Source organism: Amborella trichopoda, chromosome 12 (assembly GCF_054954075.1).
Source record: "Amborella trichopoda isolate Santa Cruz 75 chromosome 12, AtrichopodaSantaCruz75HAP2 v2.0, whole genome shotgun sequence".
Classification (NCBI taxonomy): Eukaryota; Viridiplantae; Streptophyta; class Magnoliopsida; order Amborellales; family Amborellaceae; genus Amborella; species Amborella trichopoda.
Genome location: NC_142347.1, coordinates 45,620,459 through 45,692,547, shown reverse-complemented (window position 1 = coordinate 45,692,547; position 72,089 = coordinate 45,620,459). Strand labels below are relative to the sequence as shown.

General features: G+C 34.6%; 3 protein-coding genes across 8 annotated transcripts; 2 read left to right on the top strand and 1 right to left on the bottom strand.

The window, feature by feature from the left end:
* Positions 1–517: 517 nt before the first annotated feature.
* LOC18435453 (glutamate receptor 2.7) lies at positions 518–12,326 on the bottom strand. 2 transcript variants are annotated; one of them, XR_016046350.1, is made up of 6 exons: positions 12,064–12,326; positions 9,986–11,334; positions 9,797–9,862; positions 7,368–7,680; positions 2,089–2,495; positions 518–1,399 (listed from the first exon to the last, which is right to left on the bottom strand). XR_016046350.1 is itself a non-coding variant. In XM_006845498.4 (5 exons), exons 1-5 carry the CDS (start codon positions 12,320–12,322, stop codon positions 725–727), a joined length of 3,003 nt encoding a protein of 1,000 aa, XP_006845561.2. In that variant the 5' UTR covers positions 12,323–12,326; the 3' UTR covers positions 518–724. The 2 variants fall into 2 exon arrangements, 1 of the variants encoding a protein (XP_006845561.2); XM_006845498.4 differs by lacking the exon at positions 9,797–9,862.
* A 23,741-nt stretch (positions 12,327–36,067) lies between these two features.
* On the top strand, positions 36,068–45,874 carry LOC18435451 (glutamate receptor 2.1). The gene is made up of 5 exons (XM_006845496.3): positions 36,068–36,464; positions 38,501–39,855; positions 40,766–41,078; positions 43,041–43,486; positions 45,365–45,874. Exons 1-5 carry the CDS (start codon positions 36,218–36,220, stop codon positions 45,872–45,874), a joined length of 2,871 nt encoding a protein of 956 aa, XP_006845559.2. The 5' UTR covers positions 36,068–36,217.
* Positions 45,875–59,617: 13,743 nt separating this feature from the next.
* LOC18435449 (glutamate receptor 2.7) lies at positions 59,618–67,186 on the top strand. 5 transcript variants are annotated; one of them, XR_016046346.1, is made up of 6 exons: positions 59,618–60,065; positions 60,612–61,996; positions 62,518–62,830; positions 65,172–65,208; positions 65,313–65,719; positions 66,244–67,186. XR_016046346.1 is itself a non-coding variant. In XM_006845494.4 (5 exons), the coding sequence occupies exons 1-5, from the start codon at positions 59,807–59,809 to the stop codon at positions 66,787–66,789; spliced, it is 2,910 nt and encodes a 969-aa protein (XP_006845557.3). In that variant the 5' UTR covers positions 59,618–59,806; the 3' UTR covers positions 66,790–67,082. The 5 variants fall into 5 exon arrangements, 2 of the variants coding, with proteins under 2 accessions (XP_006845557.3, XP_088710473.1); XR_016046347.1 differs by having other exon boundaries at positions 60,612–61,878; positions 66,244–67,082; XR_016046348.1 differs by lacking the exon at positions 65,172–65,208 and having other exon boundaries at positions 60,612–61,878; positions 66,244–67,082.
* The last annotated feature ends 4,903 nt before the right edge of the window (positions 67,187–72,089 follow it).

Here is a 72,089-nt window from a genome sequence, read left to right as displayed (position 1 = left end):
AGTGCCAACAAGCTATATGTTCATTTTAATTTTTTAATTAGCTTTGTTAGAAAATTTGATAGGGAAATTAATTTTTTAGCTTGTGGCGAGAAAAATAATTTCTCTAGTTTGGCCTCAATAGAGAAAATATTTTTTCTCAAAAAAACATTTGCCCCAGATTTTGGATCCAAATGATGGAAATAGATATTTCTGGCGAAACCACGTATGAGATCCATTGTTAACCATTGCTTGTGGAGCCATATTCTTAGAATACCTATATCTACAGCTGGTGCAATAAGCACGTGGTTTTATAATACACCAAGTAGATAAAATAATTTTTTCACTTTTGAGTCTAAAATGATTCGATTAGGAGCCCGTACACCAAGATTTAGGGCCATCAATTGGAGTAAGGAATTATTATCGATTATCGCCATGCGTAAAGAGGGAGGGAGAAGGGTCATAAGTGTGGTCATAAGCGTCTATACTATAAAATTAACTTTTAAAGGAATGAACTCTTTAGGAATGGGCGGCTCAAAAATGTGAGGAATGAACTCTTTAAGAAACTTGGTAAGAGATAAAAATGTGAATTGGAAAATATCTTGATATGTCCACAGGTCGGCGAGTTTCCATCCTTGTTGTAGTCCATATTCCTTAGATTAGTTGCATGCTAATGTATATGAAGACCCAGTTCATCAATGAGCCATGTTTTGGGGCTTGAGCCAAAAAATGAACTCGACACTAAGCATCATGGAGTTGGAGCATGCCTTTCTTGTATGGGTGCATCATCATCTTCATCACCGTCGGCGGGAGTTGGAGCATGCCTTTCTTGTATGGGTGCATCATCATCTTCATCACCGTCGGCGGGAGTTGGAGCATGCCTTTCTTGTATGGGTGCATAATCATCATCACCGTCGGCAGATACTGAAGTACTATGAGGTGGTGAACCATCCTCAATGGAAAGGCATTCTGCATTGGTATGGGAGCTCAAAGGGTTCTCTGTAACTGTTGGGGCAAGAGCAACTTCTCTATTCTCCTCTGTTTCTCCCTCTTTCCTTTGTTTTCTTCGAAAAGTATGCAAAGAAAGATCTCTCTCAATATAGTGTTTAGCCATGGCGACAATTCTTGGCCAAAAGCCTTTGGTCATCGGTGTTGTTTCACTTACCGTTCTATTCCAATGCTCATTGCAACTGCCAATGAAGAAGATGATTAGAGCTCCCATGGAAGCTGTTCCAACCATGAGGAAGAGGCCCCAAAAGCTATCTAGGCTCAAGCCCTTGGAGGAGGGGGAATATGACCAGCTTGAACTTGTGTCTTGTTTGGGAAACCATCGTTTCTCCAATGAAACCATTGTCTCCCCTTCTGTTACATTGAGGACAGAGGAGGAAATGTCGGAAAGTAGTAGGGAGTTTTTTGGGAAAACCTGAGAAATAGAGGCCGAATGGTTATTTACAAAAAAAAAAAAAAAAAGAAAGAAAAAGGAAGTCCGGCACTTATAGGTGTTGGAATTCAAATCTGATAACTTGTAGTGTATCATATAGTTTTTTTTTTTTCTTTTTTGAGAATGAGAATGTACCATATAGTTTAAAAAAATAAAATAAAATTAAACTTTGATTCTAGTGAATAGCACACCCCCATTTTTCCAAATTCATACCCAATGGACAAGGGTCAATGTGACCTCCACATGCCAAAAATAAATGGTTTTAATACTTCTCCAAATAAAAACCTATAAGAGAAATGGTTAAGTGGTGGAAGGATGGTATAGGCTCATGGAAATAATGGTTTTTAGTCTACAAAATTGATACATAACTGATGCATATTAGGATCTCGTAAAGAAAAGGGCAATCTTATAAATCATAACATTTTGTGTCTATGAAGGTCTTAATACAAAACTCCAATATTTTTAACCATTTCACTTAGAACTTCATTTCTTTGATGAAAAACGTTTTCTGTATCATTCCAATTTTATAGGATATCTCTGAAGAGACGACGGAAGCCTTTATCGTTCAAAATTTATCAGGTGGAAGCGCCCCCTCCACAGACACAGACACAGACACAGACACACACAGAGGGAGAGAGAGAGAGAGAGAGAGAGAGAGAGAGAGAGCTTACAAAGCCAAAGCCTCCAGTCCTGTAAGTTGGCCCGACCATCATGAAATCGTTGGTGCGGTTCGAGAGAAAGCTCTTGATATAAGGAATCTCATCAAATATTGCAGCAACCCCACCATGAGAGCTTCCCTTTGACAATGCCTCAACATATTCTTCAGCACTGTCAAATTCTATAAGCTTTGACCGTGAAATGCCCAACTTGATTAAAAGATCCTCTACAAAAGAATTACCTTGGTATCCCACAATATCTTCATTTCTTATCAGAGTTTGAACATCTGTGACAGTGGGTTGTAATTGCTCAACAGTGAGAATTGAGGCCAAATTTGCCGTGTAACTGTTGGTTAATATGAGCAAGAGAAAGAGCCATAGGATGATCACGAATCGTGTCAAATTGCTAGTTATTTTATCTCCTGGACATCATCGACTACAAGTTAGAGAAATGAATTCATAAACTTTGAAAAATAAATTCATCTAAGTGATGACCTATGTTTTATTGAATAAATATGCTTACCTAATATAACATTAGAGATTAAGCTCATCCAATAGAACTGTCACATAGAAGGTAGCTATTTTAAAAGGTTTGAGAAGGTCGATGCTTTATAAATATTCTTTTTTTAAGAAGTTTGTTTTTTGTTTTTTTTTCTGTTTCAGTTTTTGTTTTTTTTTTTGTTTTTCTTTAATACATTGTGAGAGGGGTTTTTTGATTTAGAAGTGCTTTGAAAATGCATGGAACATTTGTTTGACAAAAATGACAAGTTTTATTCGATATTTCCAAAAATTGATTTTTGTTTTAAAGACAGCCATAATTTGGGGATAGGACATAATTGAAAAGCGATTTTGTGAGCCGCAATCACAGACTATATTGCGCTGATTCAATCCAAGCATATCCAATAATCAATGTATGTAGGGGACCTTCTTATTTTTTATTTCCTCAATAAATATTTTTGAGTTCAAATTTTGTGGAAAGGTGTGTCAAACCTAAGAGCGTACAAATAAATATTAAAAATTATCCACATAATGAAAAAGATAAAATTGCTTGATGGAATTGGAGTTTCTATTTTTTTATTATTATTACCAAAACTAGATTTAGATTATATAATATTTTATTTTATTTATTTTCATTGTCTTTGTCTCTCTTTCTCTACATTTGGCACGTACCAACATGAGCAATCTAGATCGTTAGATATGAGCCATCCGTTGGATTGGGTACCATAGTATAAGCCTGGCTGCTCACATAATAAAGGTCTGGCATACATTTCCCTCGATTCCGACTTCGAGTCAAAAAATGGGCAGTTACTATTCATTTACTGGCTCGGGTACAACCCCATCTAGGATTAATTTAGGACCCCAAATTTTGGGAATGTAACCTCTATAACCTTAGATTAACTCCATACCTCTTATTTTTGCTATTTATTTTTTAAGAGACCCAATGATCTAAACTATTTTTTAGAGTATAAAATATATATATGTTTTATGTTATAACCCCTTTAAACCACTTTGATCATGTATTGTTTATCTCAACAACTTATGAAATGACTCTCTTCCCTCAAAACTTAACCTTCATTTAACTCCATTAACCTATGCCCTCTTTCTCTTTAAATTCCATCTCTTGCCTCTCTCTCTAAACTTCCGTCTCTCTCGGCCCTTTCTCTCGTGTCTTTCTCGCCCCTCTATCTCTCTCTCTCAAATGCTCAAATTGTAGAGACCCTTTCACATCCTTTCTCTGTTTCTCTAATGCCCAAATAGCAGAGACCCACCTTCTCTCTCTCTCCCTTTCAAGCCTCTCTCTCTCTCCCTTTCAAGCCCTAGTCCGATTTTCTCAAAAAAGCCCTCCAACTTCTTTGCACCTTTTAATCGCAAGTTGCTCTTATTCAAATCAACTAATAGAACCTTAGCTATCAAATCAGCTCTAATTTCTCTCGACTCAAAGCAATCTTCTTCTTTAATAGTAATTCTATCTTTTTCTTTCACTTGTTCGATCAGACTTTGTTTAACAAAATCCTTGGGTAGGTTTTTGGAGCTGAAATTTTGGAACAAAATATGGAAAGACAATGGGGATTTGGTCTGAATTTTGGTATTTTAGTGCAATTTTTGGGCTCATTTGAAGAAAATGGATTGAAATTTTGTTTGCAATACAAGCATGAAGTTTTGAATTTTTTACACAAAAAAGTCTCACGACTTTAGGCTACATTTTGAGAATTTCAGTACAAATTTTCTTGAAACTTTCACATTTTTCTTTTTCATTTTTCAGAAATTCTCCTCCATTTTTTGACACACTTTAGCCGAGTTCACCAAAATTTGCAAACTTAAATTGAAGATTTTGACTGAAACTTCTTAGAATCTTATCTGTTTTTTTCCATCAATCTCAATTTGGAATATAGGGCCATTACACGAGTTTCAGTTTTTGTAAGGGATTGAAACTTATTATAGCTGAAAATTGAAATTGGGAAGCAAAAATACAAAAGTTTAAGATAATGAAATCAACTGTATTGCTGGTCTAATATGATACTTTTGATGGCTTTCTTCGGTGAATTCACCATTTTTCTTCCTTATAAATGTTTGGATTTAATTTTGTTGTCTCATATTATACTTTCTCTCTATAAAATTTATGGTATGGTGGCTGCTCATCGCAATTACCCATGCTAGTTCTAATCTTGAAGGAACATTGGACTTTGGAGAAATTGTGAAACTCGTCTCCCTTCAAATGATCTACTTGAGGAATCAATCAACAGCATCTCAATAACATCCTACGATCAAGCCTGAATCGATGATCATTCAAGATCGCAAGAACATCCTAGAGAGAGACGATGGGAGGGTGGATCTCTCGTATTTGGGTATTAGCGAGAGAGAGAAGTAGAAGGGTCTTTGCGATTTGGGCGTTTGCGAGAGAGAGAAGTAGAAGGGTCTCTACGATTTGGGTATTTGCGAGAGAGATGGGCGAAAGTGAAGGGAGTCATTTCATAAGTTGTTGAGATCAATAATACATGGTTAAAGAAGTTTAGGGGGTTGGAAGATAAAAAATATAGAGACCTCATGCTATTAGAAATAGTTTAAATCCTTAGGTCTTCTAAGAAATAGGCAGCAAAAGTAGGGGATATGGAGATATTTACCACAATAAAATCTTAGTTGTACCTTCGTTGCACTTAAAGCAAGTGGTAGGCCCAAAAAGATGTGGTTGGAAGTAGTCTGAAAAGTTATGGAGACTTATAGACCCACTGAAGGTATGACGTGTAATATAGTAGAATGACATACCAAAATTTGTGTAGTCCACCTCATTTAATCGAGAAAAGACTACGTGATTAATCTCATTGCATTTAAAAATAATGTTTCAAGATTTCTTTTGAGAATAATAATCTAGTTATTCTTCGGAAGTTCCCAACTTTTCAGATTGGGAAAACACTTAATAAAGGTGTTATGACCGAGGGCGTAGATGTACACCATGCTCCACTAGGCGGGAAATACACAATGGGTACCTCGCTACCCACCCTTTCCATGATCCACACGTTAAGTAGGATAGAAAGTAGGTAATACAAAGGGCTGACACAAGACAACGAGAAGGGAACAAAACGTCAAGATCCATGGGCCTAACTTTTTTATGTGTGTGATTCACAAGACTGCATAGCAGTTGGTTCAAAATTCATCGGTCTACGTTGAAAATTTCTTTTTCCGATAGGAAAAAGGTACGAATCACTTTTATGGGGAACCAAATCTTCCACATATATATATATATATATATATATATATATATATATATATATATATATATTTTAATACCTATAGGTGAAAATGAACAATGATTTCGTTTATGCTCATCACCTTTCAAAGTTCATCGCACGATCACGATTGTCCGGTAGTTTTTCAAATTTTTTTTTTTTTATTATTCAAAATGATCTGAAATTTAGAATGTGTGTACATCTTAGTGAAACGCGCCTAATAAAAATATGAAAAACATATTTCACAAAATTTAAATTGACCAAAATACCCTAAAAAATTTTCAAGGGTATTTTGATCAATTTACATTTTACGAATTATTTTTTTGATATTTTATTAGATTCGCTTATTTTTTATGAACACACACTCTAAATTTCAAATCATTCTGATTTGTAGAAAAAAATATTGAAAATTGAAACACTACCAGATAACTGTGACCGTGCAATGAACTTTGGATAGTGATGAGCATAAGCGAAATCACGGTTCATTTTCGCCTATAAGCGTTGCATAATGTTTTCATATATATATATATATATATATATATATATATATATAGATGGAAAAGTTCATATAAGGTTGCAACCTTAAAATGTAGAATTACATATGCACATTAAAAATCTATCGGAAAGGTTATTTTAATGTTGAAAACCCCTCTATTTGATCAGCTTGACATCGAGATATGAATGTAAAAAAAAAAAAAAAAAAAATTTGAGTCTCAGAAATAGTACATCTTGTAACACATTATCTAGGCCGTCTATTTTGAAGATTTTCATATTTTTATAGATCTCCTTGATTTTAATCATGTTTGGAGTTTAAAATTTTCTAATTAAATACGAAAATAGATTTTAAGATAATCTTAAGAATTTTTTAGAACAAAATTACATGTTATGATAAAATTTGGAGGTGTGCCTTAATTGGATTATTTAAGGTTGCAACTTTATAGAAAACGCACCCATATATATATAAAAGATGGAAAACAACTGAGCTACTACTTCCTCCAAAACACCGAACTTCACTAAGCTATTTTGCTGCAAAGTAAAATTCGGGAATCAGGGTCATTAGAAGTGAGCGATATGGATATATTTTTTTGAAGCGTTTTTTTTTTTTTATGTTTGGCCTTTTCCAATAAACTTATCTTTAAAATTCGAAATTAGGATTGTTGAAATCAATGCTATCAGTAATGGAGACAGAGGTCATGTCAAGTCAAATTCAGTTAAATGGCTTGGATCGGATTTTAAACTAAGCAAAGTATGAAGAATAGTTTAAAAGTATAAATTATATTACAAAAGAAGTAAATAAAATTTGTTTGGACAATCTAATTAGTCAAAACGAATTGGTAGGATTATCAAAGATTGCTTTTGGCTGATTTTTTATAAAACCTGGATTTTACTTTGCGCAGGACCTACTAAGGCCCTGGCATGTTATAAATATCCACAGATTGTGTGTATGTGTATGTTTTGAATTTCGTAGTTATCTCAATATATCATTTTTAAAACATCTATTTAAATATCCAAGGACATTTACTTCTGTCAGGGATTTTTCATTATGACTTTTTGCTAATGGGTACTTACTTTGCGCGAAGACGAGCGTCGAGAAGGAGAAATACAGAGCCCTGCCTACTTGTTCACTTGGAGGACCTTGAAAATCGTCATTTATCCGGTGTTCCAAAAACCAGACCACGAATGCCATGAAAAAGAAGAAACATGAAGCAGTCACCCATAGCTCCCATGTCAATGGCTTCAAGAATGTTAGTGCTCTGCTTCCCCTCTCCTTCCTCACTGGCACGATCATTGACACCCCAGACTCTGTGTAGGGTGGCGTCAAATCAACATAATTCGATCGGTTCGCGATGATTGTCACGTCACCCACAACAGCATCGTATTTCTGCTCAGCAGTAACTAATATATCAAAAAAAGAGGAAAACATAATGCGAAAGTGAAAAGGATTATTTTAAAGGATCATGTAGCACCAAGCAAACAGAAAAAAGAGGAAAACATAATGCAAAAGTGAAAAGGATTATTTCAAAGGATCATGTAGCACCAAGCAAAACAGAAAAAGAAAAGAAGAAACAAAAAAATAATGTGTTTTCGACATTTAGATCTAGGGTAATGCGCATATTAATCAATTTGTTGCCTAATTTAAAAAGTCGAATATGTGTTGGCTGTTTCACAATACAAAATTCTGAAAAATAGAAAAGAAAAAAAGAGAGGCAAACATGGCGAGTTGAACATGGAATGATAGCAAGTTTTCCATAAAAGAAAAATGTTTTTCGGGTAAATAACATTTGAAAATTAGATAATTTTAATGTTTAATAAAGTTTTTAATCTAATTTTTTTAATATATTATTTACCTAAAAAACTTTTGGGGAAATTCATCAAAATGCATGAAATATTTTTCCATGTCTTTTGATTTAGTTTAAAAATATCAACAAAATACACGTGTCCATGAGCTGTAATAGGTGACTGATAAAAAGTTTAGTAGTTGATAAGGTATACAATAAGATTATTTACAATTGATATAATAGATACAAGAGCAAATTTTCTATACTTCCCCTACAACATAGAAGTTCTATCTTTTTCTTTATCCAACCGTCCATTCTGAATGGAAGGCTAAGATTGTCCCAATCACAATATCACGTCTCTATATTATTTTATTTTTAATTTTTTTATAAGCTATTTTGATACCAAATTTTGGACGTCCATTCCTCTATTAAACTCGCACTAGTGAAAAATATATAAAAAAAAATTTCAATAAAATAAAATAATCAAAATACCCCCGAAAGATTCAAAGAGTATTTTGATCATTATATTTTCTCATAAAATTATTATAATATTTTTTATAGGTGCTCCCCAATGAGAAGATGGAACGTACCAAATTTCATATTCATACAACTTATATAAAAAAAACTAAACATAAAATACTTTGAGATGTCGGATCTAAAATCAAATGGTGAGTGGCTCTCTTGATCAAAATTGGACAGCTGGACGGTATAAAGCGGTCACAATTACTTATAACCATCCAATGTGAATATAATAGCTTGGGTGTACATAAAGTTGGAGAAATTTTATTTTACAATTTGAGCTTGGTCAATGAAATAAATGGACCCATCCAATTTCACATTCAATGGTCAAGATGACCCGTCTCATTGTATGCTTTTCCTCTAATAAATTTCCTAGGACTTTTTTTATTTCACGTCAAACTTGCTATCAACCCATGTTCATTTATTTTACTTAAAAATTTAGATTAAAGCGACGTGGTACGGTAGAGAGAAAAAGAAAGGAGAGAGAGAGAGGGACCAAACCATATTAAAGGAGACCCAGACCTGAATTCACCGGACACGAACTTGAAAATGTAGTGTGGGATCTGGCCCAGATTGGATCCCACCCAAAATTTAAAGGGAAAAGTTTTAATAAGGTTGCAACTTTAGAATGTAGAGGGAAAAGTTTTAATAAGGTTGCAACTTTAGAATGTAGAATCACATATGCACTTCAAAAATCTATCAGAAATGTTGTTTTAATATTGAAAAAACCCTATAATCGATCATCTCGATATCGAAATGTATGAATATGAACAAAAAGAGTTTTTTGAGTTCTGAAAATAGTGCATCTTGCAACACATTATATAGACAATTATATAGACATTTCATTTTCAAGATTTTCATATATTTATAGATCTACTTGATTTTAACCATTTTTAGATTTTAAAATTTTCTAATTAGGTATGAAAATAGATTTTAAGATAATACTAAGAATTTTTTACAATAAAATTACATGTTATGATAAAATTTTATGGTGCCCCTTAATTGGATTGTTTAAGGTTGCAACCTTATAGAAACCACACCCAAAATTAAAATATATATTTAACTATATTTAAATGTATTTTATACATTGGGGCCCGAAAAATACTACCGGACCCAAACCCATACCCGAACCCGAATCCGAATGGTATTTGGGTCCAAGATTTGGACTCAAACCCGATCTGTCAAGATTTAAACACATACCTAAACTCGAATTGGGTCTACCGCTCGAATCCGGGACTGGTCCAGTTCCAATGCCACCCCAAGCATCTATTTAATGAGTATAGAGAGAGCGAGAGAGAGAGAGAGAGAGAGAGCAACTATTTAATGAATGTGGAGAGAGTTGGCACACCATTGGAAGCAACAAAGAATCGAGTCCACAAAAAGACTTACCCCAAGAAAGACCTGGTAAACCAGCTCATTGTATGTCCCCGCTTTTTTCCTATGATCATCAGCAAAAGGAACGAACTCGTAATCGAGTCCGTAAGGCAACCCCTTCACAACCGCATGGAACACATCAACTGAAAACCCCGTAGTCGTCGGTCTCCCATCCAACGGTCCCCATTCCACGTTCACAAACTCCTTAAACCCCTTCTTAACCGGAACCCCAATCTTCATCTTGACCCCATTGGTGGGGAACACCCAACCCTTAGGGGTCACCGTCGATTCCCCCGGCCAGATCACTGGTCCCAAATTTTCCACGTCATTGCTCCTCCTATGGACCACTTTCCTGCTAATCTCCCTCGAAATTCCAGCTTCCGGGGACCAAAACCCAATTTCTCTCACACTTTTGTCCACAACGTTCACTATTTGAAAGGTTGAGCCTTGTATTTCACCGTTAACAAATCGGATAGTGCCGGTTAAGCCCTTGAGTTTAGTGTCTAATATGGCACTTAATAGCCGAGGGCCAACCGGGGAAATCCCTAAAGTCAACAAATCAGTCGAATTCGCGGTCATTTGTCCGGCAGTAGGTCGCAGGAAACCGACGGACCTACCGCCGGATTTCTCCACTGCCAAAGCCAAAACCCTAGTTGCATCATAGGCTCTTAAACAAAAGACATTGAAATGAGGGATGTCAATTTCATTTGGGTACTCTTTCCTGTAGTATCTCTTCCACCTAGTTGAGAACTTATCCAAACGCTGAGTCCCTTCAATGTAAGCTCTCACCCCTAAAACCCCTCGCATCGAGTCTATGGTCCACGGATCCATAGAATTCAACAAGTTTGTGAGCCCATCTGTTATGATCCAAGCATAGTCTCTACTCATCATGCCCAGTTGTTTAACCTGTCGAAAAAAGCGAGATGCAAGAGGATACGACATGTGGACTACGAAAACTCTAGTTTGCATGGTCATGACTTTGTAGAGCTCCTTTCTGATCAATTCATCACTTGCAACGGAGGGGAGAAGGGTTCTATGCTGAAGACGAGAGCCAATCTCTGAGAGAGCATCAGTCAGGTAAGGAATGAAGCCGGCTCCGTAATCCGTGTCTTCGTATACAACAATGGCTTGTCTCCATTTGTAGAATTTGATGAGAGAAGCAATGGGTTTGGCTTGGATTGAGTCACTGGGTATTGCTCTAATGAAATAGGGGGTGTGGGTTGAGGAGAGAGATGGAGAGGTTGCAGAGAAGGATATAACGGGGATTTGGGATTTGTTGGCAAGATCTGATAAAAATTGGGCTTCTGCTGAAGTTTGAGGCCCTATTATTGCTTGCACCTCTACGTTCTTGATGAGATCCAAAGCTGATAAAAAAATTACAAGGACTTTAAATGTCAAAATGAAAGAAACTCTACAACGCTGTCTCTCAACTGAAAATGATCACTGCGGAAAAGGGTTTGCCTTATTACAATCCCAACCATCCGATTTCAAATCTGATGGTTAGGAGTGATTGTGAAATTTTTATACTAAAGCTAACAGCGTTATTGTATACTTGGCAAAGAAAAATATAATAGAGCAGAAATTTCATCTTCTCCGAGAAAGATATCCTGTACATGCAATGTGTACCATCTGTCGCTCGAGACAGACGGTCGAGATGAGCTGCACCTCTGCTTGATAAACAATCACCGGCATTTAGGTAGAGGTGGGAATCATCTCCACCGTCCATTCTCAATGACATATGGTGGATGGGTGTGTTTTGTATAAAGCTCATTATTTTCCTTTCCCTTGCTCCAAAATGGAGGATTATGTATGTGAAGTGAAAGGGCATTTGAATGCTGCAACTGTACAGCTAAAAATCAAGGCTCAGGATGTACTTCTCGGGCTACAAAAGAAAAGATCAAAAAGAAGTGCTGAATTTTGTGTTCCATGCAAAACCTTTTGGGCGAGTCCGAGTAGCCTCGGCCGAGTCTCGAAACCATTATCTTGCTGTTTTCCCATTATTAGCCATTTGCTAGAGAGAGAGAGAGAGAAATGCCACATAATCTGCTAGAGAGAGAGAGAGAGAGAGGGGAGGAGAGAGAGAGAGAGCGTACCAGCTGAAGCTGCCTGCACAACGTCTCCGCCGGAATCTCTGGTAGAAAGATGCAGTCTACTGGTGAAGTTGGGGTTGTCCCTGTAGAAATCTTGAAGGGCTATGCTTATGCACATATTGCTCGCTCTTCCAACCAATGAACCCATAGCCAAAACCACCCCTATTTTAACAACTCCATTTCCATTTGCTTCTTCATTTTCATCTGCAAAGCCTTGGTGTAAGAAGACCATGAAAACGCAGACAAAAAATGAACCCTTCATTTTTTCACTCAATTCCTTGGTTTCCCCCTTTTCTTATACATGAAAGGAAATGGGAATGGAACTCTTTTTTCTTTTCGTCGACAAATATCTCTTAGCCATACGTTTGATGGAATTTTTTTTTGGCTGTTTCGAGGGTCCTTCCCAACAGCTTTTGTGATTTATGATCTGATGCTCTTGCAGGAAAATACTGTACATTAACTCCATCTAACAAAAGAGCTATGTAAATTATTATTTTTTAGGGAAAATATCTCCATGCCCTCTATTTTTAGCTTTCATTTCACAATAGATCATTTTAAAAGATATCTTGGGATATAAAAATTGCAGATTTTATTTCTTCTAACCTTTGGGCTAATTTAAAACCTTTTTTAGGCCAAATAAATCTAAAAAAAACATATCTTTTCTAAAAGCTATCTTCTTAAATTTCTAGAGAGAGAAGGGTTTCATGAAGGTGAGAGGTTACTTGGAGGAGAGAGAGGTGTTTGGAAAACACGGGAGGTGAGAGAGACGTAGGAAGAGAGAGAAACAGAGAAGTTTGAGGTATATAAGTAAAGAGAGAAAAATGATTGGGGTTTAAAAATAACATATATTTATCATATTTGTTTAGGTTAACACATAGGTTTAAAGTGGCCTTGCTGGTAGAATATATTTTTTGAAATTTTGAGTTTATCAAGAAATGAAACAAAAAAAATAGGAGATATGGAGATATTTTTTTTATTTTTTATCTTAAATTTTGATATGTATCTAAAAACTATATATATATATATATATATATATATATATCTTTTTTTTAAAAAAAAAAATTAATTTTGAGTTTTTGAACACAGATCTTGCCCTCCAAAAATTAAAACACGGTTATTTTTAATCCTTCGACATTATTTTTTCAAGGTCCCAAAAAGTGCTCCTACTCAATTTTTACCAGGATGATTTGCTCCGGCGAGACAACAAATCCTTTTATTTTATAATATCTTTGGTCTTAACTTTGTAAAGTGGCAATGAACGCCACCCATTCAAAGAACTGGAAGTGTACGGCGAAATGCCATTGCACCAGTTTGACTTCATATCAGCTCTTCAAATTAAATGAATTCCTATAAAATGTCCCTTATATTTGTAAAAATGGCCCTCATGTCCCTTGTTTTATGTGGCCTTATTATGAAAACAAAATAAAACCTCATCTCAAATCCTCATCCATAGCACAAAATTTGAAACTAAAAAAATGATATAAATTTTGTGGATTTTTAAAAATTTGTTTTAAGGTAAAATGGACGGTCTAAATAATTTATTACACATACTATTTTTAAAGCTTGAAATCCTATTTTTCTTTTCACAACCATAATATTCAAGCGGAGATGATTGAAGTAAAGGTTTTCTTGAATTATAATTTTTTGATAAATTATGAGGTGAGGCTTTACAAAATTGAGGCTGTCCTATTAAACTATTTTTTTAAAAAAAATCTTATTAAATTTTTTGTACTTACATTCTTATTAATTTTTTTCTAGTTACGAGGTTGCTCCCTCAAATTTCTGAAAATTGCTCTCATGGCCATGTACTCTAGTGCTGAATGTCGACGAATTTGGTTTGTACATATTTATTTGTTTCTCGCACTTGAAGATTTCCACGTTCAATGAAGGGTTTGCTTAGTCATGAGGTAACGACTCAGGTCTGGGTCTAAATGACCTAGATTCTGACACCCGTATTGGGACATCCTAGACCTTATTAGGTCGGGATGAGAGGGTGGGTTGAGTTTGAGACCAATGACTTGGAATCAACATGGGTTCAAGTCATGTCTGGTTCCGGCTCGGGTCAAATCCCGGTTGGGGTTGATCCTGATCTAACCCGATCGATTAACACCCCTACATCGGATCTGGTAATTATGAAGAATTGCAATGGTGCTTTGCTAGGAGAAAAGAAACTCTCTATTTACAATAAGGACCTATTTAAATAATTGAAAAGTAATTTCCAAAATAAATTGTCTACAAATGAGGCATTTCTAGTTGTTTGACATCCCAACTGGGGAGAAATATTTTTGTTGTCCTTGTTTGTACTTCATTTTTAGGAAAAAGATATTTAAAATAAATTTGCAAAAAATATACTCTTTCAAACTGAATCTTGATCATTTCCGATCATCTCTGTATCCTCCAACCCCATGTCCTATCCCTTTGTCCCATGAATCCTCGATGGTCTTTGTCCTTGGAAATTGGCCAAGGATTGGGTCCGGGTAATTAGTAAACTGGTTGGTTCGTTCGGCCTAACTGGGCAGGTCCTAGCCAGTCCAAAAAGCATTGGAGAAATAAAATATAAAACAAATCTAAAAAAATATGAAAAATATATTTAAAACATAATTAAATAAAGCACATCCAAATGAGAAGAAAGCTAGTTAGAACAATGGTCTCTAAAAAATCAATTTGTGCCCAAGGTATAATAAAAATAGTCCAAAAAGAAGAAAAAATTGTAAAACTAAATATTCATGGCCAAAACACATTCCAATCTTTGTCAAAATGATAAAAAAAATAAAACATTCAACAATACATTACAAACAAATCCTTTATTTTTTGAAGTTATATATATATATATATTAATTTATTTCTAAAATAACCTGCCGGACTACCTAAACCGGCCAAAACCAGATCTGCTGGTGCTCAGTTCCGGAATGGCCTGTTGGTTCTGAGATGGACTGGCCGACTCTGCAAACAATGAGTCAAATAAGCTTAAGGAAAGAAAAATCATAAGATGCAAGGATTTGGAAAAGACTTCCATGCTGAAGGGAAGAAAGTTAATAGGAGCAAATATGTCTTGAAAGGAAGAGGGACCTCTCTATTTGAAAGGAGGAAAAAGAGAAAAAGAGGAGGGGAATTCATTTGTTTATTTATTAACTTTAAGGCCTTTAGAGCTGGCAACGGGCCTTGGCAGAGGCCCGGCCCTAGCCCAGACCCGGTCATGTTTTCTATAGGACCGGCCCAGACTGGATTGGGCTAAGGAGGCCCAGGCCCATGCCTGGCCCTAACTCTATTCTGGTCGGGCCATGCTAGATGTATATTAAAAATAACAAAAAAAAGAAAAAAAAAGAGGACTAGGCCATGCCGAATTGGGTTGGCCTTGTCGGGGCGCTGGCCCAGGTTTGACGGCGCCCAATCCATGGGCCACATTTTGTGACCCACGCTCTAATAATTGTAGGGCCAGACAACTGGGTCGGATGGACCCACGATGCGACCCTTAATTTAGTTTTTAGAAGGTAGGTAACTTCCTTGACCAACAAGGGGCCCAAAAAGCCATAATTAGATATTTCTATTTTTCGTTCATGGGTAGTTTCACGCATCTCTCTCATAAAAATGAGGACGGCTTTTACACATCTCTCTCTCTGCGGGCCTTTTTAACACTGAAAAGTATAGGAACCAAGATAAGGACATAGACATAGACAGGTCCTTGATGCAAGCTATAAATGAACAAAATCAAACATGTCACTGTTCTAATTAGCAAAATTCTTCTTAAAAGAGCAATTGCCATTTTTGTTTCTCCTTCTTTGTCAGTTATGTGAGACTCGGCTCGACTCGCTTGAGTTACTGGGTCACATCACCTTGTTTAGGCGAGTTTAATTAACAAACTCAAACTTATCTAAAGCTCCTTGAAATTAAAAATTTTGTCACTAAATCGCTATTAAATAATTAAATGAATTACAAATATGTTTCTATATAACTGTTATATCCTTTATGATTGTTTGTGAACGTTTTATTATAGACTCTATTTTTCTATTTTTCTCTTTTTTGGGATTTTCTGAATTGGTTCACGACTTCACGCTATAAATCGATAATTCCATTATGGATGTCCTATATAAATTTTTCCATCTTTTGTAAATTTATGCTGTTTATAGCTTCTTTTGTCTTTTTACTTATTTTTAATTATTTTAAACAAAAGTTTTTTTATTTTTTTTGTCTGGAATTTTGATCCCCTTTTGGGCTAGTCCATGAATCAAGCAGTGGTCGAGTCTTGAGCCAGACCTGAGTTTTTGCACATTTTGTTTATCGATTTTTCTTTCTTTTTATTCTTTGTAAATTTTAATTCCTTCCAAAATGATATTTGAAGTTGTGCATAGCTTTGCAAAGTTTGCCAAACATGCGTAAGAAATAACACGCATTGAAAATGAGAAGGATGGGCGCCTTTAGAAAAGATGGGTGAATATATTAAAAATTTCCATGGAACTTGGGCAAGCTTTCTATATTTTTTCTACAACATAGAAGTTCTATCCTCCCTTTTATCAACCGTCGATCCTGAATGGAGAGCTAAGATTGTCTCATTCACAATGTCACGTCTCTTTTATTTTTAATTTTTTTTTTCTATAGACTATTTTGACGCCAAAATTTGGACGTCCTTTCCTCTATTAAACTCGCACTAGCAAAAAATATATATAAAAAAATATTTTCAATAAAATAAAATGACCAAAATACCCCTGAAATTTTTAAAGGCTATTGTGGTCATTATATTTTATAGAAAAATTATTTTTAATATTTTTTATAGGTGCGTCGCAATGAGAAGATGGCACATATCAAATTTTATAATCGTACAATTTGTATATAAAAAAAATAAAATCCTTTGAGACGTCGGATCTAAGATTAAATGATGAGTGGCTCTCCTGATCAAAATTGGACGGCTGGATGGTAGAGGGAGGATAGAACTTTTTTGCTGTGGGGGAAGCATAGAAACCTTTCCCATGGAACTATAATGTATATTTATATCTCAAAGGATTTTTTAGTTTGGAAATTTGGGAACAACCTAAAAATCACTAGACATCATTTTCAAATGAAAAAAAATTTGAATTCAGAGTTTTTTTTGACACTTAGATCATACCCTTCAAGAATTCGACTGTCTCTGTTCGATCCTGATATATTATTATTATTACTATTACATAGCGAGTTTAATTCAAAAGTATTTTTTAACTGAGATTAGCCTGTGGATTGAAGAGATAACATCCCCAAAATTTGTTGTCCCAAAATTACTCCTATTTTAGGTTTTACTAAGGAGGAAATGGACAGTATACTCCCATGGGAGTATAAAATCTTTTGGCTTTCAGGAGGTGCACCTATAGAATGTTCCAAAATTGAGTCGTAGACCACATATACCCACCTTTATGTTATGTATCTAATTATAGCCCAAATGAACATCATGGCCTTGTTTGGACATCATCTATCCATGTTTGAGTTTTTTTACTTTTTGTTGATCATGAAGTAGGTACTCTTTAATACGGTTATAATAAAGTAGAATAATATCCAAATTTTTAGCATAATTAAAAGTTTTAAAAATGGTGTAGATAAGATAGATCTAAAAAACGAAATAACTAAAGCCTAAAAAATAGCGATGCAAATGGTCAAGAACCAACCAAATCGTCAAGTATTAACCAATTCTCTCTTCCTAAATGTTTTATTACTTTTTCTTTTCATCGTTACAACTCTCTCTCTATATATATTCCTTTCTCTCTATGTCTCTCTCTTTGCCATTTTCTGTCGCTCAATTTCTTGTTCTCTTTCTAAAATTAGTGGTTTATATTTGTGTACATAGCATCTAATTTATACTTTTCGATGAAGCTTGACTTCCAAGCAATAGAAAGGACCTCCCTCTTTGTGAAAGGGAAACCTATCTTGGCTCTCCCAAAAATGTCTTTTTGGACGTTTCAAATGTTTCTTGGTTGTTTCCTACTAGTCATTGAACAAGATACCTTGAAGATATTTTTTCTACTGGTTCGTTGGTTATTGAAGGAGTTTCCTTAATGCCATCAAGTAGTGCAAAACCTCGAGAACTATACTGTAGCAATAGACTCAGATTTTGGATAGAATTTTATTTGAACTTCAGGGCCTTTACCCGCGAGAAAAATGGAGCAGCATATTCTCTGGCCAGGCCAGACATACATAGTATAATGCCAGTGATGTGACCGCTACTAACCCTTCTGCCCTCCCTCATATTTTTCTCCTTTTCACCTTTCTTTATTTTATCTTATTATTTTCCTTTCATTTTCTTTTACTTTCACAGTACTTTTCATTTCTTTCTTAATGAAAGCTTGTTTACTTTAAAAAAAGAAAGATACTTAATACACCACGTTAAAAAATTTCACTTTTTACCTTGTTTCTTTCTCCAACCGATCCTTGCAAAGACCTAGACTTAGTCCAACCCCAGTTTAAAAAGACTTAATCCGACTTTCCTTCTTCAAACGTATTGAAGTATAGGAGAAAGTCCAGTGTACGTTCTTGAGAAGAATATCTTATGCGTCCATTGAAATGCAAGGATTATGCTCATTTGAATTAGGGGAAAGCCACATTCATGTGCGAAAAATATATTTAAGGGGTCAAAACTCTTTACGGTATTAATATTACTAAGGAGCGATCCCAATTAAAGAAATGGATGGTGTATAAAGAGACCATTTATTTTTGGAAAAAGTTTATATAAAGTTGCAACTTTAAAATGTAGAATTAAAGATACATCACAAAAATAGTACATCTTGCAACACATTATCTAGACCATCCATTTTCAAGATTTTCATATGTTTATAGATTTACTTAATTTAACCATTTTTTAAGTTTAAAATTTTATAATTAGATATGAAAATATATAATCAGATAATTCTAAAAAAAATTAACACCAAAATTACATGTTATAACAAAATTTGGAGGTGCGTCTTAATTGAATTGTTTAAGATTGCAACCTTATAGAAACCACACCCTTTATCGTTTGTTCATTAGGTTACTTCTAAAACCTAAAATCCATGGGCCCTTTTTATTAATTTTACGTGGTATGGGGTTCTATGCAGGTTTTAGTTTATTTTTTGTGGTTGTTTTTTACTCTTTGGCATATATGAAGCAGCCTTTGCTCAACTATCTCTCTCTCATATTTGCAGTATAGAAATTGGACCACGAAGTCGGTTTGGCGGTTGACAAATGATTGAATAATTGTTAACACAGTGGGGGACCAAATTACGGTAGTTTAACTTACAATCATATTCCAAATTTTAGATCACTAAATAAATTTTAGATCACTAAATATTATATGGGATGGATGGTTTAGAATATCGACAACATATGTGATAATCATCATCATTTGAATTTTATTCTAACTATTTGGAGTTTGCTACGCGAACCATGTTTTACCATTTTGCTTTCTTAAAGGCCATACCCTTACTAGCACTAAAGTCACCGTGTCTCTTTTACTATTTCTATTTATATTCTTGTAGGCCTTCTCCTTTTCTCTAACCATTTTACGTTGGCAATGCACATGGCGAGACCACCTAACCCTATTTTTCCTCATCTTACCGCCGATTAGAGTTGCTTCTAAATTCCCCCAGGTGTATTGATCTCTGCAAACAAGTGATACATGTCAATTAAAAACATTGAAAAATGAGCATAAGGGTCAAACATACTTGAAATATTATTGAGATGGTCAAATCAACTAACTTACTAATAGAGTGGTTACTTGTTGAAACTCATTTACTTAGGTACTTCGTCAGCTATTTTGTTTAAAAATCCCAAACTTACTCTTATTCCATAAAATGAGTGTAGCGGAGATGATGATGTTGAGATGGATGAGTGATAAGATAAGAATGGATAGAATTGAAAATGAATCTATTCGTAAAAATTTAGATGTGACACCAATAGGCGATAAGATGAGAGATAATAGACTTTGGTGGGCTGGCCATGTGTGGCGCCGACCCAGTACAACATATGTTAGGAGGTGCAAGTTAGTCTAAATTGAAAGATTGAAAAATGTAAGGGTTGGGTCTAAAAAGACGTGGTTGGAAGTAGTCCGAAAAGACATGGGAATATATAACCTCACTGAGGGTATGCCATTTAATAAAGCAGATTGGCGGATCAGAATTCATTGAGCCGACCCCAAATAATTAAAAAAATGTTATGATGATGATGATGATGAAGTCACTTGAGCCAAGTGAGCTAAATATCTTTTCTTCTTGTGAATTCTAAACTTGGAATACTATTGTATGGAAAGAAACTTATTCCTGATTTAGAATCAAGATCAAGCAAGAGAACTTACGTCTTTAAGTTTTAGTGATTTGAGTGAGGCCAAATGACCAAAATGCTCAAACTTGTTCCTAGCTTCAAGCTAGGAAAGTTTTTTTTTTTTTTTTTCAATAATTAACTTATTTCTAGTTTGGAACTTAGAACAATTAGAGGTATTTAGGCCATTTGATCATAGGACTTAAGTATGGTCAAATAACAAAATAACATTGTTCGTTCTAAGTTACAAAACTAGAAGAAGAGCAACCTGGGTGTTTTTTTTTGACAAATCAAGAAGAGGTACCTAAATGAAAAATCTCAAAGTTACAAAACTGGAAGAAGAGCAACCTGGGTGTTTTTTTTGACAAAACTCAAGAAGAGGTACCGAAATGAAAAATCTTAAAAATGTTACGACTTAATTAAAAAATTCTAAAATTTAACAAAAAATTCTTAATTCAACGACCTTATTTTTCATTAGATAATTTGACCATTTGATTATTATTCTCCCTTCAAAAGAATTGCCACCTATATCACCTAGATTTTTAAGCTGCATTTCAAAGGCAATGAAGGAAATGACAAGGACCAGAGGTCCTGAACCTTTACTCAAGATAAAAAGAAAGGGGAAAAAAACAAAAAAGAAAACGTTCTTTTTGAAACTTTTTCCTTTTTTTATTTTCAATCTGAAGCTAAAAATCCTCATAGGGTAAATAAAAAATAAGAAAACAATTGCGTTTAACTCTGTCCTTTCCTGTTTAGTCAAACTCAATGCCCATGGAACTGAAACCAGTTTCATTCAATATCTATAGTGCTACACATTTTCCCTGTTAAGTCAACCCTGAGCTCTATGAAACTTAAACCCCTCTTTTATGCGCAAGATTTCTATACATATTTCCTACTGTATAAAATTTATATACTTCTCCCTATCCAACCGTCCATTCTGAATAAACCGCTGAAAAGGCCCTAATCACAATGTCATGCCTCTACACTAATTTTTTTTTAGTTTTTTGTTCCACTAGTGTGCTCTATTTGAGTGATGTCATATCCCATGTGGATGACGTCATACCTCTCCTAATGACAAAAAATACCCTTATTAAAAAAATACTCAATATACAAAACAAGGGTATATAAGTGTCCAAAGATATTGAGTGCAATGATAAATTACTCCATAGTGTGAGCACCCTAACACAACCCATATATGTATGTGTGTGCGTGTGTGTATATATATATGTATATATATATATATATATATATATATATATATATATATATATGTGTATATATATATACATGGAAAAAAGCTAACAATAAGTTGTCATCTAAAATGAATAGTAGTTCAGGCTATGCTCGCAACTATCAGATCATGATTAGATTGTTGAAATACATATTGCTGTTTAAATTTTAATTGTTGTTTACAAAACGGTTCAAGATTTTTAGAAGTGTCCTAAGGGCGCATAAGAGGAAAATCTAGAAGAAATATTTTTCAAAACTTATAATGACCAAACTACCTGTGGAAAATGATGGGGTAATTTAATCATTTTAATTTTTTTGATATTTTTATATGGTGGATGATGGTGTCAGCCAAAATTTCAACTTAAATTAATTTATTAAAAAAAATTTAAATTCAATAGTAGTATGGATTTTTAACCATCCGATCAAAATGTGATGGGTAGGAGCATAACGTAAACTACTGTTACAGTTAGATAGTATTGTGACAGTGTACACACACTAAACGCATGTTTGAACCTTATGACCGTATTCTACCTTTGCACCCATGTTTTTTCCTATTCCTCAAATTTCCATCCATGTATTTGGGTGCAAACAACAAAAGCATAGGTCATATACAAAACATCCTTATTTATTTCAAAACAATCTTTATTACCTGTAAGAGCATAGTGCGCATCTACTCATTCAGTTAGAAAATCTAATTGGTAGAATTATTTTAATTTGAAATTTTGGGAATCACCTAAGAATCAATATATAATTATTTTAAAAAGAAAAATTTTTGAATTTTGAGTTTTTTAGTACTTAAATCTTACCCTCTAATAAAATTAGGCGGTCTCTATTCAATCTCGAGACATTATTTTTTCAAGTGTATAGAGGCTACAATAAGGAAATTTTTTTATTGAGATTAATATATAAATTGAAGAGGTTAAATTCCCAAAATTTAGGGTCATAAAAGTAATTTTATATGGTTTTGACGTGAGGGATTAAATAGACAGTATACATTCGTGAGACTTTAATATCGTTTGGCTTTTTTGTTTGAAATGTGTTGGGTAAGTTTGAGAAAGACCAGAAATATCGCTGGACACCTCACGTACAATGGAGAAAAATATCCTTATTACTATCATAATTTATTGGGAAAACGACTGGCCAAAGCAACCTTTGGGTCCACAAAAACCTACCCATAATAATTTATGGGCAAGCTTTAGCGAATCATTGTGCTTCTCATGTTTGGGACGCAGAAGTTACATTTCCAACCCCATTCAATCCACAAAATTCAGTTTAGTCCAAACCAAAAATAAAAGGATAAATTTTATAGAAGGTTGCAACTTTATATTAAAAAAGTCTATCTTAATAAACACTTAAAAAAAAGGTGTTTATAAATTTTATAGAAGGTTGCAACTTTATATTAAAAAATTCTATCTAGATAGTCTATCTTCAAGATTTTTAAGTGTTTATAGATTTGCTCAATTTGTACCTCTTTAAAAATTTTAAATTTTATAATTAGAGTTGAAGATGAATTTTAAGGCTATTATTAAGGTTTCCAACAACACAACTATTTCGTCTAGCAAAATTTAGAGGTGCACCTTACTTGTATATTATAAGTTGGGCACCTTATACAAACCCCACCTAACATAAAACCTATTTCTCAGGCCTCTTTGTCTATTATAACCAGTCTCCCACCCACACTTCTTTGATAGAAAAGTGATTCACATACAAATCCGAATACTTTATTTAAAATATGAAATGGGGTAATTTTGGGTGAAAATTATTCAATTAACCAACATTTTTTTTTTTTTTAATTTTCAAAATTACCCTTCGATCTGAAAATGCCATCTTTGGACCCCATTTTATTTTCTTCTTTTAGTTTTTTCATTAGTAAGACAGTGCCCCAACCTTTAGCGGCAGTGCCTAAGCGGTTCGAAATTAGAATCCTCAAACAAATTGTAGCAAATCTATGCATAATTCTACAGTTCCATGATGCTTCTTTCTCTATTATAGGTGGGTCTTATATGGCCATGATTTCTCTAACATGTTTGACTTAACCTGTTTACTAGGTGATCGCATAACCAGCAATTTGTCAAGGTTTATAATTATCACATGGTTATTTCTGATGCTCATATTAAGCAATAGTTACACAGGTGATCGCATAACCAGCAATTTGTCAAGGTTTATAATTATCACATGGTTATTTCTGATGCTCATATTAAACAATAGTTACACAGCAAACTTGTCTTCCATTTTAACTGTGGAGCAGTTAAAGCCCACCGTTACCGATGTGAACACCTTGCTTAAGAATGGAGAGTGTGTGGGATATCATAATGGTTCTTTTGTGAAGGGGGCCTTGATGAACTTGGGGTTTCCAGAGTCAAGATTAAGGCCGATAACACAATTGATGAATATGCAGAGCCCCTATTCAATGGTTCAGTTGGAGCAATCGTCGATAATACTCCCTTTGTCAGAGTCTTCCTCTTTTACTTCCACAACAAATTCAGCATGGTCGGCCTGCCTTTCCGGACTTGGGTCTTTGGTTTTGTGGGTTCTCTGTCTCTCTCTACGAATAGCATTGGGATTTTAGGACTTTAGCGTGACTATTCTCTTTCTCTCACACACATATACACTTGCACATGGATTTGATAACTTTAGCATGACTGGTCTCTCTCTTACACACACTTTGCACAGGGATTTTATGATTTTAGCATGAATGGTCTCTCTCTCCCATTGACACACTTATACAGGGATTTTATAATTTTAGCATGACTGGTCTCTCTCTCTCTCTCTCATTCAGTGATTTTTACTAGTTTTCAATCCTGATTATCCTGTGGTCTGGGGAACCATATTATATACTTGGTCTCACCAGCGAAGCACCACATTAGAGGGATTTGATTGGCCACAAAACTGCTGAATGAATACAATCATGTCTACAAGTAACCTAAACAGCCCAAAAATGAAAAAGTAGTCCAAATCAATGCTCATTTCAAAATTTACTGTGGACCACGTTTTTGATGGATAATCATAGCAAGGTTGCAAGGATTTTTTGATAGCCCATCAAATGGATGGCCTAGACTTTTATTTTGGAGCTGCAATTGTGGAGCATTTTATGAATATTAGAGATATGTATTAATGATTTGAAATACATTCTAAGTCACTCCATACACATTTCCCCCTCAACTACCTCAAGTGGCCTTGGCCTGGAGTGCTTCTGGTTCTATTCGTCATCGTCCGAATGGCTTGCATTGGAGCAATTTTTATTCGATTCTCCATTTGCAGTTGGAATAAAAATCACAATGGGGTTGTAATTGATACTGTGGAACCTAGAAAATTCCTGTGGTCAAGGTTTACTGATGTGGCTGGAGGTTTCAGTAAGATGGATCCTTCATCAGTTATGCCTACAAGAGAGAGGAGTGAGAGAGAAATTGAAATTGGTGGAGACAAAAGCACACCGCCTCATAGCAGTTCAGCCTCTGAAGATGATGCCAGCGCCATTGCCCCGCCCACTTCCATGAATTATACAGATGATAATATGGCACCTGACCAAGGAAGGGATGCATAAGGTTCATAATGTACAGTGCAATTTGACATATTATACTCTCTGAGCTATAAATCCATGTTTAGGGAAATGTTTATGTACATCCCTACAACATAGAATATATATGTTTCTCCTCTCATCCAGTCATCCAATTTTGATCAAGTGAGCCAATCACCATTTGATCTAGATCTGATGCTTCAGAGTATTTTATTTTTAGCATTTTTTTATACAAATTATATGAATATAAAATTTGATACCTGCCATCTTCTCATTGTGCCGCACCTAAAAAAAATTTTAATTTTTTTTCGATAAAATATAATGATCAAAATACCCCTTAAAAATTTTAGGGGTATTTTAGTTATTTTATTTTATTGAGAATATTTGTTTTATATTTTTTACAAGTGCGAGATCATGAGAGTATTAAAATTAGACGACTGTAGATTAGGTGTTTGGTAAGAAAGATTTATAACTGGTTTACCTTAATCTTTTGTAGATAAGGTCAGGCCCATTTAAAGAAGGAATAACATTTCAATATCGAACTTAAAAAATATTTTTTTTTGTTGAATTAAAAATATAAGATCTTGAAAATTAGGTATAAGATCTCTCATCCATTTTAGTACTTTAATCTAGGGTTTATAATTTATTGATTGTCTTGGTACTCCTGATTCTCATTCTACTGCATTTTCTACATAAAATGATGCAGAACTCAAAGGAAACGGCTTTTCCTAGTCAAATTTTGTTCCATAAGATCTTATATTTCCATTTGACAAATTTCTAGGTATCTCGGATTCTTTCGTAATGGTCTTACTCGGGATTTTGTCTTCAAAAACACATCGATATAAGGTAATTATACTTCATGTTTTTTTTTAATAGCAGAAAGTGCTAGGAAGATCATAACAAATGTCTTTTACTAATATTTCTTTGAGTTCCTCTATTTTCTTTTGTAAATCAACGTCGTTTTATGACATTTCTTTTGTTCGCTTTCTATCTATAGTAGTTTGTAGTTCATTAATTAAACTAGTTTAAGTATTAATAAATTATTGCATCTCATTAATTTTTATTATTTTGGGGTTTAACAAAAGCTAAACGTAATTTTTATTGTTCAAGTATTAATAAATTCTTGAATCTTATTTTGCCATGTGTTCCAACTCTTGACTGGCCCACAAAGACGAAGTACAAAGAAAGATGAAGAAGTGAGAGTAAAAAGTTGATTTCAATAGTGGTTTATATCTTACTCGCATAAACTATTGTTTGTGGATTCCTTCCGCCAAGCTCTTTCTCTCTCTACTGAAATATCTCTGGTGTTTTTTGCCATGTCTTGCATGACTCTGTGCAAGCTTTCAGTACAGAAAGTGACCGCGGGTTTATGCATGAGTTTGTGCAGTCTTTTTGAGCAAATAGCCAAAAGTGGCTGTAGAGGTGTTGATATTTGTGTCCACAGTTGCAACTAGGTGCATTAAAGAGATTTTTTGTCCACAGATCTTCTTGTTCACAGCTGCAATCAATTTTCTTTAGCTTAAATTTGGTAATCTCTAAGCCTTTTTTTCTAATGAGGGATCAAAATTCTGTTCAACTATTGTAGTGCATGAGGGCAACAACCCAATTTTGGGAATTACTCCCATGCATCTAAATGGAACCAATTATAAAAACTTCGCCTAGAACTGCAACCATGTATCTCAGCAGCAAATGTAAGTTGGGTTTTGTGAATAGAAAAAAACTAGCCCCAAAACCCAATCATCCTACTTATGAGGAGCTGGAGTTTGGGGACAACCTCATCAAGTTGTGGTTTATAAACTCAATGGAACCACGACTTGGTGAAGGGAAGTATTTTCAACCCTCTGCTAAAGATTTATGAAAATCTATTAAGGAGATTTTTGGAGAAAAATTAATTTAACCAGGATTTTTCAATTCAAGCAGGATATATGCCAATTTAAACAGAAAGGAAAACCATTTAGTGAGTACATTGGAATGCTTGAAGGCATGTGAGAAAAGTTGCCCCATTATAGTCCAGTAACTGCTTATATAAATAGCAAAATAATAGAAGTCGAAAAAGATAAAACCTTTGTTATATTGGCATGCCTTGATCCTGAGTATGAGGCCATTAGAAGTCAAATTTTAATAGCTTTTGAATTTCCTTCTTCTACTTTTGTATGCACCACTATTCAGAAAGAAGAAACTAGGCGCAAGGTTATGAAACATGCCCTTAAAAATGAGGACCTCAATGACAATATTGAGAAATCAGCCTTTCATATTGAGTCTCAAAAAACAGAAAAAATTACCACTCCTAATGACAAATTCGAGAATACTGGTCATGGTCGCGGTCACGGTTGCGGTCGACCTAAGTGCACTTATGCAAAAAGTTGGGACACACTAAAGAAAGGTGTTGGGATCTCCATGGAAAACCCCTTGGTAGGGGGAACCTGTTGCTCAAGTTGATCAAAGTGAGATGCTCCTCTCTGTTGACAAGCTACAGGAGTTACTTTAACAAATTGGGAAGGCGAACATTGCATTCTCATTTGAGACACCGGCTACTACTCCAGACAATTTTTTTGCTCACCTATCATCTATTAATTGTCCTACCTAGATTGTTGATATTGGAGTTACAAATAATATGACTGGCAATTGTGAAGGACTCAAAGGGTTTGAATACACGTTTTCAAGGAGCCTTGTGCCATTGGCCAATGGGGCTATGATACTAGTATGTGGAGTAGGAAATATTAGTCTTTTTTTTTGAAAGATAAGCCATCTGAAATTTTATATATCCCTTCTTTTCCTTCAAATCTATTGTCAGATAGTCAAATCACAAAAGCGTATAATTGTTTGGCTAATTTTTTTTGTTGATAATGTTGTTTGCCAGGATTGGGCCTCTAGGAAGAAGATTGGTGAGGATAACCAATCACATGGGTTGTACCAATTAGATCAAACCACTAAAAAGTTTTTGCAGGAAAAGTGCAATCTGAGGACAATACGTGACATTGCAGATTGGGATATCCATCTGATAGAATTATGAAGCAGGTGGTCTTTAGTATTGATGCATCGTTTGCATCTTGTGAGGTTTGTTCGTATGTTAAACATACCAGATTTTCATTTCAAAATTCTGATAATGCAAAAATAACTTTGATGTCATTCATTCAGACTTATGGGGACCTACTCTAGTGGATTCTTTTTTTGGTTTTAGATATGTGATTTCCTTTATTGATGATAGAACTCATTATGTTTGGATTTATGTATTGAATTTCAAGAGTGATGTCTTCATTGCCTTTAAGGAATTTCATGTCGTGATACAAAATCAATTTGATGCTAAGGTGAAAATTTTCAATACTAATAATGGCAACGAGTATACAAATAGATTATTTTCTTCATATTTGACTGATCATGGGATACTTCATCAGATGTCATGTATAGAAACTCCTCAGCGAAAGGGAATTATTGAGAGGAAATACATCCATCTTCTTGAAGTTACATGTGCCTTACTTTTACGAATGAATGTTCCTAAATCATACTCGTCTGAGGATATTCTTAGTGCTTGTCATCTTATAAATCGATTATCGACTAGAATCTTGGATAATAGAAGCCCTTATGAAACGTTGCATGGTTACCCCCCTACTGTTCAACATCTAAAGATATTTGGTTGTGAATGCTTTGTTCATTTAACAGAAAATAATAAAGACAAACTTGCTAAACAATCATTAAATGTATATTCATTGGATATTCACCTAACAAAAAAGGTTACAAATACTATGACCTAAAAATCAGACGAATGTATGTTTCACAAAATGTTAAATTCAATGAACAAACTTCGTATTTTCAAACTTATAAGCCTCAAGGGAGATTAGCAAGACAACCTCTATACAAGATATCTAAAAGATGGATGATCTTAATTTCAGAGTTGAAATCATCAAAAGCACTACGCCTAATCCAGAAATGCCTCAAGAATCCATTCTTGAAACTCCACAAGACTCTAATGAGGAGGAACAATCAAATGAATATTAACGGGAAATAATCCCTCAAGACTTCCAGCCTTGACGATCGGCTCATGTTAATCAACCCCTTTTTCGTTTAAAAAATTACCATAGATTAAGGAAAGTAATCACAAGCTTCGTTACCCCATTAAAAAACAAATGGATCTTTTTTTTACCAAAATAACCCACTAGCTTCGAGGAGGCTAATTCAAATGTATTATGGAGGACTTCTATGAAAGAGGAACTTGTTGCTTTAATGAAAAATCATAATTGGGATATCGTTACTCTTCTTAAAGAGAAAAAACTAGTTGGCTGCAAGTGGATCTATAAAATGAAATACAAAAGTGATAGAACAATTGAAAGATACAAGCTGAGACTTGTTGCAAAGGGATTCACCCAAATATATAGTGTTGCCTACAAAGAAACCTTTGCTCCTAGTCAAGATCAATACTGTGAGGGCTTTACTCTCTATTGCTGTCATTAATGACTGGCCATTATATCAACTAGATACAAAAAATGCCTTATTGCGTGAAGATTTGGAAGAAGAAGTTTACATGACACTTCTTCCTGGTTATCATCAAGAAGGAAACAAAACTCTAGCTTGCAGGCTCAGAAAAACAATATATGAGCTTAAACAGTCTCCTAAGGCATGGTTTGTAAAGTTAATTTTAACTCTCATTGATAAAGGCTTTTCTCAGAGTAATGCTGATTCATCTATATTTGTGAAAAGAAGGCAATCCAAGAATGTTATTGCCCTTATTTATATTGATGACATTATTATTGTCACACCCCAAGAATTTACAATACTGATATTCTTGGGATGTGACAGTCAAAACATATATACATCTCTTGATAGGACAAAATTACACTGACGAATTCTTATAAAGTAACAAAAGAAAGCTTAGACACAACTACAATATCTTCCAAAGTTGCCCTTGATGAGTACTCAAAATGAAACTGCAGTTATCATGAAAAATGCTTGCCATAGTTTGATGAGTTTGGCTACTCAGTAAGTGATCATCATAATCCTAAAAATAATCATGGTTGAAAGATATCAATATTTCCAAAAAGGAGATCTATTAACAGAAATGCATCAATAGTTTCACTTTCAATAAATGCATAATTAAGTATAATTCGAATAATTGAAATGCATATAACACTTTAACGACATAGCATAATTCAAAGGATTTCACAAAATGCCCTACTGGCGTCCCAAGTAGGTCACCTATATACCCCATCAGCGTCCTGATGGGTCCATTTAATCCCCATCGGCGTCCCAGATAGGTCCACTTAATCCCTGCAGGTCCACTTATACCTCACTGGCGTACCGGATGAGTCCACTTAATCCCTACCGGCGTCCCGGATAGGTCCACTTATACCTTACCGGCGAACTGGATGAGTCCACTTGCATACTTAAAGTATTTCTAAATCTCTTTAAACATCCGAAAGCAGCAATATCATGTACTCAATATATCATTGAAATCATTAATATGAATTTCACTGAAACCATTAATAACAGTCACTTTCAATAACATTTCAAAAATAACCAATCAAATATTTTGGGCTCAAATTTAGAAAGGTAGTAGTTCGTAAAGACATTATAGCATAATTGCCAATTTAATATGTATAGAAAAACTCTTATAGAAATTCAAGAATACGGAATTATCACAATTTATGGGATATCAATTCACAAATAAACATTTCACAACAATGCTATAATCAATTGCAAAAATATCAATTTTTAAATAATAAGGCACTCATTTGCACATGAAATTTACAATGTCGAAATATTCAAAAACAGTAGAAAGAAATATTACAATTTTACTAACAGCAAAAATATCACATTTATTTCTAATAATTTTATTTCTAAAATTTTCTAACAATAGATAAATAAATTTATTTCTAAGAATTTACAGCATTTAAAATTTTAATATTATAATTTTATAAAAATTTTATTTTTCAAAATAATGAGGTCACTTGCGCATAAAATTTATCTCGCCTAAAATTCATGATCATAAGCAGAAATAATTATTTCATTTCATTTTTAAAAAGAACGGATTATTTTTCAAGATAATGAAATCACTTATACATAAAACTTATAAAATAAAGATCCTGGACGGAAATATCACTATTTATTAAAAACAGACTATTTTTCAGGAAGACGATGTCACTTACCTAAAATATTTGAGAGGGAGCTTCCGAGAAAAATTCGGCTAGGGAGAGGAGCTCACTGTCTTTAGACCAGAAAGAGAAAGATTTCAAAAGTTTTCTAGGGTGGGAGTCCTCGCCTCTCGTATTTAAACTCTTACGACACCTTATTATAGTATTTTATTAAGTGACACTTCATAAACGAGGTGTAACCGTTACAATACCCCTTATATGCTTAAAGCCCACGGCCACTTGACGTGGCAAGGCAGGAGCAAATAAAAGAAACTTAACCAAAAGATTTTGAAAATAGTGATGGTCCCTAAGGACCATTATGCTCATATAGACCGTCACTTATTAAAAGTTTATTTCTTTTTTTTTTTTTTTTTTTTTTTTTTGAAATTTTAGAGTTATTACAATTATAATATTAAGTGAATCAAATGGCATAACAAAATTGAAAGATTACCTTCAAACAAAGTTTGATATAAAAGATTTGAGAAAACTCAAATATTTTCTTGGAATTGAGGTTGCTTACACTCACAAAGGTATTTTTATTTCCCAAAAAAAATATGTTTTAGATGTTTTAGCAAAACTGACAAGATTGGATGTAAACCTATTGATACTCCAATTGAGACAAATTATAAAGCCATCATAGACCCAGACAAAGTTTTGGAAGATACTGGGAAGTTTCAACGTTTGGTTGATCGACTTATATATCTCACTATCACTTGACCTAATATTACTTATGTGGTCAGTATAATAAATCAATTCATGCATTCTTCAAATATTGCTCATCTTGAAGCTGTCAATCAGATTCTAAGATATCTTAAGTCATCAACTGGAAAAAGAATTTTAATGAAAAAAATGGTCATACTGATATTATTTCCTTTTCTGTTACAGATTGGGTAGGTAGTCCTACATATAGAAAATCTGCCATAAGGCACTATACATTTATAGGGGGTAACCTTGCAACTTGGCAAAATAAGAAACAATCGATAGTTGCTCGATCTAGTGCAGAGGCCAAATGCAAAGCCATGACAAATACAACCTGTGAATTAATTTGGCTAAAATTTCTTCTAAGAGATAGGGGTTTCAATCTTTTGCTTCTAATGTTTATGAACTGCGACAACCAAGCTGCTATACATATCACATCAAGTCCGGTATTACATGAACATACTAAGCACATAGAAAATGGTTGTCATTTTGTGAGGACAGTTCAAGAAAAGTAAATTACTACTCCATTTGTCAGAAGTAAAAATCAACTTGCAGATATCTTTGTAAAGGCCACAAGCAAAGTACAGTTTCAAGAAACATTAAGCAAGTTGGGCTTAATAGTTGTTAGCGCAACAACTTGAGTGGGAGTGTTGAAACCGTGCACAACTACCCAAATATCTTACATGGTGGGCAACCTATGCAAATATTTTATTTTGGGTAATTAATTGTGTAGGATATGATTGTGATATATTTAGGAGATATTTGGGGAATCAGTTTCTAATTTGTAGTGATCTTGTAGCTTTTATTTAATTCTTGGTAAAGGTGAAAATGGTGTGAAAATGGGGACGGCAGTATAGCCCTTCAAATGTGGATGTAAGTCCAAGAGACCGAACCTCGTATAGCTGTATTGTCCTCTTCTCCTCTTGACTCTTCTTCTCAATTTCTTCAACATTTTTTCTCTCTCTTGCTCTATGTCTCTTCTCTCTTTCTCATATTTTTTTGCTCTATGTGTCTTCTCTCTCTCTCATTTTTTGTCTTTCAGTTTCTTGTTCTGTTTCTAAAATTGGTGGTTTATATTTGTATACATAGCAGGTGATTTATACTTTTCGATGAAGCATGTAATTTATACTTTTCGATGAACCTTGAGTTCCAAGTAATAGAAAGGACCTCCCTCTTGGTGAAAGGGAAACTTAAGCATCTTCACTCCCCACAAATGTTTTTTAGAGGTTTCAAATGTTTCTTGGTTGTTTCCCTAATCAAGATATTTTTCCACCACGTTAAAGAATTTTAGTGTTAATTTTGTTTCTTCTCAAACCGATCTCTACAAAGACCTTGACCTACTCCAACATCCCCAATTGAAAAAGACTTGTTCCGACTTTCCTTCTTTAAACATATTGCAGTCTAGGAGAAAGTCCAGTCTATATTCTTGAAATCAAGAAGAATATCTTATGCATGCTTTAAAATGACAAGTTATACATGGACTGCAATTTTTTTTTGTTTTCTTGGGTCACTTCTCAAACCTAAAATCGATGGGCCCTATTTATTAATTTTACATGGTATGGTGGCGTATGCAAGTTTTTAGTCTATTTTTGTTGGTTGTGTTTATTCTTTCCCATATATGAAGCAGACTTTACTCAACTCTCTCTCTCTCTCTCTCTCTCTCTCTCTCTCTTTCTCTCATACTTGCAGTAAGAAACTGGACCACTAAGTCGGTTTGGCAGTTGACAAGTGATTGAATAATTCTTAAGACAGTGGGGGACCAGATCACGGTTATTTGACCTTCAATCATACCCCCAAATTTTACATCACGGACTAGAATATCGACAAAATATGTGATAATCATCATCATTACAACCATTTTATTCTAGCTATTTACAGTTGGCTACACTGCAATTCAAAAGAAATGATGGAAATGACAAGGACCAGAGGTCCTCAACCTTTATTCAAGATAAAAAAAATTTATTATTTTTGAATTTTTTCCAATTTTCTTTTTTCTCTGAAGTTAAAAAATCTCATGGGGAACATAGAAAATAAGAAAAAAATTGCGTTTAATTATTTATTTTCACGGTTAATTCAACCCTAAGGCCCATGAAACTGAAACCAGTTTCATTCAATAGCTATAGTTCTATACCTCTTCCCTGTCAAGTCAACCCAAGGCTCTACGAAACTTAAACCCTTCTTTTATTACTAAACATGATATCATCGTATCATTTGTTTTGCATAAATTTACGTAGATGTTTGCCAATGGATTACGCTTGAGAGGTATACAACAGTTCTCTTAAACTTCCTTGAAATTTCCTTAGTACTTCTAGCTTTTTATTTTTATCTTTGCTTTTATGGGACACTTCTAGCTTTAAGTTTCTTAGTCTTAATGACACGCAAGGGATTATGGAAATTGCCTTCTAATGTTCACAAGAAGAGTATAATGTCCACTTGATTTGTATGTTTGAAGGGTGGGTGCACAAGCACCTTTCTAACAATTTCTTATTAAAGAAAACGAAAACTGGAGGTCTAGATTGCATGTAATGTATTATTTTTACCTTTCTACTATGATTTTGTTTATTTTGAAATTTTGGATGTCCACAACGCTCAATCAGGTGCACCTAAAAAAAATAAAAAAATAAAAATGATTTGAAAAAAACTCTTGAATGATTTTGGGGTATTATGGTGATTTTATTTGTAAAAGTTATTTATTTTACAGTCTTCTTAGGTGCACCTAAGTGTGACACAACCACCTTCAAAATTTTATGTCGATCCAACTATTAGAAAAATTAAATTTAAAATAATGCATGTAATTGTGATCATTTATGCCTTTCTCTTTCTAATCTAAACAATTGAAGGGTGCTTTGGAAGCCCTAGTTTCTTAAATATCATAGCATGTCTCAGTATTTGTTTAGTTTAGTTGACAGCCAAAGCAATTCATTGGTGGCAGCTTAATGTCAAAAGAATCGACTTAAACAGTCCTTTGTGGCTCTGGTGGTGGCTAGATCGATGCGTGAAGTTCCCATTGAAGTTCATGTTGGTCTAACCTTCGTTACTTCCAGGCAATAGTGAATGGCCCACCACAATGACCCGAATAATCAACCCGTTTACCAAGTAGATCTCGTGAAATCTTCCCTCTTTATAAGGCTTTATTTCTAAGTTTAAAACTCGTAGTATCACATCTGATTTCAACTCTATGATTCAATATATATAACTGGCATTTTTTTATGAGTGTCGAGCAATGAAAAGAAGGATTCCAGATATATAATTCAAGTTTATTTGCATTTCATTTACTTGAAATTTTTGAAATCCCAAGGATGGCTCTGAATTTGACTTGGAATTGGCCAGCCAATGAAAATTTGGATACATAGGCAAGGAATGCCTGGCAAATTTATAATGCATTTGTGACATCTGCAAAATTCTTCTTGTTAACGGCCAAACTACTTAGTCAACTACGATATAAAGGGCCAGAAAACCAACTGCAAATAGTCAAAAGTTTTTAAAAGTGTCATAAAAGTCCTTTATGGAGTTATATAAGTTCTCTTAATGAAAAGAGAAAAGCCAAAAGGAGTATGTTGTCAATTTACTCCCTCGGGTAAAACCGAATTTGTGATTTTTTTAGGACAGATAACCTCTTCCACCTTATAACTAACCTCAATTTTTTTTTTTTTTTCTTTCCAAATAGATGTGTTGAAAAAATTAATGTGGTGCGTTCGAACATACATCGCCCAATTTTTTAAGGTGAGCTCTAAGTGTTGAATAGTTAGAAATATATTTACTTTTTGGGAAAACTAATCATATAGTGATTTTTAGGTAGATCTCAAAATTTCAGATAAAAAAACCATTCCAAGTAGCTCTTTGACTCAAGGGACTAAGTGTACAATATATATGCTCCTAGGGGGACGTAGTTAGTGTTCACTCTTCTAAACACAGACAAAATGGTGCCTAGAAGGCTAGAACTTACTGAAAGTTTCCTCCTAAATTTTGATTTAGTGGTAGACATATCCGTTTAGGTAAGAGTGGTTAAGGGTTTGAAGAATTCTGTCCAAAATGCCAAATAGGCTTTATATTTTAAAAAGAAAGTAAACTTCTAATATCAAAAAGAGCTGGGGCTTAATTGGTCAACACTTGACGATTTAAGAGCCGGGGCTTATTTGGTCAATGCTTGATTATTTGCAATGCTACGTCCTAGGCTGAATTCCTAAAAAAAAAAAAAAAAAAAAACCAAAAAGAGTGAACTAGCAATATCGGAAATGGAGAATACATGAGATCATCATCGCTTAGTATTTCCTATATTTTCTCTGCTACTTAAAGGGGGCCTAGGCTTTGAGTGAGCTGAGCTTAAAAGTGAGAGATGGGCAGTTGTTTTGTTGTGAGGCTTATTCCTTTGTGGCTATGCATTTGTGCGGTATCGGAATCAAGATCAGAATCAGTTAATGTAGGGGTGGTCCTTGGTTTTGATTCATGGGTTGGGAGGGTGGCCAACACGTGCATAAGTATGGCCCTCCACGATTTCTACATGGACCATCCAAACTACTTCACTAGACTATCTTTGTATATTCGAGATTCAGATCTAGATGTTGTTGGGGCAGCTTCAGCTGGTACTCTCTCTCTCTCTCTCTCTCATCCTATGTCTCTCTCTAGAACACACATGCTATCTCTCTCTGTTGCATATACGCTCTCTTTCTATCTCTCACACTCTCTCTCACACACACAGACAAATGTATCCGTGACCAGTATTGCCCATCATCAAAACTGGTCCGGATTGGCATTCTTGAGCTGAACCATTTTTTTCTTGAAAATATTGACATCTGTATTTAAAAAAAATTAGGAGTGTTAACTTATACCCGACTTGGTATACTTCAATATGCATGGGAATGTTGCATAGGGAAAATAAAGTATTTTACTTGAAGTATGAGAATGTATATTAAATGAAAAAAAATAAACTATCAAAAGAAATTGGAAAAGATTTGGAAAGAGAGAGATAGAGTATCTTTAAGAATCAAGGCTTGAGTTAAGACGGTAGCAGCTGGGTTTTCATAGCGCTACATCACAAGTTTCTAACCTTGTCAAGAGATAGAGTATCCTTAGTCTTGCCCCGAGAAACAAGTCCATCCTTTGCCACCCGGTCTGCACCTTAAGCCCCTTTGATTTCAGTCCAAGACACTAAGTTCATGACCAAAGCACCCCCATTTATTTCTTTAAAATGAATTCAAAGTCCTTCGCATGCAAATGGCCTTCTACTGTGTTCCTTTTTTATCTCTGTTTCTGCCAGTTTATTTGCGTTTGTCCTCTACACCAGCTTTTATCTTGGTTGGTGCCTTTTTATAGGCGTTATACTAGAGTAATCATGTTGTACTGGGCCATTGTGATTGCTAGATCCACTAACTCATGGAGACTTCAATCAATAATACAACAAATAATGTTGTATTTTGATTAAAGTCTTCCGTTGGAAAGTGTTTCTTTCCTATGTTTTATGTAAGGTTAAATTTCTTTATAAAATTCCTTACGAAATCTTTTTGTTGTCATGACTTATTTTTAAGGGGTCATGGGTCTAGGATATATTACCCGACGATTTGGTGACATATCTCTGAGGTTCAAACTCAAGGAAAAAGAACTTCTCGCATTTGCCGGTGCATCTTGATGAGATCGGGACACTTATAAATTTTATCAGAGCAGAATAATAAAATAGAGGGGATAAAAGGATTCACTAGAGTGATCCAAATATATATAAAAAAAAAGAGGTGTCGCCAGTTTGACAAAGACTACCGGCGTGTTTAAAAGGAAGTGCTACCATTGGGACTCCTTTTAGTCAACATTTGGTGTTGTATGTAATGCCGGGTACTGTCTTCATCCTGCATAGTTGCGACTGACTTTATGTAAAGGGGTCTTTAGTCTTTCGCTAGAGCTGCAAGTGAAGTTCCAATGGTTGTCAAAATTTCACTTAAACATATGGGTAATGAAGAGAAAGAGGGAGCAGTAGCTTTTCTAGTGACAAGGCCACTAAAAATGAATATGGATAAATGTTTTAATTTGGACAATGAATAAGTGAGGTGATTAAATATTCAATTTTTTAACTTAGAAGAGATCCATCAGCATCCCTTGGACCTAAGGGTTTTATATGGAATAATAGTTATGAAAAGGGGATATATGTCTTTCTCCCTATTTATATCGACTTCTAAGTACAACAAATAAAAAGAAGTTTTGCTTGTAGAGAAATTAAGTAAATCATAAATTAATATTTATAGTGAAACTGGGTATGTAATGAATTAATATTTGGGAAATGATCTCATGTCATGGTGACATTGTACTATAATGAAACCACACATCTAGAAAACCATGTTTGTGGCATTTGTGTGACCCCAAATTTTTTGCATGCACTCATTTTATTCCAATAATCAATCTAGAAGTACAAAAAAATAAAATTTCAATTTGCAGTCCAGATATTGTCAAAATGAGCTTCATCGAAAAAAAAATGAAAGAAAGAAGAAAACAAAACATATTCCTAGATTACCAAGGGAATTTCCCTAAAATGGGAAGGAAAAAGGAATTTTTAGGAGTATATGCACTATGAACTTATTTTTGAAACATTTTGTTATGTGTCCTGATGTTGATTCATTGCTTGTGTGTCACACAGCTTTGGACCTGATGAAGAATATGGAGGTGCAAGCCATTCTTGGCCCACAAACATCAGCAGAGGCCAAGTTTTTGGCTGATCTTGCAAACAAATCTCATGTCCCCATTCTCTCCTTCTCAGCAACCTCTCCTTTCTCCTCCACCAGCACTCCTTATTTTGTAAGAGCAACTCTCAACGACTCGGCGCAAGCAAAGCCGATCGCCTCTCTCCTCGAAGCCTACAAATGGAGACAAGCAGTAGCCATATATGAAGACACGGAGTACGGAGCCAGCTTCATTCCATACTTAAGTGATGCTGTCTTGGATGTCGGTTCTCGAATTCAACAGCGAACAGTTCTCCCCTCCTCTGCCTCTGATGAATTCATCAAGGAGGAGCTCTATAAACTGATGACCATGCAAACTCGGGTTTTCATAGTACACATGTCATCTCCTCTTGCCTCCCGTTTATTCCAAATGGCTCAAATGATCGATATGATGAGTGAGGACTATGCTTGGATCATAACAGATGGACTGGTCAGTCTCTTGAACTCGATGGATCGTTCAACCATAGACTCAATGCAAGGGGTCTTGGGGGTGACGGGGTACATAGAAAAATCAGAACGTTTGGACAATTTCACCGCTAGGTGGAAGCGAAATCATAGAGAAGTGTACCCCAATGAAATAGAACTCCCTGATTTAAATGTTTTTGCTTTAAGAGCATATGATGCTACCTGGACTCTGGCTCTCGCAGTAGAGAAATCTGGCACCAGAGCCCTGAATTACTGGCAGGCAAGTGCCATAAAATTGACTGGAAACTCTACTGAACTATCAAATCTAGGAATTTCACTAGCAGGCCCAAGACTCCTAAAGGCAATCCTAAAAACACAATTCCAGGGCTTAACAGGCCATATCCGTTTCATTAATGGAGAGCTGCAGGCCACTACCTTTCAAATAATCAACATCGTAGGGAAAGGAACAAGAGAGATTGGGTTCTGGTCACCAGAATTCGGTCTCTCTCGCACACTCAACAAACAAACCTTACAAAGGGAAAAAGGTTACACTGCAGCAATGGCAGATCTTAGAGCAGTGATCTGGCCTGGGGAATCAACTTCCGTGCCGAAGGGTTGGGTGTTTCCAACAAACGGCGCCAAGTTGAAGATTGGCGTTCCCGTAAAGTCTGGTTTCAAGGAATTTGTGAAGGTGGAGCGGGACCCAGGCAACAATAAGACAAAGGTGACGGGGTTTTCGATTGATGTTTTTACTGCAGTTGTGGAGGCTCTGCCTTATGCCTTGCCTTATGAGTTTGTTCCATTTGAAGATGGTGAAGGCAGAAGTGCAGGGACATATAACGAATTGGTTTATCAGGTCTATCTTGGGGTAAGCTACCAATGAAATGTGAGGAATGATCATGGGATAAAGGTCTATCTATGTTAAGAGAATAGATATTCTTATCAAAATGGTCCACTGTATTTTATGTAAAAGCCATCCCTGATGCCTCCCCTAACACCTATTTTGAAAAATGACTTAAGCTTTTGAATAACACCCTAAAAGAAGATATTCAGTGGTTGGTGGTGTCAAACTTACACCCTCAAAACTAGAAATGATCTAAAGAAGGTAATTCCCAATTAATGTAAGATTAATTAAAATTGGGTCAGTACTAATATTTATTAAACCATCTTTTAGACACTCAGCTGACTGACAGTTTAGATGCTCATCCTGTTAGCTTGTTCCAATCCACTTGCTTTAGTTAGATAGATTAGTATATTTTATTGAACCATATCAAATTGCTTCTATACTACACTTCATATTTTTCTTTATCATCCTATAATCACGGTTCATTCTCCGTCTCTATGTTAACTTACCACACATGTCATTGTCCCCCATGTTTTATAGCCATTCTATGAAATAATGGGGAAACCCCATATTTTGAAATCTATCAAAATTGACAAGCATAATTATGATAGAAAACAGTTGTTAAATAACAATATACTGTGCAAACTTTCCCCAATTGTAAAAAATGATATTCATCCTTTAAGCATGCATAACTTTGTTTCATACTTCTTTGTTGTTTCTTCCACATCTTCATGCATCAGTTTTTGAATTATAAACTTTCACTGAAATGTTTCCAGTTATTTGTGTATTATTTCATGTGAAACACATGAAAAATTCTAGTATTTAGACAGTTTGAACTTCGAAGGTATCTTTGAGTGTTTCTATTCAATTGTTTTATCGTTATAAGCTGGTTTTCCTTTTAATTAATCAATATGCAATGGCTTTTCGGTAGCAGACGTATGATGCCGTGGTGGGAGATGTGACCATTAACGCGAACAGATCGAAATATGTGGACTTCACCCCCCCATATACAGAATCAGGAATTTCATTGTTAGTACCTCTGAAGAAGGAGAGCGGAAGCAAAGCTTTGGCTTTCTTGAAGCCATTAACTTGGGAGCTTTGGTTTCTAATCACAGTTTTCTTCTTCATCATTCCCTCTGTGGTTTGGGTTTTGGAGCATGGGATAAACACTGCTTTTCGACGGCCATGGAAAGAACAATTGGGCAACGTTCTCTATTTCTCCTTCTCAATGCTCGTTTTTGCACATCGTAAGTACTCCACAATCCTAATTTATAATGTTTTTTTTGTCAAATTTAACGCTTTATCATCTATAATCAACACCAAGCAGAATAGCTTTCTTCTTTTTCTTTTTTTTCTCTCTTCTAATTACAGGAGTTAAACTGGATTTAGTACTTTGGCTGAGCATTTGGATTTAGTACTTTGGCTGAGCATTAAGACCATGCTCCCCTACATACATATATGGGAAAAATTACATAAGTTCATCTGCTTATACTGGCATAAGCTTATTAATGCTAGAGGGGTTTGTTGCAACGCAAAGTTTGCACACATATAGAACTTATATCGGATCTAAATCAAGAAAAGAAAATGTGAACTCCCCCAAAGAAAAATGGAGAAAACGAGTTCACTATTTTCAATGATTGCTGGTCATCCATCACAGGAACGGTGGATATAGGCCTACAAGCAAGCAAAATTGAATTTCGTTTGTCATAATCGTCTAGTTTTCTACAGGGCTTTTCTAATTTTATGGGGTTTTTCCAATATTTCTAGGTATTTTTTTATCTAATTTTCTAGGATATGTTTTGAATGATTTTTTGGGAATTTAGAGGTATTTATAAGCTTTAGGTTCAGGTTGAACGAATTTCCTAATCCATGAATGACCAATTTTCGGATTTTTTCATAATAAAACTGATCTAAAATTTCATCTGGAAAAGAATTTGGATGACCCTGGGTCAATCCAACCGAGCGACATGCTGTGTGGCTTGCAGACCGTGCGCGACATGCTGTATGGCTCGCAGCCCGTGCGTGACACTCTGTTCCGCATAAGGGCATTTTGGTAATGTTTCTCCTTAGACTTTCATGGCTTGAGATGGGTTTTGAAAGGCCCTTTGGGATAATTAAACTATGCTTACGCTAACATGGCACATTAGGATTATTGTGGTCCTTAGGACTTAGAATCATGGCTTTTAAGAATTATTTTTGGCTACAATTTTTAAAAGGTGTTTACAATTTATTATACAATGCCCTTGTTTTTTAGTAAATATTTTAAATATTCATTTCTCGAGATGACAAACATATCTTTTGTCATTTAGTGCAAATATCATCATTATCATTTATAATAACAAAATGCCCCCATTCATTTTAAAGAAATAGGATTAAGAAAATGGCAACTAATAGGTAACTAATAGGTTGTCACTTGAAATGAACAGCAGTTCCGGTTATCCTCCCAACCACCATATCATGATCAGATAGTTGAAATGTATGTTAGTATTTAAATTTTAATTTTTATCTACAAATCGGTTTAAGATGAAGTTTAGCGGCGTGTCAGCTGTATTGGGGCACACAAGAGAAATCTAAAAGAAATATTTTTTCAAAACTTAAAATGATCAAACTACCCGTGAAAATGATGGGGGTAATTTAATCATTTTAAAAATTTTAAAATATTTTTATATTGTGCATGATGGTGTCAAGTATATAAGGCTCAACTTTCAACTTAAAATCAATTTATTAAAAAATATTAAAATTCAATAGTGATATGCATATTCAACCATCCGATCAAGATCTGATGACTAGGAGCATTACCATAAGAGGGGTTCCATAGAGGAATCGGGTTTAATCTTGAGTGGTTGGTAACTGATAATTAACAGCACTACATCTCAAGTTCGATTCTTACTTTACTACTAAACTACAACCCCCAATTCTTACTTTACTACTAAACTACAACCCCCAAGAAAAGGGAAAATAAGGAGGCGTTCCATTGCATTTTGATGGGACACAGGGTTTATTTGGACAATAAATTCAGATAAAGGGTGGGTTTATTTGGACAATAAATTCAGATAAAGGGGACCTCATGAATTATTTCTCGAGCATGACCTACAAGTTGTAGAGATCAATGCATAATTCTACAGTTCTATGATGCTTGTTTCCCTATTGTAGGACTCTGTTGTATGGCCATGATTTCCTTAACCTGTTTAACTTAACCTGTTTACCAGGTGATCACATAACCAGCAATTTGTCACGGTTTATACTTATCACATGGTTATTTCTACTGCTCATATTAAGCAGTAGTTACACGGCAAACTTGTCTTCCATTTTAACTGTGGAGCAGTTAAAGCCCACTGTTACTGATGTGAACACATTGCTTAAGAATGGGGAGTGTGTGGGACATCAGAATGGTTCTTTTGTGAAGGGGTCCTTGATGAACTTGGGATTTCCAGAGTCAAGACTGAAGGCCTATTGCACAGCTGATGAATATGCAGAGGCCCTATTCAATGGTTCGGTTGGAGCAATAGTCGGTTCTACTCCCATTATCAAAGTGTTCCTCTCTTACTATCACGACAAATTCACCATGGTCGGGCTGACTTTCCGAACTGGGGGCTTTGGTTTTGTGGGTTCTCTCTCTTTCTCTCGTGGACAGGGATTTTATGACTTTGGCATGGTTATTCTCTCTCTTACACACACTCATATACACTTGCACGATTTCATAACTCTAGCATGACTGGTCTCTCTATCTCTCTCACACACCTGCACATGGCTTTCATGATTTTTGCATGAATGGTCGCTCTCATATAGACAGTTCACAGGAATTTTATGATTTTAGCATGACTGGTCTCTCTCTCTCTCGCACACAAACCCACTGAGATTGAGTAATTTAGATACGAACCCTAAAATTTTTGGTAAAATAAAAACTGCTTCGCTTATAAGAGAAAAGAATGTTGATCAACCTTTTTTTTTTATATTTTTTAAAATTGCGTTTCGGTCAACCCAAATTTTTATTTTTTTTAGCTTTTTGGTTTGTACGGCACTGCCCAACTAATGAAAAAATAAAAAAAATCAAAATTCAAGTTGAAAAAAATACAATTTTGAATTTTTTTTTTTTAAAATGGATTTCTTTTATAATTTATGCATAAAACATTTTGTATTTTACCTGAAATTTTCAGAGCCCTTACATGAATCACTCACCGGAATTTTATAAATTAAGCATGACTAGATATCAATCCTAAGTATCTTGTGGTGTGCCGAAGCATATTATACACTTGGTCTCACCAGCGAAACACCTCATTAGGGGGATTTGATTGGCCACAAAACTCTCGAATGAAATAAAATCATGTATACAAGCAATCTAACAATAAAAAAATTGATTTGAAGCCCAAAAATTAAAAAGTACAAACCAATGCTCATTTCAAAATTTACTGTGGACCACTTTTTGATGGATGGACGTAGCAAGGTTGCAACGATTGTTTGATAGCCCATCAAATGGATGACCTATACTTTTATTTTGGAGCTACAATTATTGAGCATTTTATGAAATGGAAATTAGTTTTTAGCCATAAATAGATATTATTTGAGAGCTTTGATGTCACAAATATCTCTCTATATGGCTGGTGAACCAAATGTACTATTGGGAAAAGTTTAAATGTGGGAAAAGTTTAAATGTGGCTCTCTTCCAAAAATCTATCTTAGAGATTTGTATTTAATGGCTTGAAACATATTCCAAGTCACTCCTTTCCATTTTAGATCCATAATTTTGCAGTTCAAAAAACAGTATAGATAAAATGAAATTATCATGAACAGTCTAAGAACAAAGTTTGAAATAAAATTCAAAATCCATTTTTTTTTGAAATTCATAAGGTTGTGATCATTGACTTGTGAAGTTTGAGGCCCAGAATTCATCTCTAGGATGTCTACCAAAACCCATCCTATACAATTTGGTCCCATGGGACCAATAAGTCTTCTATCATCATCTTTCCCAACAGGGACTTACCTTACTCTCTTGATATGGAAATTCCTATTGATTAATTGTTTATTTGTAATTTAATCTCAGGCAAGAGGTTCCCTTGTCCTTTCAGTCTAACTTTATCACTCGATGCTGGCCTTAGGATTTCTCGCATTAAGTGTTTCAAAACCTGGAAATCCAGCTCAAGAATAGCTTATTTGAACTAAGAATCGGCTGAGACCAAACTTGTTCTAGGAAGGTATATGTACTAACCCAATTGCCCAACTGACCAAACCCCGTTCTACCCATTTCGTATTTTTTTTTTCTTTTTTCTTTTTCTTTCTTAGGTCCCTAAAATCCCCTACCTCATGAGCCCGTGTTTTAATTTCTCTTCTCTCTTATTCTTTTTTAATAATTTTCTTGTTCGACAATTCAGACCCATCAAAACGGGTGATCCTGCGATCTGACACAGTTCGTGGGGTGGATAATCCACCACATCGATTCGAATTTTGAAACAGTAATCCCAATAATATGCTAAAATGCCTCTCAATTTAATACTTACATAGTTCTTATGCCTGATCTTTTCTTTCTATGTGCCAGGTGCTCCCCAAAAACTCATTACTACTTTCTGATATTTCTGAGGCAATCCTCAACGTAACTGAAGGAGACAAGATGACTTCCTTAGAGAGGGCTCTGTATGGCTACCATAGTTCCCCCTCAACTGCCTCAAGGGGCCTTGGCTTGGATTGCTTCTGGGTTTTATTCCTCATCATCGGAATGACTTGCATTGGAGCTATTTTTATTCGATTCTCCATTTGCAATTGGAATAAAAATCACAACGGAGTAAGTGATACTGCAGAACCTAGAAAATGCCTGTGGCGAAGGTTTAAGGATGTGGCTGTAGGATTCAGTAAGAGGGATCATTCGTCAGTTCTGCCTACAAGGGAGAGGAGTGCGAGAGAAATCGAAATTGGTGGAGATGAAAGCACTCCGCCGCGTAGCAGTTCAGCCTCTGAAGATGATGCCAGCGCCATTGCACTGCCCACTCCCATGAATTATACTGATGGTGGCAACGCACTTGACCAAGGAAGGGGTGCTCTAGGTTCATAATGTATAGTGCAACTTGATATATTTGTGGTAGCTATACTACATTATTAAGACTTGGTTAAGGGGCGATATATGGCATAAGAACGGAGACCCTATCGCTAGAGAGGTTGCAATTATGTGACCTTTAAATAGTGAAGTTTACGTTGTGATGTAAGGCATCTTTTTATTTACAACAAGTCCTATCTCTTTTGGATAAAGACATATTTTAGGACAGGATAAAATATCTATATACTTTTGAGTAAATTTTGTAAAAAAGTATATCATGCATGGAATACATACTTTTATTATCTCTAGATTCTCATGACCAATCAGAGGTTGGTAATATTATTGCATTCTAGGTGCTATAAATCCCTATCAGAATATAGATGGTATGAAGATGTGTATTCATCCAGAGTAGTAAAATTAGAAGATTGTAGATCAGGTGTTTGGAAAGACTGATTTATAACTGGTATACCTTAATCACCCCTCCCGAGATCGTTTCAATAAAAAGCTAAAGGTTTGGATCATTTCTATCCCACCTCTCCTGGGACCTGGTGTAGGCGGGACCAGCAGTGGGTTACGGCTCTTTATAACTCTTTTTACCTTAATCTTTTGTTGATAAGGGTGGGTTCCATTTAAAGAAAGAGTAACATTTCAATCCTGAACTATAAATAGTTAGCTTTGGCAGTGGATAGAGTATGATTAATATTACGTAATCAAATAAAATTAGATAAATAATTAAGAAATAAAAATGTATATATAAAAAAGAACTACATAGTTTTGGTTATCAATTTGGCATAGATATTGTAGTGTATGATAGAAAAATAGACTCTAACTTATAGAGAGGGAATATCTAAGAAGGTGGCCGTCTTTACTTGGGAGATGAGTAGTTATCTTCTATTTGTTGGAGAGAGCATCTTCTCTCTCTAAAAATCCTTTTAGTGATAAACATTAAAACTACTTTATAATTTTAGAATAAATATTAATTATATTAAGAGAGAAAAATATGGCACATATGAAACCCCATGGCCACCCACACGCAACAATAGTATGCCCCTTATGTAGAAATAATGGTGACAATATTTTGCATATGTTATTCAAATATACTTTCTCACAGGGCCTCTGAAAATCCATTGCATGGATGTGCGGTAAACGTCTCATTCCAAGCACATCCATCATAATAATGTTAAAAAATTGGATCGCGGTTAGATTCAAATCAGATGGGCTTCTTAATATTTGAATATCTCTTTTTTTCACCGCATTTGGTTTATATGGAACGTGGGCAACTATAGAGGTTTTTAGATGAAGGTTTCAAGGGGAGAGCAATTGCTTAGAATAATCACTTATCATATTTGCGAGTTAGCATATGCCAAATCTTGGGCCTTCCACATATCGAAAAAGGCAATAATTGAAAATTTACAGATCCCATGGCACCAACAAAAATTAAAACCCCTATTCGAGTTGCTTGGTCTTTTCCATACCCTCAACATTTTAAGCTCAATGTTGACGGGGCTTCTTTTCAGAATCCGAGAAGAGCGGATGGAGGTGGTGTTATCAAAGATAGTGGTGGTGCCTTCATTGCTGCTTTTGCCACACCTTTTGGTATTGCCACTAACCACTATGCAAAATTCTATGCTTTGAAGGGGTTATTGACTTGGCCTATCAACTCGATTGTTTCCCCCTTGATATCGAAAGTGATTTAGCCCTACTCGTCAATGTCATTCAAGGCAGCTGTAGAGCTCTATGGACACTCCATACGATAGCATCCAACTGTTGACATAACATTTCAAGCTGTAGGTGGTCTATTTTCTATAGTTATCACGAGGCCAACATGGTAGCAGATACACTTGGCAAGAAGGCCACATCATTTTCTAATGCCACAATTTGGTGTTTCTAGACGCCATATTTTACTTATGTTCCTATATTATATGATTTGGCAAGTACCCTATTATAGCGTTGTATGGATATGAGGTCGTTAAATTAAGAATTTTTTTAATTAAGTCGTAACATTTTTAAGATTTTTCATTTAGGTACCTCTTCCAGACTTTTGTCAAAAAACACTCAGGTTGCTCTTCTTACAATTTTGTAACTTTTAACGAGCAATGTTATTTTGTTATTTGACCAACTTAAGCCCTATGATCAAATGGCCTAAATACCCTTAGTTGTTTTGAGTTCCAAACTAGAAATACGCTATTTGTTGAAAAAAACTTGTTCCTAACTGGGAAGTAACAACAAGTTTGAGTATTTTGTTAATTTGGCCTCAGTTAAGTCATCCCGGTTCTAAATCATGAACAATGTTCTTTTAATAAAATAAAATGTTTCAGGTTTAGAATTCAGATCAAGCAAAAATATTTAAGCCATTTGGCTCAAGTAATATAAGTAACCAAATTACTAAAATTCCCTAATTTGTTTAAAGCTTCGTATCTTGAACAAGGGTAGTTTGGGATCTTTTAAACAAAATAGCTAATAAAGTACCGGAGAAAATGACTTTCAACAAGTAACCACTTTGTTATTGATTTGACCATCTCAATAATATTTCAAGTTTGTTTGACCCTTATGCTCATTTTGCAATATTTTTAATTGACAAGTATCACTTGTTTGGCAGAAATGAAGCCGCTCAAATAGGCGATGAGATGAGGAAAAGTAGATTTAGGTACTATGGCCATGTGCATTATCACCCTAGAACGGTTAAGTAGGGTGATGTGGTTAAATGTAGACTCTAAAAGGGCAAAAACGAGACCCAAAAGAATATAGATGGAAATAGTGGAAGAGATAAGGCGACTTTAATCTGATTGAGGGTATGGCCTAAAGAAAGCAAAATAGTAAGAGCAGAATTCGTGCAGGCGGCTCCAAATAATTGGGATAGGACTCAAATGATGATAATAATGATGATTATCACCTATTTTGTCGATATTCGAACGTCCCATATATAGTGATATAAAATTTAGAGTATGATTATCGGTGATTCAACCGCCAAACCAACTCAGTGATCCAGTTTCTATACTACAAATATGAGAGAGAGAGAGAGAGAGAGAGAGAGAGAGAGAGAGAGAGTTGAGCAAAGGTTGCTTCATATATGCCAAAGAATAAAAAACAACCACCACAAAAAATAAACTAAAAACATGCATATACCACGATACCATGTAAAATTAATAAAAAGGGAAAAAATAAACTAAAAACATGCATACACTACAATACCATGTAAAATTAATAAAAAGGGCCCATCGATTTTAGGTTTCGAAAATGACCCCGTGTCTCTTTATAAACAATCCCTTTCTTTAATTAAGATATTTTTGACCCCTCAGTAATATCAATACCGTAAAGAGCTTTAACCCCTGAAGTATCATTTTCTCGTATCAAAATCATGCCTCCTAGCAACGAAGACATGACTCTCCCTACATTAAAAAAGAGGATAATTTCAAAGCACGCATAAGATATTCTTCTTGATTTGAAGAAGATAGACTGGACTTTCTCCTAGACTTTAAATTGGGGTTCGACTTCGACTAAGTCTAGGTCTTTTGTAGAGATCGGTTTGAGAAAGAAACAAATCAAAAAGTAAAGATATTTTAAAGTGGTGGAGAAAGTATATTGATTAGGGAAACAACCAAGAAACATTTGAAATGTCTAAAACGTTTTTGGGAGAGTGAAGATGCTTAGGTTTCCCTTTCACCAAGTGGGAGGTCATTTCTATTGCTTGGAACTCAAGCATCGTAGAAAAGTATACTATCAATTTTAGAAAGAGAACTAGAAATTGATAGACAGAAAATGAGAGAGAGAGAGAAGAGACCGATATAGAGAGAGAAAGTATGAGAGCTTTAACGATGAAAAGAAAAACACTCCTTGATTGCTTATACTACCCCAAACATCCGATTGGCTAGTTCGTCTTAACAAGTACAAAGGTTTCTCCCGTCATAAGAGTTTTTTTGGATAATTCAGTGGGGAAGACATGCCCCTATCCATTTTTTTAAGTAGATTAGGAATTAGCTTTTTGAAGCTATTAGTGGGGTGGTGTTAGTGGTAGGAAGGAAAACCACAACATCTTAGAGATTAGGGTGTGGGGTTGCTACCACCTTGACCTGAGCCACTTTCTCTCCCGTAATTTGAGTTTCCAATCATTGATTGCTTATACTACTCTAAACATCCGACTGCATTTTCCAACCCAAAACTTTGCGGTCAGTCTTCCAATCTTTTAGCCGGGTGCAACTGAATGGCTCCAAAGTTGGTCAAGAGGTATCTAAATGCCCCAAATAAAAAAATATCATAAACTAGATCTGGAAGTCCAGCTGGTGTCTAGTTGACAAAACTCTAGAAACACAGCCACATAGTGTTTCGATTTTCAAAATATTTCAAATCCAAGATTTTGAGCCCTTTTTCGTGGAAAATAAGCCTATGATTTTGATAGTGAATTAAAGACTAAGCTTAGGAAACAAGTTCCAAACAAGATCGAACTGGACATGCAAAGAACTCAACTTTTCAAACTTCAGCCAAACCCTTGTTCAATAAAGTAGTCTTGACAAATCCAAGAAATTTATATTCAAATCCAATAAATTTTTTGTTTTTTCTCTCAAATCAAATCGTTTAAGTTCAGGGGTGCAAGAAGTGACCCTAAACACTAAATTTCTTAGGACAACATGGCTTGACCAATTGAGATTTTTAAGTGCACCTTACTAAATGTAAAACTTATGCCGCGTTTTATAGGACATCATTTTTACAAAATTTTTAAGTGCATCAATTGAGATCAATTTCATAGGACAACATGGCTTGATCCATAGGATGTAAAAATTTAAGTAGGACATCAATTGAGATTTTTAAGTGCACATGATCATTGTCATAATAATAAATGTAAAACTTAGGCCGCGTTTGGGTATCTCGTTCATTTAGAGCAATTGCCTTTCTACTTGCACCCAAGTAGATTGGCAGCCTAATGCAAGTTAAGAAATGGAACTTACCTCTAATATTTACCAATTTAGCAGGGGTGTGGTTTGTATAAGATGCCAACCTTACACTATACAAGTGAATTGCACTTTTAAATTTTGATAGAAGATAAAGTTCTGGTGTCGAAAGCCTTATAAAGACTTGAAAATGTAGTTTTAACCCAGTTACAGAATTAAAAGTTTCAAAAAAAGTGCAGATAAAGCAGATCTATAAACACTTGAAAATCTTGAAAATAGACGGTCCAAATAACTTGTTACAATATGCAATATTTTTAATACTAAAAATTCTGTTCTTCTTTATATCCATCCATATCGAGGTTGAGATGATCAATTAGAAGGTTTTCCAACTTTAGAATACTCTTTTCTACAAAAATTTTTAAATGCACCTTACTTCTATAGTATAAATTTGTAACTTTAAAATAAAGGTTTGTTTATTAAGAGAAAAATAATCTTTTTTATGCTTAAAATTTGGACATTTTTCTACTTTATTATTACCATATTAAAGAGTACCTACTTCCATAGTTAACAAAAAGTTGGAAAAACCACAAACATGGCTAGATGATGTCCAAACAGGCCATAATGTTCATCTGGACTGTAATTAGATACATAAAGATGGGTATAAGTCGTCTCGGACTGAAATTTTGGACGTACCTCCTATGGTTTATGTTGAAGAAAGCCACACGATTTTCTACTCCCATTTTATACTCATGGGACTATATTGTCCATTTATTCCCAGGTAAAACCCAAAATAGGAGTAATCTTAGAAAGCCAAATTTTGGGGACGTAATTTCTTCAACCCATAGACTAATCCCAATTAAAAACAAAAAAAAAAAATGAATTGAACTCTCTATGTACTAAATAAAATAATGATCAAATAGAGACCGTCGAATTCTTGAAGGGCGAGACCTAAGTGTCAAAAAACTCTGAATTCAAACTGTTTAATTTGAATATGATGTCTAGTGATTCTTAGATCGTTCCCAAATTTTATGACTAAAAAATCTTCCCAAGTACGTCTTTTAAATGAGGTATAGATACATAGTATAGTCCCATGGGAATTTTTAATAAAGTCACCCATCCTTATCATTTTCAAATCGTTTTATTTTTCAAATCGTTTTATTTCTTACACATGTTTACCCAATCTTTGCAAAGTTATGCAGAACTTGCATATCTTCTTGGAAGGAATTAAAATTTGCAAAGAATAAAAAGAAAGAAAATCGATAAACAACAATGTGCAATAACTCGGGTCTGTCTTGAGACTCGACCATTGCCTAAGTCATGGATTAGCCCAAAAGGGGATCAAAATTGGCAAACAAAAAAAAATTGCTTTAAATAATTAAAAATAAGTAAACAGACAAAATAAACTGTAAACGACTTAAATTTACGAAAGATGGAAAAAATTATAGATGAGATGGATAATGGAAAGAGTTGATTTATAGCGTGAATCAATTCAGAAAATCCAAAAAAAGAGAAAAATAGAGTACATAATAAAAAATTCACAAATCATTATAAAGAATATAAATGTTACATAGAAACATATTCATAATTCATTTAATTGTGTAATAGTGATTTAGTGGTAAAAAATTTTATTTCAAAGAAATTTAGATAACTTTGAGTTTGTTAATGAAACTCCTGACCTAGTAACTCAGCCGAATCAAGCCGAGTCTTACATCACTGAAAAGCAAGGAGAAACAAAAATGGCAAATTTTTTTTTTTGGAACAATTTTGCTTGTTAGAACCGTGACGTGTTTCCTATTAATTTATAGCTTGCATCAACGACCTGTCTATAATTTACAGTGTAAAAAAGGCCGGCACAGAGAGATGTGAAATCCCTAATTTTTATGAGAGAGAGACATCGATGTGTAGAAGTCATACTCATTCTTTTTTTTTGGAAAGGTTTCTATACGTCCCCTGCAGATATATGATTTCCCTTCTATAGATATAGGCTTTCCCTTCTATTCAGCCGTTCATTTAGATCAAGTGAGTTTGATCTTAGATCCGATGTCTCAAAGTATTTTATTTTTAATTTTTCTACAAGTTATATGATTAGAAAATTTGGAATGTATTATCTTCTCAATGGGGCGCACCTATGAAAAATAGTTTTAAAAAACATTTGATAAAATATAATGACTAAACTATCCCTTGAATATTTCAGGGGTATTTTAATCATTTTATTTTATTGAAAATATTTTTTTCAGAATTTTTGGAAGTGCAAGTTTAAGAGAGGAGTGGGCGCCCAAAATTTGGTGTCAAAATAATTTTTAGAAAAAAAATTAAAAGTGAAATAGTGTAGGGACAAGATATTATGATTGGAACCATCTCAGCCGTCCATTCAGAATGGATGGTTGGATAAAAGAAAACGTATAAGTTTTAGAAAAAATTACATAAAACCCTAAAAAATGGATTTTCTAAGCAATTTACTCCTAACCTAACTTTTCCTAGAAACTTTTTCTCCAAAACCATGTTTCATAGCAAATACCCCCCAACTAAAAAAAAGACTGAAATACCCCTCGTTTGGAAAAAAAAAAAAAGAGACTAAATACGGTCCGGCACTTCACCATGGCATTCCAGCACTTAAGTCACTGAGTTGGAATGGTCTGACACTTCACTATGACAGTCCGACACTTCACCATGGTGTTCCGACGTTAGGAAGAAGTAGTTCGGCGTTTGGAAGAGGTCGTTCTGGCATTTTACAAGTGCTGTCCGGCATTTGTTTGTGTATGGACTAGGCTTCTCGGCAGCGTACAATTTCGATCCTATGGAATGGATGGGTCCGGCAATCTACAATCGCTGTCCGACGTTTCCTTTTATTTGGATCCAAAAATGATTTGTTATGTACAGGAAGGGTATTTTTGTCAAAAAAATAAACTTTTTGTATTGGGGATATTTGCTATAAATTTTGATTTTTTTTAAAAAAATATGCTGAAAAAAATGAAAATTAGGTAAAGCGATTAAAAGGTCTACTTTTAGGGGTAAAGCGATTAAAAGGTCTACTTTTAGGCAATGATTTAAAAATCGCCGAGTCGAACAGGTTCGACTCAGGAATCGGCACAGGCCGTGCCGATTCCAGCACAAAATCGGGAACCGCCAGGTTCCAAAGCAGAACCGTCGGGTTCCCTCCCGGTTCTAGCAGTTTCCTCCCAGTTCTAATCGGTTCTCTCCCGGTTGTACGGGTCACGCGCCACACACACCACCCACACACGTGTATACGTGTGACACGAGTCGTACACACCCCCACATGTGCCACACGCACGTGCGCACACGCATGGACACATGTGCACGTGCGCACATGCACACGCACGTGTGAGGTTGCCCTAATGTTTTCACATGCATGCTTTAGTTCATATTACATAGGTATTTATATACCAAAGTTGAATACGCATCTTTCGATGTGGGATAATTCTCAAACATCATTAAATGAAAAGGAAATGTAAATATATTCTGTTAATCAGCCAATTACAACCTGAATAGTAGTTTTTGTTGTGTATATTGTATAAATATTTTTGTAAATAATATAAAAGGCATAAAAAAATGAAAAATAAAAAAGTTAATTTTTTATATAGCAGTTAATTTTTGTTGTATATAGTGGTATAATTATTTTTGTAAATAATATGAAAGGCATAAAAAAATAAAAAATAAAAAGTTTATTCTATTTGAAATCTCCAACTTTCTACTAACAATCTCTTTTACTAAATTTATTATAGAAACCTAAAAAAATATATTTTTGAAAAATTAAAATGTTATTTCCAAAATTTGTATGCATTTAATTATTTTTTACATTGATAACCAAATCTTTTATTTTATTTATTAATTTTTACATTATAAATCATATAATGTACTATTTTTCTTACAGTTGTCAATAATACATTTTAAATTAGATAATATTATAAAATATTTTTAATTTGTTATTATTTATCTAATAATAATTATAAAATATAAACTAATAATTATAATTTCAGTATATAATATTATAATTAGTTAGGTTGTAATAATTTCGGATTATAGTTAGTTAGGTTGTAATAATTTGGGTTTTTTTAGTGGATTAGGGTTTTTCGCCAAAACAAGATTTTAATGGCCATTCTTTCATTGATTTAGTCTATTCTTTATTATAGTCCATGTATAATTATATATTTTATGAATGATAATGCTATAATTTTTTTTTTATGTGATGCAAATTTAATACTTAAGTTTATACTGGGAAAGAGCATCTCAATATTCACAAATTGATGAAAAACTTGAAAGTTAATAGTGTAGTACCCGTATTTCTTATTGGATTCCTAAAAAACAACATATATAATGAATTTTAATAATTTTTTTTGATTTTTTTGAAGCTTTAATCCAACCGATTTAGCCGATTCTCGATCCGGATCGTCGATTCGCTGATCCGGATCGATTTTTGAGGTGCCCAATCCGAATCACCGATCCGCTTTTTAAATCATTGCTTTTAGGAGTTTTATACAAACCCTAAGTTTTATGCTTTGAGAGAAACCTAGAAAGCTTGTCCTTGTTTTTGGGTGAGTAGCATCCTTATTCTTAATCCCTTAAATTTAAGAGAGATATAAAAGCCATCCTCATTTTATGAGGGAGAGAAATGTAAAAGACATCATCATTTTTAGGAGAGAGACGTTAAAGCGACCAATGAATGAAAAATAGAAGGGATTGTATATAATGAAAAATAGAAGGGATTGTATATAATGAGAGCATTTACTTTCGGTACAAACACGTCGCAATTATTTTTTACTATCCAATATGAAATCTTATAGCTTGGGTGCATCACAAAATTCGATTTTTTTTTTTTTTTAACCTCAATCCCTTATTTTCAAGTGAGAGAGATGTAAACGTAATCCTCTTTTATACGAGAGAGATGTGTAAAAGGTTAAAAAGCCATTATTTTTTTGAGAAAGAGGTGTGAAAACCACCGATGAATGAAAAATAGAAATATCTAATTATAACATTTTGGGCCCCTTGTTGGTCAAGGAAGTTACCAACCTCAAAAACTAAATTAAGGGTGGCAATAGGCTGGGCCGTCTGACGGGACCCTATTGGCTTGACCTAAAAAATTAGGGCCAGGGCCAGGCCAGATCGAACCTAGACTAATACATCGATAAGGCCAATCCAATTTTGCCCAGCCCGACCCTCTTTTTCTTTTATTTTTTAAACTGGACCGGCCCTGAATGGAGCTAGGGCAGGCCTTGGGCCTCCTTGGCCCAATCCGGTTTAGGCCAAAACTGGGTTGTCATTAGTGGGGCTCGGGCTAGGGTTGGGCCAGGCCTAGGCCTGTTGCCAGCCCTAAAGGCATAAGCTTAATACATAACCAAATAAACAAATGGATTTCTCTTCCATTTTTCTTTTTTCTCCCCTTTCAAAATAGGGAAAAATTTTATATAAGGATGCAACCTTATAATGTAGAACTACGGATGCACCTCAAAAATTTATCGAAAAGAATAGTTTTAATATTGAAAAACCGTTTGATTGATCATCTCGACATTAAGATGTATGACCATGAAAAATAAAAATATTTTAAGTCTAAGAAATAATGCATTTTACAACATATTATCTACACCATCCATTTTCAAGATTTTCATATGTTTATAGATCTACTTGATTTTGAGTATTTTTTAAATTTAAAATTTTATAATTAGATATAAAAATAGATTTGGGATAATCCTAAAAAAATTTTACACCAAAATTATATAGCATGATAAAATTAAAAAGTGCACCTTACGTGTACGGCTATGGATGCATCCGTATGCGAACTGCACCCTTCAAATTGAGAAGTCTCTTTCTCCGTTTAAGACTGTAGTTGCCCGGATGAACTTTCTTCCCTTGAGCAGATAAGTCTCTTCCACCCTCGACAAATATCTTTGCATCTATGATTTTTCTTTCCTGAAGCTTGTTTGTCTCATTGTTCACAAAGTTGACCGATCCAACTCAACTTGCCGGTCAAACTAGAACCATTTATTTAAAAAAAAAAGCGGTTATTTTGGGTGGTCCAGTTGGATATTTAAAAAAATAATTCAAAAATATATATATAATCTCAGAAAATAAGGGATATATTTGTAATGTGTTTTTGAATGTTTTTTTATCATTTTGACAAAAATTGAAAAAGTTTATATAAGGTGGCAACTTTAAAATGTAAAATTACGGTGCACATTAAAAATCCATTAAAAATGTTGTTTTGATGTTGGAAAACCTTCTAATTGATCATCTTAAAATCGAGATATATGAATATGTGAAAAAAAAATTAAATTTCAAGGACAAAAATAATACATCTTGCAATATATTTATCTAGACCATTTATTTTCAATATTTTCATGCGTTTATAGATCTACTTGATTTGGTTTAAAAATTCATAATTAGAGATAAAAATGGAATACAAGACTTTAGTAAGAATATTTGACACAAACAATACATCTTTATGACAAATTTTGGAGGTGCACCTAAGTCACAACCTCATATGAACCACACCCTTTATTAAATGGGCTTGTATACAATTAAACCATTTACCTTTGGAATAGGGAGGTCAAAATTATTTATCCGATGTGAAATCTGATAGCTTGGGTGTGTTACAAAGTTTGAGAAAGCTTTTTTTGAACTTTGAGCTTGGTCAATGAAATAAATGCATCTGCTTCATATCCAATGGTCAAAATTTATTGGGACTATCTTATATCAAAGATAAATGATCTCATTATATATTTTCTCTTTTTTAATACACTTGGGCACAAATTGATTTCTTTAAAATCCACATTTTTTTACTACTTTTCATCTTCATTTGGATATGCTTGTTAAATTATGCTTTAAATATATTTCCATATTTTTTGGATATTTTTGAGTTTTTTTAAACACTTTTTGGACTAGTTTTCTCTTTTAATCTCTATCGAATCAGTATGTAAAGTCTCGCACCATTCTACTGTAGATGTAGGGCACAATTTGTGACTGAACCACATTATATCATTGTGTTATACAATGTGGATGTTGTTGTATTTTTATTCTATGTTAATCTTTTGATGCCATATTGTTTTTATTACTGGTTTATATGATTTTGATGCACAATAATGATTAATATGACATACTCATGTTGTATTTTCACCAACATCGATCTCAACAGATCCTTACCACAAATAGAGGTTTTCTTTTCTCCTTGTAACATACCATTGCGATTCTTCATAATTAGTTGTCATTTGATGCAGGGTTGTTGACCGCTCAAGTTAGGTCTGGGTCAACTCCAACTAGGACATGACCTGACTAGTCCTAGTTAGAACTAGACATGACCTTAACCCATGTAGATTCTGGGTCATTGGTCCTAAACTTGACCTGCCGGGCTGACTCATCCCGATAAGGTTTCCGATGCTCCAAATACAGGTGTCGAATCTAGGTTATTTGGACCCTGAACCTGACCCACTGGTTGCAAGGCTTGGCTCGAGACCCAAACCAACATCCAAAACCATACTTTGTTTGTACACGCAAACGCGGATTATTTGCACATGACATGAGTCGGTAGTTCCTTGTGATCAAGCCAACCCTTCATTGAACGTGGAAATCTTGCAAGTAAGACGAATAAATAATTTTGTTCCAACAAAATTTGTCAACATCTAACACCAAAAGTACAGGGGCATGAAAGCAATTTTAAGATATCTTAAGGGACACTCTTATAAGTAGGAAAAATTTTTAATGAGAATTTTAAAGGAAAATGGATTAATGGGGCTGTAGCCCTATTAAGAGAGGTAAAGGTTCACTTCGTACTTCACCAAAACTTGCCATTAGTATTGGAGAACTTTTATATTTATTATCTCTGCTTGAATATTGCAGTTGTGAAAAAGATTAGGATTTCAAGCTTTAAATATAGTTTATGTTGAAACAATCAAATTAGAGCCTACCCCAAAAGTTTCACTAGATGAAGCTGTTTTGATGCTCAAATAATATTTAATTGATTATCTCGATATCAAGATGCATGAATATGAGAAAAAAATGGATTTCAGGTTTTGAAAATAGTGTATTTTGTAACGCATTTTTGGACAGTTAATTTTCAAGTTTTCATAAATCTGACCGTCTACAGTATTTTTGAAACTTTAAAATTTATAAATAAGATGAAAATATATTTTAACGCTATCACAAATATTTCTAATATTAAAACCACATTTCGTCTCTAATTTGATTGTTTAGAGCTTATGCTCTATACAAACCGCACCCAATTTTAAATGTGGAAAAAGGTTAATTGTGGCGCATAAAATAAAGGAACATGAAAGAAATTTTCATAAATATAAGGGGCATTTTATAAGAAATCATTTAATTTCAGTCAAGCTATGGGTCAACTCCGTTGCAATCGCCTCTGGTCCGTACACTCCCAGTTATTTGAAATTGAATGGTCGGCAGCCACCGGGACAATGTTAAAGTACCCATAAATAAAAAGATTTGTGGTCTCGCAAGAGCAAATCAAACAGGTAAAATTTAAGTACGAGTACATTTGGGACCTCAAATTTTGTGGTATTGATCTATTGATCCGAGATTACAATTTCAAAAAAAAAAAAGAAAAAAAAGAAAATTAAATCACCTTGAAAAATAATGACCGAGGATTTAAACAAGGTTAAAGAACTTAAAATATTTTTAAAAAATAATAATAATGTTCCAATTTTTAGAGGGCAAAATCTAAGTGTTAAAGAACTCAAAATCTAAATTTTTAAAAAATATATATACGGATGCTTCTTAAGTAGATCTGAAAATTTGAGATAAAAAATAATCCTTTAAGTAGATCATTTGTTAGATGGAGTTAATGTACTGTATTCTCATGTTGGAGCATGACATCATAAACGTTGAAAACGCGTAGAGTCCTGAAATTGGGAAAAAGATCCCCTCGAAGAAAATGAAAATAAAAAAAAGAAAAGAAAAGAAAAGAAAAGAAGATGAGATTTCATTGCCTTTTTTTTTTATTTTTCCATTTCCCTTCATGTATAAGAAAAGGGAGAGAGGAAGGAATTGCACGAAAAAAAAAAAACAAAAAGGAGAGAGGAAGGACTTGAATTAGAAAATGAAGAGTGCTTTTTTTCTGTGTGTTTTAATTGTGTTCTTCCACCAATGCTTTGGAGATCAAAACGAAGAAGCAAATGGAAATGGTGTTGTCAAAATAGGGGTGGTTTTGGATATGGATTCATTGGTTGGAAGAATGGGAAATATGTGCATAAGCTTGGGACTTGAAGATTTCTACAAGGACCATCCTAACTTCACCACTAGACTCACTATCTCAGCGAGAGATTCAGGTGGAGATGTTGTCAAGGCTGCTTCAGCTGGTAATCTCTCTCTAGCAAATGCTCTTCTTTTTCATCTTTTCTTTTGTAGCCCGAGAAGTACATCCTGAGCCTTGCTTTTTGGCTGTACAGTTTCAGTGTTCAAATGCCCTTTTACTTCACATACATAATCCTCCGTTTTGGAGGAAGGGAAAGGAAAGTACATAACACACCCATCCACCATATGTCATTGAGGATGGACGGTGGACGATGATTCCCACCTCTACCTAAATGCCGATGATTGTTTATCAAGCAGAGGTGCAGTTCATCTCGACCGTCTGTCTCGAACGACCGATGGTACACATTACATGTACAGTATATCTTTCTCGGAGAAGATGAAATTTCTGCTCTCTTTGCCGAGTATAAAATAACACTGTTTTAGCTTTAGTATAAAAATGGCAAAATCACTCCTAACCATTAGATTTAAAATCGGATGGTTGGTATTGTAATAAAGCAAACCCTTTTCCGCACTGATCATTTTCAGTTGAAAGACAGCGTTATAGAGTTTCTTTCATTTTGACATTTAAACTCCTTGTAATTTTTAATCAGCTTTGGATCTCATCAAGAACGTAGAGGTGCAAGCAATAATAGGGCCTCAAACTTCAGCACAAGCCCAATTTTTATCAGAGCTTGCCAACAAATCCCAAATCCCCGTTATATCCTTCTCTGCAACCTCTCCATCTCTCTCCTCAACCCACACCCCCTATTTCGTTAGAGCAATACCCAATGACTCAATCCAAGCCAAACCCATTGCTTCTCTCATCAAATTCTACAAATGGAGACGAGCCATTGTTGTATACGAAGACACGGATTACCGAGCCGGCTTCATTCCTTACCTGACTGATGCTCTCTCAGAGATTGGCTCTCGTCTTCAGCGTAGAACCCTTCTGCCCTCCGTTGCAAGTGATGAATTGATCAGAAAGGAGCTCTACAAAGTCATGACCATGCAAACTAGAGTTTTCGTAGTCCACATGTCGTCTCCTCTTGCATCTCGCTTTTTTCGACAGGTTAAACAACTCGGAATGATGAGTAGAGACTATGCTTGGATCATAACAGATGGGCTCACAAACTTGTTGAATTCTATGGATCCTTGGACCAAAGACTCAATGCAAGGGGTTTTGGGAGTGAGAGCTTATATTGAAGGGACTCAGCGTTTGGATAAGTTCTCAACTAGGTGGAAGAGATACTACAGGAAAGAGTACCCAAATGAAATTGACATCCCTCATTTCAATGTCTTTTGTTTAAGAGCCTATGATGCAACTAGGGTTTTGGCATTGGCAGTGGAGAAATCCGGTGCCGGCACTGAGAATATCGGTTTCCTGCGAGGTACCGCAGGACAAATGGCTGGGAATTCGACGGATTTATCTACTTTAGGTATTTCACCGGCCGGCCCACGGCTATTAAGTGCCATATTAGACACTAAACTCAAGGGCTTAACCGGCACTATCCGGTTTGTTAACGGTGAAATACAAGGCTCAACCTTTCAAATAGTGAACGTTGTGGGCAAATGTGAGAGAGAAATTGGGTTTTGGTCGACGGGAACTGGAATTTCCAGGGAGTTCAGTCGGAAAAAGGTTGATAAGAGGAGGGATGATGAGGCAAATTTGGGACCGGTGATCTGGCCTGGGGAATCGACGGTGACCCCCAAGGGTTGGGTGGTCCCCACCGATGGGCCCAAGTTGAAGGTTGGAGTTCCGGTTAGGAAGGGGTTTGAGGAGTTTGTGAAGGTGGAACGCTTGGATGGGCGACCGACGACTACAGGGTTTTCAGTTGATGTGTTTGATGCGGTTGTGAAGGCGTTGCCATATAGACTCGAGTACGAGTTCCTTCCTTTTTTTATTTATTCTAATTCGACTTCCTTTCTTCCTTTTGGTGATGATAATAAGAGTGAAGCGGGTACATACAATGATCTGGTTTACCAGGTCTTTCTTGGGGTAAGTCTCTTTGTGGACTCAATTCTCTGTTTATTCAAATGGTGTGCCGTCTCTCTCTACATTCATTAAATAGTTGCTCTCTTTTAATAAAAAATGTTAAATATTTGCATTTTCATAAATTTCTTAATTTTTTTTAAGGAAATAATTAATTAAAAATGTAGATTAATATTTTATTAAAAATTAAAATAATCTAATTTCTAATGTTATTTATACAAAAAACTTTTTCCTTTTATGTAAAAATCCTATCATTCCATGTTCTCTTTAGTGTCTCAGTAACCATACTCGCCAAATTTGCCTCTTTTTTTTTGGTTTGTTTTTTTCTGAATTTTGTCTTATGAAACGGCCAATGCATTTGACTTTTTAAACTACGCAACAAATTGATTATAGACACGGTTAGCGTGAGGGCTAAGCCCGCACATGTAGAAATGCTGCTCTATTTTTGAGATGGATTTTTGGAATTAATCTTCAAAGATATGCATCATGTTTTTCTTTTTTTTGATATTTTAATTAACGCTGAGCAGAAATACGACGCTGTTGTGGGTGACGTGACGATAGAAGCAAACCGATGGCGTTATGTTGATTTTACGCCACCCTACACAGACACTGGGATGTCAATGATCGTGCCGATGAGGGAGGAGAGGGTAAGTAGAGCACTGACTTTCTTGAAGCCATTCACATGGGAGCTAGGGATGACCACTGCATGTTTCTTCTTTTTCATGGCATTTGTGGTCTGGGTTTTGGAGCACCGGATAAATGAAGATTTTCGAGGTCCTCCGAGTGAACAAATAGGCAGGGCTTTGTATTTTTCCTTCTCAACGCTCGTCTTTGCGCACAGTAAGTACCCATTAGCAAAACGTCTTAATGCAAAGTCCCTGGTTGAAGCAAACATCCTTTGATACTATCGACAGATCTTTTGCAAATGATATGTTGAGATAACTAGGAAATTCAAAAACTCCAACACGCACATACAAACAATCTATGGATTTTTCTGAAATACTGGAGGGCTAGCCGGTCTGATTCAAAATAAAATTTACTTTTCATAAAAAATCAGTCAAAACCAATGTTTAACAAGTCCGAACCAACCAATTAGTTTTGAGTTATTATAATATATTTTATACTTTTAAAGTATTCATTATAGTTTGCATATGTTATATTCCGATCTAACTTATTTGATTGAAAATAGGATCAGTTTGACTTGAGCAGACCTCTCACTAGTATCTCCAACAATGATAGCATTAATTTCAACTATCCTAATTTGGAATTTCAAAGATGAGTTTAAAATTGCTCCATCTCTTCCAACTACGAGCGTCTCGCGCTGCTGCCCCATCACCTACAACTCGCGGCCTGCTCACGCAGCTTCCCCATCCTCTTCCTTTGCGGCTTGCTTTCGCCTTCCCCCTCTCTCTCTCACGACGCACGGCTATCCCTCTCATTTTTCCATTCCCCTATTCCTTTCTCTCACTAAAACCCACTAAATAAAACCCACAAAAGAAACACCCCCTTTACCCTTTTTGGTTGTTTCTTTTCATGTTAAGATTTCGTAACTTTCGATTTCGTCCAACCCTCCATGCTCAAATAAACGCCTCGTGGCTTTCGTTTCTTTTACTTCACTTTCACACCCAATACTCATTAGCCACCTCTCTCCTTCCTATTCACATAAAACCAGTGTTTAAAAAAACGTCGAGTTGAACCGGACTCGCTCGGTTTGACTCAAGAATCGACGTGATTGTCACTAATATTATTTGTTTTGACATCTCAAGTTCGAATCCCCTCTTGGGCCATATAATAGTAATCCTTTTCTGAGCTAATTTTTGTTCCCCCTTAGGGCATATAATAAATTAAAGTGCTTTTTCCAAAATTTATTCGCATTTTATTAATTTTTACATTGATAACCAAATCTTTTATTTTATTTATTAATTTTTACATTATAAATAATGTAATGTACTATTTTTTTTACAGTTGTCAATAATACATTTTAAATTAGATAATATTATAAAATATTTTTAATTTGTTATTATTTATCTAATAAAATAATTATAAAATGTAAACTAATAATTATAATTTCAGTATATAACATTATAATTAATTAGGTTGTAATAATTTTGGATTATAGTTAGTTAGGTTGTAATAATTTGGGGTTTTTTAGCGGATTAGGGTTTTTCGCCAAATCGAGATTTTATGGCCATTCTTTTATTGATTTAGTCTACTCTTTATTATATTCCATGTATAATTATATATTTTATCCGTGATAATGCTATGATTTTTTTTTTATGTGATACAAATTTAATACTTAAGTTTATATAGGGAAAGAGCATCTCAATATTCACAAATTGATGAAAAAAATGAAAGTTAATAATGTAGTATCCTCATTTTTTATTGGATTCCTAATAAACAACATTTATAATGAAATTTTAAAAAGATTTCGGATTTTTTTGAAGCTTTAATCCGACCGATTCAGCCGATTCTCGATTCGGATCGCCGATTCGTCGATACGGATCGGTTTTTAAAGTGCCCGATCAGGGTCACCGATCTGCTTTTTAAACCATTGTTATAAGCCCAATGGTTCAGATTGAATATGGGCCGATCTGTCGGATGAGAGTATTTGAATTTTAGTTTTTTTTTCCACAAATTCAAATCATTTAAAATTTTAGGGGAATATTCTTCTCATCATCAAGGCGAACCTATTAAAAATATAAAAAAAAAATAATCTGTAAAATTAAAAATGACCAAAATACCTCGCAAAATTTACAAGGGTATTTTGATCATTTTTTTAATGTAAAATCTTTTTCTTAATATTTTTTCGAATATTCACCTATATTTTATCAACACACGTATAAAATTTCAAGTGATTTGGATTTGTAAAAAAAATTAAAATTCAAATACTATCGGGCATCTGTGATTGTTAGATCGGCCCAGATTCAATCTGGGCCATTGCTCATTTTTTCTTATGAGCCCATTGACTCACAAAAGCATTTTGTATTTAAAAATTAGATGTGCCCCATAATTTGATTATTTAAGGTTGCAACCTTATGCAAACAACGCCCAAATCAAAATACCCCTATCCCCATCTATATCCGAAAGAAAAAAAACAGAACATTTTGAAAAAAAAGAATTTCTATAAGTTATCCAGATTCTCAAACCTTTTAAAATAGTTACCTTGTATGTAATGTGACAGGTCCATTGGATGAGCTGAATTTCTAATTTTAAGTCAGGTAGGCATAATCATTCAATAAGACAGATCATCACATAGATGAATTTATTTTGCAAAGTTATATAGATGCATTCATTTCTCTAACTTGTAGTCGATGTTGTCCAGGAGATAAAATAACTAGCAATTTGACACGATTCGTGGTCATCCTATGGTTATTTGTGGTGCTCATATTAACCAACAGTTACACTGCAAATTTGGCCTCAATTCTCACAGTTGAGCAATTACAACCCACTGTTACAGATGTGCAAACTCTGATAGACAAAGGAGATTATGTGGGACACCAAGGTAGTTATTTTATAGAGGATTTCTTGAAGAAGTTGGGATTTGCAGGGTCAAAGCTTAAGGTATTTGACACTGCTGAAGAGTATGCTGAGGCATTGTCAAAGGGAAGCTCTCATGGAGGGGTTGCTGCAATCTTTGATGAGATTCCTTATATCAAGAGCTTTCTCTTGAACCGCACCAAGGATTTCATGATGGCCGGGCCAACTTACAGGACTGGAGGCTTTGGCTTTGTAATCTCTCTCTCTCTCTCTCTATACAGGCTTCCACCCGATAAATTTTGAACGATAAGGGCTTCCATCGTCTCCTCGGGTATATCCTATAAAATTGGAATGATATAGAGCAGGCTTTTCATCAAAGAAATGAAGTTCTTAAGTGAAAGTTCTTTTTGAGAACCTAATATGCATCAATTTTGTGCACTAAAATCATTTTTTTCCATGAAACAAAACAAAAACCATTCTTCCACTTTTGAACCACCTCTTTTATATGCTGTTATTTGGAAAAGTACTCCGTAAAACTATTTATTTTTGGTATGTGGAGGTTACAGGGACTCTTGTCCATTGGATATGAATTTGAGCGAACATTGGTGTGCTATTCATCAGAATGGAAGTTCAAAAAAAAAAGAACAATTCAAACTATGATACACTCCAAGTTGTGAAATTTGAATTCGGACTTCTACAACTGCCTGACTTCCTTGTATAAAAAATTTCCATTTTTCCTTTTTTTGTTTAGTGACCATTGGGCCTCTATTTTTCAGGTTTTTCCTAAGAACTCCCCATTATTTTCCGACATTTCCTCTGCCGTCCTCAATGTAACAGGAGGGGAGAGAATGGATTTACTGGAGAGAAAATGGTTTCCCCAACGAAACACAAATTCCCCCTCCTCCAAAGGCTTGAACCTAGATAGATTTTGGGGCCTCTTCCTCATTGTTGGAACGGCTTCCATGGGGACTCTAATCATCTTCTTCATGGGCTTTTGCAATGAGCATTGGAACAGAACTGCAACTGAAACAACACCAATGAACAAAGGCTTTTGGCCAAGAATTGTCGCCATGGCTAAACACTATGATGAGACAGATCTTTCTTCGCATACTTTTAGAAGAAAACAAAGGAAAGAGGGAGAAACAGAAGAGAATAGAGACGTTTCTCTTGCCCCATCAGTTACAGAGAACCCTTTGAGCTCCCATGCCAAGACAGAACGCCTCTCCATTGAGGATGGTTCACCACATCATAGTAATTCAGTCTCTGCCGACGGTGATGATGATGATGCACCCATACAAGAAAGGCATGCTCCAACTCCATGATGCTTAGTGTCGTGTTCATTTTTTGGCTCATTGATGAAATGGGTTTTCATATGCATTAGCATTGCAACTCGTCTATGGAATATAGACTACACCAAGATTGCAAACTATTCGACCTGTGGACATATCTACATATTCTCCAAAGCACATTTTTATCTCCTCACGTAATTTTATACGTTTTCCCCATATATTGATTAACTTTACGCAATAATTTCATCATAGAACTTGTATATCTATGTAAAATGTTTCTTTATTCCATTTATTTGATTCTAGTCATTCTAGGCCCTTTACAGCCATCTGCACTGACACATAATGCAGAATGATACTGATACTATGCCAACTCCGTGCCAATATGATATTTGGGTCTCTATTTGGATCCCTGCAAAAGGATTACCTGAAATGATTTCTTAGAGTTTATTTATTTATTTATTTGTTTTCTTATTTTTATTTATTTATTTTTGAGGTATTTTATTGGGGAAGGGGTCTCCTATGCATTGTTGGAATGGAATTCAGTTATTGCAATGGAATTCAAGATGTCAGATTGTAGTGCCCTACCACCTTTACTACTTAGTCTTGAGCCCATTTCAAGGGAGTTCTTCCTTCAAAAGTTAATTTTATAGTATAAACACTTATTGTTTTCTATGGGAGCACTAACCTTGATGGGTTGATATTTGACAAATAAAGTATGAGAAATAAAATATGAAACACACACGATAATATCACAAAGATTTACATGGTTCACCCAAGAGGGCTACATCCACTGGCACAGTAAACATAAATCCACTATAGCAATCAAAATTACATCAAAGATTTTAGAGCAAACCTCGACAAAATTACAAGTCGAGCAAACCCTTTTAAACTTGCCATCCCAAATAGCACCATGCCGATTATCTCATATCAATTCCATAACTAGACCACTCTCTAAGAAGAAAACAACTTTGAGGGCAAATGAAACTCTATTTCATTGAAAGGAGAACTATCCAAAATCTCAATAGGAACCACAATGTTTCTGTCCAAATGAAGTTTTCTTTTTTTCTAAGAGGAAATTGCATCTTATGCATAGGAGGCTCTACCTCCCTCTATCTCCAAATGAACCACCATTCTCATATGGTGACCCAAATAGGACACACAAAACTTATGTACACTTTTATCCCATATATAATTAGGAATCCACACAAAATAGAAAACTTGCTATTGATATAACATATATCTCAAAAGATCAAGGGATAAATTAGATAGTCCTAATCTTTTTGGATTTTGAATAGTATCAATCCAACACTTATGACCCTTCTCCTTCCCGCTCTATGCCTTGAGAGAATCGATAATGATTCCTTACCCCAATTGCTGGCCCTAAATCTATGTGTACCAACTCCTAATCGAGTCCTTTCGGATTCATAAGTAAAAATATTATGGGAAAGGCTTCTATGCTTCCCCTAAAACATAAATGATATATACTTCCCCCTCATCCAGCCGTCCAATTTAGATCAAGTGAGCCACTAACCATTTAATTTAGATCCGACGCCTTAAAGTGTTTTATTTTTAATTGTTTTTCTCTTAACTATATGAATATGAAACTTGGTATGTGCCATCATCACTTAAGTGGGGAGCACCTAAATAAAATGCTAACAAATATTTTTGATAAAATAAAATGACCAAAATACCCTTGAAACTTTTACGGGCCTTACAGTCATTTTATTGAGATATATATATATATATATATATATATATATATATATATATATATATATATATATATATATATATATATATATGGGTGTGAGTTCAAGAGAGGATTGGACACCCAAATTTTGGTGTCAAAATGTTTTGTATAAAATAAATTAAAAATAAAATGGTATAGAGGGTGACACTGTGATTGGGTTATCTAAGCCATCGGACGGTTAGATAGGAGGAAGTATAGAAGTTTTATGCTGTAGGGAAAGCATAGAAAGCTTGTCCAAATATTATTTTATCCCCTCGGTGTAACAAAAACCACCTTATTGTACTAGTTGTAGATATAGGTATTCTAAGAATATGGCTCCACATGCAATGGTTAACAATGGATTTAATGGGTATTTCACCAAAATTGTCCATTTCCATCATTTGGATCCAAAATCTGGGGCAAATTGTTTTTAGAAAAAATTCTTTTTTCTCTATTTTGAGCCCAGACTAGAGAAATTATTTTTCTCGCCACAAGGTAAAAAATTAATTTTCCTATCAGATTTCTTATAGAGCCAATAAAAAAATATAAAAAATGAACATATAGCTTGTTGTGACTCGAACAAAAAGGGGTAACCTCTGCACATTTCTGTCTGTATGCTAACCCAACCCCCTAATATCTCTCTCTCTCTAAGTAAACTCCCTCCCCCGCCCTTTTTAGGTAGAAATGCATCTCCTAGGTTGTATCTAAATGCTATTCGAAACGTACAAATTTATTTTTACATGAAATGTTTTTTTACAAAAACGGATATTTTACCAGAAATAGTTTTTTCCAAACAATTTTTTACCTTTTATGGAGGATCTAAACAGGCCGTTGGGTTACTTGCTAAAACTCGGGGTAGCTATAATACCGGGGAACAACTCATCCCGCATTGCCCTTTGACAAACATAGACTATGGACATTGGCTATGAGTATCGTTCCAATATCAATGGATGTCCCCAAAGAGATGATATTTGATATGAGTAGCTCCTAGGAGGTATATGGATATTTTTGTATATAGAATTTATAGGTCACTGAATACATGGATAGAATTTCTAGGTCAATAAATACATGGAAGTGAAGACAATATTTTCTTGAGAAAGTATACAATAAGATCATTCATTTTTTATGCAAGGAATTTATAACGAAATCAAGCAGCTAGATTTGTGTCATTTATCTAGTTCATAGTCTACTAAAAAGAAAGAAAAAAAATAAATAAGTCAAACTTTGTGATACCCTTCAAGCTAATTTCACATTTAACGCTGAGGGGTGATCATGACGTGCTTATACCAAAATCAAATGATCTTAAAAGTAAAACACTCAATCGCCGTGAACTTAAACTCTAATGACATGATTTATGTACGGTCTCCAACTTCAATCCAAGGTCATTTTCCAATGAAAATCAGTAAAACAGAATGGATATTGATAAAAAAAGATTTGCAAGAAGCATAAGAAAAAAAGACCATGCTCAATGATGTCACACACTTCAACATGATCATTTGTTCCTTTATTTTTTTCATCATTTTTCCGTTGGAATTATTTCATATAACAATATTGACTTCCAAATCTTAACCAATGGCAGGGCATAGATCATAGTTGCCAAAAGATTATATACTTCAGTGGCAGCACATTGTCAATTACTCCCTCAGGTAAAACTCTATCGAAAAATATTACCAGGAATCTACACTTTGAGGATATGATGTCTTCAACCAAACAACCAATTTCGAAAGAGGAAAATCCTCATGCACACTCTGTGAGTGAAAAAATAACATATTAAGATTGGTTTAATTTTTGGACGGTTAGATCTAATTGATCAAATACTTTTTAGGTAATTTTAAAGTAGATCCCTAAATATCACGTCGAAAATAAACAGTGTGCTCCAGCAGAGGGCTATATATATGCTCATAAATAGATTCCATTATAAATTATAGTTACTTTGTAAACATGATAAAAAGAGAAACGAGTAGTCTGTAAAACATTAACAACTTAATTAACAACCATTGGATCCCAATCATTTATTGAGTTGAGGATGGAGATCGAAAGTAATAACTTGTCATCTCAAGAAGGGAAGGGATGGAAAGGATGTTATTCTACACCTAGTTGAAACTTGTAGGCATATCGTATATGATCATTCCACTTATTTCACTAGCTTGCTAGAATATGTTATTCACCCTGTAGAAAGGGTAAGAAGTTTGGAAATAAAGAATGGTATAAACTCTTTCAATTTATGTGATGCAAGATTGCAAGATCTTGATGATTATTAGCTTAAATCCCTAAACACAAGCTATGACATGAGGAGACCGCTGGGGAGGACGAGTATATTGATAGGACACCCCCCAGTATTTTTCTCTTCAAGAGATTTGTATATATATAATAAGACGGTTTATTTTTAGAATAAGGTCACAAATACCTCTAGTTCTAGCTGTTATATGTGAGTTCTATGGTTGGGGGTGTAAAATAATGTTTCGAAAAAGAAAAAGAGTTTGAGCTTTTAAAATGGCACAGTCATAATCACTAGACTTATATATATATATATATATATATATATATATATATATATATATATATATATATATATATATATATATATATATATATATATATATATATATATATATATATATATATATATATATATATATTTTCAATATTGAAAGTATTATAATAAAAGTAGAAAAAAAAAAATTCTTAAGGACCAAGAAAACCTATTGACCTCTTTGAAAGGGAATCAAAGAAGAAATAATATCAACTAAGTTCAAAAGAATAGATCTCCAACGAGATGTGTCTCGAAGAGAGAAAGACATAGCCTCCTAGATAGAGATTATATTTTATACATTTTGAGTTTATTAAACTTCCACTTCTAGAGAGAAAAATGCTCTTAGTAACTCACAAGGTTCTATTTCCAGTAATAGCGTAATAGTGAGAATGATGAGGTTGATCGACAAGTTGCTCAGTCAAGACAACATGTTTATAATAAAAGATCGATGAGGTTTTTGCCGTTGTAACTCAAAACTATAGTATTCTTGAGACTTTTTATTTCCATTTCTATTTGGACATGGCCTTAGGGGTAGCCTACATAAATCCTGTATTATTATGGTGTCCTTTATGTGTTTTTTTTATTTTTTGTACTTATTTTCTAATTATATTCACGTGTTTCGCATCGAGCAAACTATGTGCGTGAGGTTCTTGAGGGCAAATGTTTGAAAGTGCATCACCGTTCTCTATTTTGAGGAAATACAATTTACTTAAATTGTTGTTTCCTACTATGATGAGAAAGGAAAGATGCCAACCTTTGTGGTTTTTTCTTTTTATTTTTTTGGGCAGTTCATAAGGAGGAATTGAACCTGAAATATAGCATTGATAACGTCCACTGCTAATGACTCGAGCACAAGCTTGAATCCTGTTGGGAACCTTCATTATGGTTTCTTAATATATTCCTGCTTTTGAGGATCTCTCTTGAGAAAGGAACGTTATTTATCACTTTGAAGCATTTCCATTAGAAAATTTTTACTCTTAGAATTAGAAACCAGCTTTAGTTCCTTTATAATTTTAAATTTTGATTTTTTAATGCTTTAAACCTTCATTATTATTTTTTTCTAAAAATTTT

Coding starts and splice junctions, on each gene's coding strand:
- LOC18435453 (XM_006845498.4), bottom strand. CDS start 12,322: ATGAAGGGTTCATTTTTTGTCTGCGTTTTCATGGTCTTCTTACACCAA. Junction 11,335..12,063: donor TGTGCAGGCAGCTTCAGCTG/GTACGCTCTCTC, acceptor TTTTTTTATCAG/CTTTGGATCTCATCAAGAAC. Junction 7,681..9,985: donor TTTACCAGGTCTTTCTTGGG/GTAAGTCTTTTT, acceptor ACTGCTGAGCAG/AAATACGATGCTGTTGTGGG.
- LOC18435451 (XM_006845496.3), top strand. CDS start 36,218: ATGGGCAGTTGTTTTGTTGTGAGGCTTATTCCTTTGTGGCTATGCATT. Junction 41,079..43,040: donor AATGCTCGTTTTTGCACATC/GTAAGTACTCCA, acceptor CCTGTTTACCAG/GTGATCACATAACCAGCAAT. Junction 43,487..45,364: donor GATTTTATGACTTTGGCATG/GTTATTCTCTCT, acceptor TCTATGTGCCAG/GTGCTCCCCAAAAACTCATT.
- LOC18435449 (XM_006845494.4), top strand. CDS start 59,807: ATGAAGAGTGCTTTTTTTCTGTGTGTTTTAATTGTGTTCTTCCACCAA. Junction 62,831..65,312: donor AACGCTCGTCTTTGCGCACA/GTAAGTACCCAT, acceptor GATGTTGTCCAG/GAGATAAAATAACTAGCAAT. Junction 65,720..66,243: donor GGACTGGAGGCTTTGGCTTT/GTAATCTCTCTC, acceptor TCTATTTTTCAG/GTTTTTCCTAAGAACTCCCC.